The 66,611-nt window shown below is 32.6% G+C and overlaps 3 protein-coding genes across 5 annotated transcripts; all 3 read left to right on the top strand.

The window, feature by feature from the left end:
- Window positions 1–38,547: 38,547 nt before the first annotated feature.
- On the top strand, window positions 38,548–40,841 carry MFS18 (major facilitator superfamily transporter 18). Of its 2 annotated transcripts, XM_071893651.1 has the most exons (5): window positions 38,775–39,219; window positions 39,374–39,866; window positions 39,942–40,204; window positions 40,270–40,431; window positions 40,490–40,841. In XM_071893651.1, the coding sequence occupies exons 2-5, from the start codon at window positions 39,445–39,447 to the stop codon at window positions 40,630–40,632; spliced, it is 990 nt and encodes a 329-aa protein (XP_071749752.1). In that variant the 5' UTR covers window positions 38,775–39,219; window positions 39,374–39,444; the 3' UTR covers window positions 40,633–40,841. The 2 variants fall into 2 exon arrangements, with proteins under 2 accessions (XP_071749751.1, XP_071749752.1); XM_071893650.1 differs by having other exon boundaries at window positions 38,548–39,866.
- Window positions 40,842–41,214: 373 nt separating this feature from the next.
- Window positions 41,215–42,889, top strand: LOC121130096 (probable cytosolic Fe-S cluster assembly factor GL21135). Its single transcript, XM_040725810.2, has 2 exons — window positions 41,215–41,556; window positions 41,647–42,889. The coding sequence occupies exons 1-2, from the start codon at window positions 41,306–41,308 to the stop codon at window positions 42,734–42,736; spliced, it is 1,341 nt and encodes a 446-aa protein (XP_040581744.1). The 5' UTR covers window positions 41,215–41,305; the 3' UTR covers window positions 42,737–42,889.
- An 11,790-nt stretch (window positions 42,890–54,679) lies between these two features.
- On the top strand, window positions 54,680–59,831 carry LOC121130086 (DNA topoisomerase 2-binding protein 1-A). Of its 2 annotated transcripts, none has more exons than XM_040725796.2 (6): window positions 54,680–54,750; window positions 54,879–55,088; window positions 55,153–55,434; window positions 55,491–56,843; window positions 56,903–58,588; window positions 58,819–59,831. In XM_040725796.2, the coding sequence occupies exons 2-6, from the start codon at window positions 54,921–54,923 to the stop codon at window positions 59,587–59,589; spliced, it is 4,260 nt and encodes a 1,419-aa protein (XP_040581730.1). In that variant the 5' UTR covers window positions 54,680–54,750; window positions 54,879–54,920; the 3' UTR covers window positions 59,590–59,831. The 2 variants fall into 2 exon arrangements, with proteins under 2 accessions (XP_040581730.1, XP_071749771.1); XM_071893670.1 differs by lacking the exon at window positions 54,680–54,750 and adding an exon at window positions 54,751–54,773.
- The last annotated feature ends 6,780 nt before the right edge of the window (window positions 59,832–66,611 follow it).

Here is a 66,611-nt window from a genome sequence, read left to right as displayed (position 1 = left end):
AATCGAATCATATTTTATTCGGATGAGAGACAGTAGACTCTCGACATATCTCACTACGTCAAGAAGAAAGAAAAATGGTTGGCCACAGAGAGAGAGTTAATGTCTCTACGTCTTTCAAATCAATCTTCCGGCCAGCATCATGCCCCTTGAGGGTAACAGAAGTGTGATCCATCTTCTTTGAGCCAAAGGAGAGGGTTGGTGTTCACAGGCACTATGAACTCTTGTCTTACCAAGTGATTCCTTGGATAGAAGCTGAGGCCAAGGTTTTAGAGTTCCTGTTTCAACAAGACCCAAAACTTTTTTCCAGAAGAGAAGGTGCCAGTTATGAACCCCCAGACTTGGCCCTCTAACTCTCTCTATATGAATCCTATGGATTACTTCTTTCAGGAGGAGTTAGACAGGAAGGTCTCTGCTAATTAACACAACAGAATCGACTCCTTGAAGGCCCCCATCATCATGTACTCAGACAAAGTCTCCCTACGGACGTGGTCAAGACCTGAAAATCCTTTAGGCCTCGTATTGAACGACTGATTGACGTAGATGGCGGACACATTGAATGATTTTTTTCCTTTATATTATTAGAACTTGTAAATAAAATTTCAAACCTCGACTTGCTTCCCTTATTGATCAGGATGTAATTAAATGTGGTCTGTATTGACCTGAACGAACCTATATATATATATATAGAGTCCCAAGTTAAACATGGCGACTTATGTGGTATGTAATTGTACCTCCAGTGCGGCAGTTTCTTCAAATATCAATTTCAAGAAAAATAATTAGGGCTTTCAATCTGTTCACTATCATTTCTTTGATTCATTTTCAGAATATATATGCATACTAATTAAATATATTACAAAATTATATAATTTGGTAAAACCTTTGAAAGTGAGAGGATTCAAGAGGCCAAAGATCGGGGCCTACTCACGAATCTTATACCATATAAGAACCCATGATAATTTATTTTTAAATTGGACAATGCTCAGAATAAATCTCCAAAGTCCATCAATAATATTTTAAAAGACTAAATATTTAAATTTAAAAATTGGAATAAAATATTTATATAATACATAAAATAATCTGTTTAAAAATACTTTATTACGTTATTGACACCCCTAAATTGATACTATAATTACAATAAACATTTTAAAAAATGGAAATATTTGTAGAGCCCTTTACTTTTTTAACATACCGAACTATTACAATTCAAATATTTTGGTGAACTATTTCTTTTTTCTTTACGACGTCAATTACTTCTTCATATATTTACTCTTATCACTATTAGTTATATAAATTTGTAAACAAAGAGACTGAGAGTGGATCCATTAATTAGTTTGTCCGTAATTGAGGTACAAACACACAACCCCATAGACATTCAAATTTAATATATAGATAGATAAATTTAAATCTTGCATTATATACACAGAAATGAAAGCGTAGATTTTCAAATAATATAACTCGTGTATTTGTCAAAAATCCAAGATTAATCCTTTTTCCCTACATTAGAAAGTGTAGTTATAATTATTTAAATAAGTTTGTTTCTTCGCAAGGGTCATTATTTTTTGTGGATCACATCCTTTATACTGAAGAAGTATGGAACCTCATAAAAGTCTTGCACATGTACCAAGGCATATATTACACAACTCTTATCAATAGCCATATAAATAACCACTTTTTTTTCATGCCGATTTTCAGCATTTATATATATATATATGTTTGAAAGCAAACATGTTCGTTAATGTCTACTATTAAACAATACTAATTGACGGAAAAAATATTTTTTTAATGAGCTGGGATTTTATGTACCCCAAATTATATAAAACTTTTAAACTACGTTGTATGGACAAAACTTTAGACATCGTTACTTTAAATATCCAGTCAGAGTAAATGTAATTTTTCCTTGTTTTAATAATGTATATTCTAGGAATTGTTATTATATTTTATAATTAAGATTTGGTTAATCCAATTAATTTGTTCGCTTGTAGATATTTCTTTTGTTTTCCTCTTAGTAATATACAGTGTGTTTAAGACAGTCGTACCAGGCCAATTAGAGCTCCATAAAGGGATTAATACTTGCCCTCGATTTTAAGTTATTAAAAAGAAATTTCCTTAAAATGTATCCCCTTTCATACATTATTTGTTGCAAACTGTCAACAAACCACGCCATTGGAGGCAAAAAGGCAAGGGATGGAGAGCTTTGCTGCGCTATCACTCTGTAAAGGAGATTGCAGTTATTTTTAATTGCTCTGTTGAGGTTGTCTGAGATCAGGAGGCTCATTAATAGCAGTGAGAACCTCTCCATGAAGAGGAAGACACGAAAAAAGATTGTCACTAAATACTTCTTGACTGGTGTGGCTCAGGGTGGGCACCGAGGAGTACTAAGAGGCGATGAAGAAGGTTGTGAATCCCTGGTTGGATGCCAACTACCAGGAAGTAGATTACTATTGGCAACAAGACTCAGCATCGGACCAAGACTGGAGGCCATGGTCTTACTATAAAAAACGGTAACATTTGCTTACGCGCGAGAAATCCAGCCCGATCCATGTGCAAGATGTCAAGTGAATACAACGTGTTCTAGGAAATAATCATTAAAAAAATTGCCGGTCAGGGCCTTAGTATGAAATCTTTCAAACACGTGACAAACGTCTTCTTGTTTAAGGCCACCAAGATCAAGAGGATGGAAAGATGAAAAGCTCCGGTCAAGTGGCACACAACTTACCGTGAGGTCGTAGTTATCCTCTCCGATTAAAAACTATTTGAATCCAAAATAAAGTACAAAGTACTCCTGCGGCATCTCTCCAAGAGCCAAATACATGTACTGAATCCAGAAACCTTGGATATGTTGTGGGGCATTAGCCTCAAATGGAGTTAAATATCCAATATGCTAGCCCCCCGATATTTTTGGGAATAGGCATTCCAATTTCTACTTCGCGTGATGCCCACAGTCAAGAACAGCCCTTATTGCCAAACAGACACTTTGAGGAATGACCACTTAACTAAAAAATATATAATTTGTCATGATGCATGTAACTATCTACAATACTTTTCACATGACAAACACATCTTGTTAATTGTTAGGTTAGAAACAACCTTGGGATAGAGAAGTGTCAATCAGGACTTAACCAGATACATAGGAGGCCCAACAGATTCGATATAAACGATTGATTCATTCACATTGTCCATTGAATCTCAATCATCTCCTCTTTTTTAAACATTGTTTCTACTCTAATTTATTTGCTTAATGAAATATTGGACACCGGTTATGATTTTGGTTCTAATAGCAATCAGTTGAAGTATCCTCATAATTAAATTAATTGCCCCTTAATTAATCAACCCTTAATTCGTGGCAAATAATTAAACATTTTATTTGTTAAAATTGGTGTTAAACGTATGCGAATAATAAATATATAGTATTGCAGTATTAATAGTAGTCAAATATAATTAATATTGTTTTCGGCAAAGTCTCTTCGCACGGTGCCCGAATATATCACAAACATTGATACTTTGAACCGAATTGTAACGTCTTTTCATATATACAGTAGAAACCGGTAAAGACGTACAAGCTTTTACGGATATGCGTAACTAATGGACATATTAAAATCCCAAATTAGTTATGATTTGATCTCAATTAAGTTGATGAATGAGTCCCTAGAGATCCTGCTTACGTTGGATCAACTATACATTTACATAGATGTTCGTATATATTTTATATCGATTTGTATTAGCAAAGGTAATTTACTGAGTAATTATATTTATGTAGTAAATACAAGGATTAAAGATGTCGTCCTGAATATGAGTAAGTGATGTCATTATATCTTGGAGTTATTATTATGTGACCTATAAATTATTATCATTTACTTTTGTGTAAAAATTTTCCTCTTCTTTATGAGAAATACCTTCTTTTAAAAAGAAATTCAAAAAAAAAATTTTTTTACCCATATTTTGACAGAAAAATTTTCATCCTATCTAACAAAAATTGTAATAAAAAACAAAAATTTGTAGTTATTGACAGAAAATTTAAAGTTATGGATAAAAATTTCAAATATTACATTTTTTGGATAAAAATTTCAAATATTACATTTTTTGGATAAAAATTTCAAAAATCCATAGCTAATCACCGAAAATAAATTTTTTTCCAAAAAAAAATTGAAAAATTTAATTTTTGAAATATTAAATTTTTGAAAAAAAAACAAAATATAATATTTTCAAGTAAACAGCAAAAATTCCTTAATTGTGCAAATTTGGGGGCGTCCGAAGGGGATAGGGTGAAAGGCCCAATTTTTTGAATTTTTTTTTTTTCAAGTATTACATTTTTTCGACAAAAATTTCAAAAATCCACAACAATACACCAAAATATAGGAAAATTAAATTTTTGAAAAAAACAAAAACAAATATTAAACTTAAAAAAGAAAAAATCCTTACTTTTGGGGTGGGGTGGAAGGTAGCCCACCACAAAATTAAGCATTTTTTTTTTGTTTGAAATTTTTTTCCAAAAAATGAAAAATTTAATTTATGAAATTTTTTTCCAAAAAAGTTTAATTTTTTTGCAAAAAAGCTATGGATTTTTAATTTTTTGTCCCTAAATTTAATTTTTTTTTGAAGATCTATGGATTTTGAATTATTTTTCCAAAAATTTGTGAATAGCTACACAAACACAAAAATGTACAGTGTTTTTTTCTTGTCAACTCTCAATGTTTCTTCTTCTTTTCCTCTAATCAGTGTTCTGAACGTTGATTGGTTGAATCAAAATAGGCTTTTGTTCAGCCATGAGTACTTCTTTGCCATTATTTAATAATTATTATTTAGTTGGGAAGAATTGGGAAACTACAAACTGATTAATGAATTGTCTTTTCTTCTGTTACTGTTGTATCAAAAGTTGTGTGATACAGTAAAGATAAAAACGTGGTCAAGAATCAAGGATGAATAACAGGGACGAGATATATTGTCACTCTCATATTAAGAATCATTACATCGTCCCCATATTTTGTACAAACAGCCTTGAAATTTTTATTTCAAGGCAATTTTTTTAATATAGTTTTAACATACTATCAAGTGACTGTTTCACATATTAATACTCTCCTACATATAGGTAATACAGGGTGCGTAAGCTATCTACATATACAGCCAATGTGGCGAGCATTCTTGGGGAAATGCGGGCAAATAGGCAGTTGATCTTTATTTATTAGATAATTTGTTCAAACCTGCTCCAGTTGGAAAAAATGGAATCAATTGACGAATTCTTTGTCCCAAATATTTGGAAAAGACACGGAGTCCTCCTTGAAATCCGCCCCGGGAGATACAACATAATAATTTCTCGGACTCTGAGACTCAGTGACACGAGCGTTTGCAAGTTTAGGAGCAAATTTTAGCCCTTAAAAGTTGATTTTGAGGCAACTGCAAAGATAGCTAAGTTCAAAGGTAGAAGTGTCTGCGCCCGGACGCCGGAAATCGTGGCCATAATCCAGCAAATCGTCAGTGAGGACTTAGGGATGTCCATCAGGGCAATTTCTCGAGAAATCGCCTAGTCAGAGGCGTTGATCCGGCTTTGTAATCACGAAAACTTTCTTTACTTTAACTTTTTTTTTAAAGGGCCCGTATTGACAAAAAACGTCGGGGAAAAGGGCATACAACACTCCCTAAAGCTCCATGCCCACCTCAAGCACCCACTTCATCGATATGTGCTTTGTTTTTTCTTAGACGGGAAAATCTTTTCCCAAAGTCTACAAAAAGAATAACACGTGGTTGGCCTTCTTTTCTCAAACTCAAAATGAAGCCCTGGATGGACATATTTTCCAATTGGAAGACTTACATGTAGCAGCAGGGCTCAGCTCCCTACCCTTCCTCGAAAAATAGTATCAAATGGCTCCAAGACCATTTGACGACTTCATATCACCGGAACTTTGGCCTTCAAACTCATTTGTGTTGAGTGCGATCGAACAACAAACCCACCGAATCTCTTTGAACAACACAAAGACGAACATATCAGTCAGATCCATATGGAATTCCTGGTTTTGCAAAGGGATCATTTCGCCAAGGGCTGCTTGCGCTTTTGGCCACATATAGAGACTTAAATCGAGGCTAGAGGTGATTTCATTACATTAAAAAATCAGAAGCCATCAAGCTTTCATAATCTGATAAGTGGTTGGAGGGAAAATTGCGTTTGAAAAAAAATATAATTGTCGCGGGCCAGATAGCTTGCCCACCCAGTATGGAATGTCTATTGTTTTCCCTTCCTCTGTAAGAATGTTCTTTCTTATGTCTGCACGAATACATAATATTAGAAAGCCGACAATTTTGTAGAGTTTAATATTATGACGATCCATATCAAACACACATATGATTATTATTATAATAATCATATGTGTGTTTGTACATAATTCTATGACTTATGTTTGATAATGGCAATTGAGCTTTCTGATAGCCTTGAAGTTAGGCATTTTATTTGAATAATTATATCTCTCTATTTCTCCTCTAAGCATACAAATGAACCGTTTGACAATTTTATCCTATCCCGAAACCTTTACTCTTCAAAAAACAAAACTATGAATCCCTGTAATAATAATGACCTAAGACTTTTTGTAGTTGCAATCTGATCAGTGTTCTTTATTTTCAAAGCTGTTATCATCAGGAGCGTTGCTAGTTTTCATCATTAGAGGGGGGCTAAGGATTAATACCAAAAATTATAAACATTCGTAATACAATTACTCATATAATTTGATCTATTATAAATGTTTTATACAAGTTGTAACTAAGAAATTAGATGAATAATTGGAAATGAAGGACATACCGCATGAAAATCATGCAAATATTTGAGTATCCCATAGATGATGGATATATTTAATGCTGCTATTTTTTACTATATCAATAAAATTACAGAAATATAACTACAAGGGTCGTCTGAAGAGTTTCCAACCTAACAAAGATACCAGCTGACTCTTCTGAAAGTCTTCTTCTAAATCATTAATTCACTTCTCCCATCGATGCACCAATCTCTTTAGCCCGTCATAATGGTATCAGTCTTTTTCTCTGCCAAATAATTGTTCACAAGTCACTTTTTACTCCACCCTCAATCATTCCTAGTTGGATTGACTTAGACGCGTCAAATTTAAACACCATAAGCCTTTATATGTGTGGTATTGTTTGAATTTATTTAAAGGTTCCACTTTCAAAAACAAATATATTTAATCATACCTATGTACTCTATTTTGTCTATTTTCATAGTAACATTCACATCAACTAACTCAAACGACTATTACATAGCCACTGGGTGTTCAAAATATATGACCAATGAAACCAAAAATCAATATGGTAACCCTGACAGTTTGAAAATGTTTTGGAGGAGATAAAGAATAATGCTTATGACGTTTCATTAGATCAGCTACAATCAGCTGTGACAAGGAAGGAAGGGGAGAAGGTAATAAATCAGGACACTGGCTGTAATTTCTCCAAATTTAATCTCCAATTATAAACTGAGTCCAACAAGGACTTAATATTATAACTACAATAAAAATCCTCAGGGTTTGGAAAATAATTTGATATATTTAGAAAAGGATGTTCAATACAAAGGAATTAAATAATAATGACAAATGCTAAGGAAAATAAAATTCCTTCTTTATACTAACAATCATAAATGAACGGGCCAGCTAAAAAACACCGTATTATTATTATTATGATTTTTTTTTTTTTTGAGGGGGGAGGTCTTTAGAAACTCAAAAAGATGATGCCCTTGGTTATAAATATTATTTCATTATTAAGAAGGAAACATCTATATATAAATTTTGTGTGCTCATAAATGACGGAGAGTATCACTGAGGCTTTCTTAGGGAGTTATAAGTTTAAGTCCTCAATGACATCGGCAAGAATTACTTTATTGTCGATCCTCAACTTTCTTGGTTTTTCTTTGTGTTTTGCGTTGTTTTGATTTGATCAAAATCGAACAAAAAATGAGTGAACGGGAAACAAAAAGGCAAAGGGTTTCGGATCTTCTCGACAAGGATATTAATCTAAAAAGATTTTCAGACAATAATGTCCTTGAAGACACAGAACTTCTTCAAGGAGCACTTTGCTGACTTCTGAGACAAGATTTTCTGGCCTATTCCAGTCCTGATCTCAATCCCCTCGACTTCAGTGTGTAGAGCGTCTTAGAGAGCAAGGTTGCGAAGACATGACACATAAATTTGCATGAGCTCAAGGCCAGCATCAAGAAGCAATGGCCAACATGTTCACTGAATATATTGTGGCAATCTGCACCAAGTTTCGACTTTGTGTGGAGGCTGGAGAAGGCCATATTGAATCATTCTTGCCAAGATTGTTTTCTAAAAGTTTATAACACTTTTCTAATATATAATTATTAAGTTTTTAGTTTTGCTTCTTGATTGCAGAAAATTTCCCTGTCGCTCCTAGTTCGCTCCTGTTCCCTCCTAGTCCAACAGAGACTCACACTTATAACTCCCCAACAAAGCCCCATTGTGACTTGTCATTTTTCATGAGCGCACGGACTAGCTTCCCACTTTCTAGGACATGTTTGATACACTTCTAATTTTAGAATACCGACAGGTAATAACTATTTACAACTCAACCTCAAAATCAGTTTGTAGTTGATTAATGATATATTTTCAACTGAGGAACACTTCGTAATAAATATCAATAAATTATTCACGACATAACAAGAGTTAATTAAATAATAAATTATATAAATTAATGATCCGAACACTAATGAGGGGGCATTTTCTACTGTTTTCCCTCTTATCTGTGACCTCGATGTTAATTGTCTGAACATGAATGATTCATTTTTATGCTTCGGATAATTTCTTACTAGAAAATGAAGATTAATTCATCAATTGGTTAACTACGAAGGTTTTTCGGTATACTGATGCTTTAATGTTACCGGGGGGATATACAAAATTAATATTAGGACCGGTACTTGCAACCCCAAATGGCATTTAAATATATAACGTAATCTTCGAATTTCTAAGCTAGCCAATAAAAGGAAAAAATTATTTAATAAAAAAAATTATCATCAAATTTCTGAGCTACCCAAAACCCATGTAAAAGCTTATAATTTATGACAATTTGGTTTTTGTATATTTTAAAAAATGTCGATGACAATTTTGATTTGAGAACCTGTAGGAAAATTTTGATTTGGTAAGAACACAATTAATATAGTGATGAAAATCGTTTGTAATTTGGTATGTGAAAACAAAAGAAACAGAAAATCAAAATGGATACCACTACAAACTACCAGAGTATTAGTACGCTCAAGAAGTCCTGAGTACGCTCCTGCGCAGTTTATTACAAAAAAGGAAGAGAAATAAGGTACGAGAATAAATAAAATTTAAAAATTTAAAATTATATTAAAAATTAAAAAATTCATAAAATGATTCATCCAATGTTTCAACTATTAAATAATTGATTCATTGACAAAAGTTTTTTTTAGTTTTTTTCAAAGTTTTCATCTTTTCAGCTCTGAGATATATTCTTAAATAATTGACCACCTTCAGCTGACAACAGTAGCTGAGTACAGCAGCATTCTATCAATCAGAAGGTAACATTTATGCGTGATTAAATCTAACGCCAAATTTACCAAATATCTTTGAATAACAAGTATTAAATTGATATAATGCACATTACCACATGCTTATAAGATAATATTAAGTGCTAATGTGTGGTAGAGTGTGTCTTGAGGGAAGTACCAGTGTTCCGTGCGATTTTTGACGAATCAAATTTTTTGATGTTATCTCATAATATGCAGAAACTGACAAAGGTGTACAAATTTATTTAAATGAGGGAAAATTTGAGAGATAATATCGCTCTCCTAAACTTGCGAGCGCGCTCTCTCTCTTTTTTTAAAACAATGAGCACACTCCTGCTTTCACTCAATAATTTTGAGCGGTGCTCACTAATATTTTGCTATCTAGCAAATAGAATACGAATGATTAAGTTGCCTGTGTTATATATATTACTAAGAATATAACGTTCGCTCTACATAAAAAAAATCTAGTCCTGGAATTTATTCCTCATACTTTGGAATTGAGTTTTAGGTCTTGTGTTGAAAAAGTTTTTAAAATATGGAATCTATAAGAAGACAATTTGTCTCAACTCTAGAGTCAAAGATGGCTAACAAGCTTCTTGCAAAAAAGAGTTATATGTATTGCGAATGAACTTTGGATCCATTGCAGCCCCCACCTCGTCGATGAAGGTATTCATGGCTTGAATAATTGGTTGTCTCATGCTACAACCCCTCAATGAGTGGCCCGAAATAAAAGTCAAGAGCATTGACGTCGGTACTCTATGGTTCCTACATTCTCTTGTACTGGATGTTTTTAGCTAATAAATGTATGAGTAAGTTTCGCTGTTTTTGAGCGGGAAAGCCATCATGCTGAAAGACGACATTGCTGTTGGGGAAATTTGTCTGGACCAAGGGAGCGGTTGCTCTTGAAAGCTTCGATGTACATGGCTTCTGGGAGCCTGTAATCCTCTAGGAACCAGATCAGGGGCTTTTTCGGAACCCTCTTTCCTCTCTCAGGTTTCGTTGTTAATATGCGTATTTTTAATATTGTAGATTCTCTTACGAACGAGCCATTTCCGTCAGCCTGGCAACCTTTGCTGGAGTGTGATCCGTACATAAAGAGTTGATGCCCTAGTCCTTGAATCTCGTTGGAATGAAATTTCTCTTCTGATTTGAAAAATTCAAAAAGCAGCAGGTGCCTGAGATGCCTATACACTTATAATTTCCTCACACCGAAGCTCTCAAATCAATATAATATAACTGTGTAAGTTTCAAGTCGTTACATTTATAATAAACGTACAACCTTTCTTCCGGAAAAAGAGGCTAAAATCAGATCGTAGTTTAGAAAAGTTGTCAAATAGACCATAAATATATTGAAGCTCAACAGGCACGATTTGTCACCTGGTTAAACAAAGCTATCTTTGATTGACAATAAATTTAAAAAATACTGATAGATCTCATCAAAGGCCTAGTAGGTACCAATTGTTCTCTATCTCTACAGTTCTGCTCAATAGAGTTGTATAAAATATGATTTTAGACGAGTGTGATTTTTTTTTGTAATTGCAACCTGAACAGTTTTTTTTGTTTTTAAACAGCTGTTATTATTATATTTTGTAATTGAGGAGGGACAATTTAAGTACAAGGTCGTGCGAAATGGATGTATCACTAGATTAGGCCAATTTTTTGAAGTGTACAATTGGAATTCGTAAATTTCCGTTGTTTCACGCGACAGCTGACTTTTTAAGCTTTCGAATGAGCTATTGCAATTGTCTCTATCATTTCCTTAAACAAAATGGAAGCAAAAATAAATCAGATTGCTGCTTTGATTTGCGCCTGCCACAGCACACCTGAAATTGTAAAGATTGTTGGGATCGAGAGGCACACCGTCTACTGGGTCATAAAGCTCATGAAAGAGGGGAAAAGCCTTAAAATCACAGTACTAAAAGGCTGGCCAAACTGATCCTAGAAGTGGCCAAGAAGGTGTTTGAGACCAAGCCCACCATGTCCTAGGCCAAATTTGCCACAAAGAAGTCAGTGGCTCCCTCCACCCTGTCAGGGCGATCAAGGCCACTGGGAGAAAGTCCAAGAGGTACTTGGAAAGACCATTAATGACTCGATAGATCCTTCTGATCTTCTTATCGGATGAAACACATTCACTGTTGACTCCGTCTTCTACAAGAAGAACAATCGAGTTGTTTGCTTGAAATTACTTCTAAAAACTACCGCCAGGTGTCCAAGACGGGTGGGCAGTTGTCCCATCCTGATCGAAGACATAAGACGCATTGCTCGACTACTTGGAGATCTTGAAGACCAGGGTACGCCCGTCGGTCCACAAGATCACCAAGAAGTAGGGAAAAGCATACTACTTCTTCCAGCATGATGGGGAACCCACCCACACAGTCAATCTTGTGTAAGCTTGGATGGAAAAGAACATAGAGTTTTGGCACTAGATCTTTTGGCCTCCCCAGAGCCCGATCTGAATCCTTTGGATTACTCTATCTGGTGGCAAATCGAGTCCAAGGCCTGCCATTTCACGCAACAGCAATCTCACCTACCTGAAGTTCTCCGTGGAGAAGGTGTGGAAGCTCATGAGAGCGGACTACATTACCAGAGTGTGCTCCATCTTCTTGGGCCGCTTCTCTCAAACATTCTTCAAATATGGCATACCAACTTTCTACATAGAAGAAAAGTCCATCTTGTATTTTTTTCAAAAAATTCCCGAATTGCAATTCCTGAATAAAATTGAAAAAAAAAATTGTTGGTACTAATTTTTTTTAAAAGTAGTAAATTACATTTATTGCAATTGTAAAGATGAAAACATAAATTGTTTTTTTTGTATTTGAAAAAAAAAAGTACTGGAGAAAAATGTTGTCTAAAAGATAGGTCGTTCATTTTTGTAAATATTGCAAAAAGTATGTCTTTTGAAAATACTTTTTTGTATTGTTTGAGTCGAAAAATTTGATGTACAAAATGCATTGTTTTGTGGGAGTTCTTCTTAAAAATTGAAAATTGAGCCTTGATGAAAAAAAGAGATTAAAATGAAGAAAGTTGAAAAACTATTCAAAAAAGGACAGATATTTCATTTAAACGATAATTTTTCTAGATCAAATTTATATGCAAACGAATCTCCAGACAAATTTCTACAAGCTTTATTTTATGTCCGAATCCAATATTCTATAAGAAATCCATTTTTTCTCCTTATTGGTGTAGTTGCTTTTTGAGACAGCGGTAACATCATTTTTATAACTCAACGCTCTATTTAGTCTCCTTTAGCTCCAAAAACTACTTTTTTTGTTTTCGGTACAGAATAAGCCCCCTTATATGATTCCCCAAAAATGGTTAACGCCCTTTTAACCTAACCAAGTTTAAAAAAAGCACCATTGCAAAATTTGAGATCAAATGGTGTGGGCACCCATAAAAGATGCAGGCACAAACTCCATTATGTATATACAGATAAGATTTTCATGTTTATTTAAATTTTTATTTACTGAAAGGTCATATTTTATACAACTCCAGTCATCGTTCTATTCATCATCAAAAGATTCATTTAGTATTATTTATCTACAAACTACGTTTGCTCCTTTGCAGTATCCTTATATATTATTTTCCATTTTCATGCAGAGAGAAGAATGAAGAAAAAACACCAACAATTTCATGGCTATTTCTTTCGCAATCTTAATTTCTTTATCCGCATTCCCTTTTTTTTTTAAGTATGAAAAATACGTGTTGTTTAATTTGCGCATATTTCAAAAGCTTTACAAATATGGACAGGTTTCTAAGGACTGTTGAGGAAGGGGGACCCATCAAAAATCAAAAAGTGGCCTCATAACTTTGAATAAGTACACTATACAAGTTGTACCTTGTACAACAGGGAGCAAAATTGCACAAGTTCAAATAAGAAAACTTGTGATTCTAATCAGAAGTATTTTGGGCATGTTAAGAAAAAGAAACCGAAAATCAACCCTGACACTTTGAAGAATGTTTTGGAGAAGAAAAGCTTAGCTGTCATGCAGTTTTATTGCATGGGCTGTAAGCAGCCGTCAAAGGAATTAAATACACACAAATCCCATTGCTAATACAGGGCTAGGCAGCAAAACGAGGAATATCCCAACTTGCCCTTCACGGCCGTCCTGATGTTCCTAGCAGTCACGGAAAAGTCCTTGGCGGGGCGATTTATCAATTTGATTAGGTTCTCTTCGATCTTTTCTTCAAGCTGGACAGGAACTCCAGATCATTCTTTAATCTGTACTCCCTACTTCCTGCTTTTCTGGAGAGGTCTTCTTCATAATTCTTCATCTTGGTCACCTTTAAAACCAGGCTCCTGGATTACTTCACAACGTCTATAAACCTCGGCATCACAACTTGAGGAGATCTGAGATACTCTGAATTTGTGTTTATGGCTCACAAATAATGACAAGATGACGAAATGTTTATTATAGTTTGTTTATGGTTTGCTTATACACAAAGAATGGAAGAACCATAATGTCAAAAAATAATCACTAAACCTTCCTATATTTATGAGAAAATTAACATTAATTAAAAGTCCACGTTTTGCTGCGCAGCCCTGTGTATTAAGAACATCTAGGCTAAAATGACTCCGATGAGGATCCTCAATTGTACTCCGAGTCCAACAAGTGCTTACACTTATAAGTCCCCAACAAATCCAGAGTGTTACTTTATAGTTAGATGTTCTCTTTATGAATAATTTTAACAACTTTTGAAAATATTTAGTAAACAAACTCAATTGATTGAAAATAACTTCAGTTAGAAATATTATATGTTATGTTATGTAGGGCTGGATATCGTATGGTTTTTCGCCATGTACAAATGAAAGGAACCGAAAATTAACCATGACAATTTGGGGAACTTTTTGGAGTTGAGCAGCTTCGCTACCACAGCGTTTTATTAGATCAGCTACAAGGAGATGTAACATGAGGGAGGGGAAAGGTGAATTAAATAAATAACCCAGGCAAAAATTACTCAATTCTACTTTAAGTCCAATTAGACTTACAATTATAACTCCCCAAGGAATCGTCCGGGTTATTCTCCCTCTTCCATGAGTACACAAAAATGTTCAATCTGGTCTCGTACAAATACATCAATGATAGGTCATATGTAGTAGAAATAGAAGTTCACTCTTGAGGAATTAAATAATAATGATAGCTGCTTAGGAACAGAAAATTCCCTCTCCAGGCTCCTAACTTCAAAAATAAACAAAAACGGGCGAACTAAAAAATCTAATCAATTAGCTTCACGATGTATCTCGAATTGATTTTTGAAATAAAAATGAAAAAGATGTATTCTTCTTTCAGCTGTTCTAATGAGTTGATACGGCGTTACCTCACAAACACAAAATGTACAATGTATTCATTGTCAGCTGTCGGTGTTTCTTCTTCTTTTGATATTGCAAGAATAACTCCGATGTCGATAATCAATCCTACAATTATAACCCTGCAACAGATCCTCAAGTTTACTTTAAAGCTTTAAACCAAGTAGCAAAACGAGAACCCACGTAATCAATATATCATATCAGTATTCTTAGACATAAACTTTTTTTGCCCGCTGGAAGCACGGTTTAGTTATTATTTGAACTGATAATAAGGAGTAATGATGTCATCAAGTAAATTCTTTTTTTTAAATGATAATAAGAAATAATATAAAATTCACAAATGCGGATTTATTGTTTAAATTATTTAGTTTTTTGTGAACAGCCGTGGATTTTTGTAATTTGACTAATTTTAAATCAAGATCCCCCCCTTAAAAAATAATATATATATATAATCTAATGGACACCCTTGTATACCCAGATATTGAGTAAAACAAACTAAACCTGCTCCATAACTAAAAACCGACCGATGATTATCAAATCCATTCATCTAACAAGTCAACAAAAAAAACCTCATGTTGTATACAAAATATATGTATAATGTTCATATATTTTGTATTGTATATATAATAATTAATCGTCAGAGTCTGATAAGGAAAAGTTCTTTTGCATTGCACTCAGTCCTTTCGATCGTTATAATATGTATATGCTATGAATCAGTACTATTACCTAGTACTCGTCTTAAATCATTTGAACAAAACATGGAGTAAATGTTTGTTTTTTTTAAATTATTATTGTTGTTATTACGATTAAAAGAAGAACAAATACTATTATTATTAGCTAATGAGCATTCCGTCTTGGTATTAAATCCCTGGAAACCAGTTCCCTCCACTTTAACCTTCAAAAGTTTTAACCGAGATCCCTTCTTTTACAAACAGCTGAAGTAAAAAGTTCTGAGGGTATTTTCGCTTTATTTGAATAATAAAGTTATTCAATTTAGATGGTTCCCACTGGTTTTCTGGCTATTTTTTAGTTTCTGTGCCAATAGAAAAAGTCCTAACATGCTCGTCCAACTCGACGAATTTCCATTATTTTATCGACTTTTTCGACGTGCATATTACCAGTACAAAATAGTTGGATCCACAGCTTTGCTGTTGCAAGTGATACTATATTAGGTCCATAAACAGCAACAATCCTTTTGGGCCCCTGCGCCGCCTTTTCACCTTAGTCGTAGTGATACTGAAGAGTGTATCGAACTTCCCTTTTGGAAGGCTGTAACACGTAACTTGCTTCACCAAACACAAAACTGTATATGACCTTTTTTTCAGTGTACGCTTAATCTTTAAGTATACTTTCAGTTATTTTTTATGCAATGTACTAATCGTGAGATATTGCTCACGATTAATACATTTAGCGATAAGTGCTCAGAACTTTTAAGCAATATTTATGTCATCTTCATTTTCTTTTAAAATCAATAATTAATGTAGGTGTAAAAAAACTGAGAGTTCGGGGCCTGACCCAGAATAAAGCAACTTCTTCCTCATCGGGTGAAAGAAGAGTCTCTATGAGGAAGTCTACACAAGTTGGTTATCTTAGTTCAAATAATCTTTATTCGAGTCTTTCTATGAGACGTATTAACACAGTATAAGCAAGACACGCTCTAACAGATCCTTCACAGCTCCCCCTAGATTCTATGCCAACCTTTAAAAAAACAATCAATTATAAATATTAATAAATGCAAAAAAAACATTGATAAATGAGAACATTCAAATCAAAATGTAAAATGAGAAAATTTGAATAAATAACGTAAAAAGAGAAAATTGAAAAAGTGTTAAATGTAGTTATTGTTCTCCCTAAAATGAATGATAAAATCCTGGATGGAGAATCTAAAATAAGTTTTTAAAACCAGGGAGAATGTATTGAACACCAAAAGAAGGCTTCAAATGGTCAACCGATACAATGTTGCACAGATGACCGAAGTATATTTTGAAAGTCCTGTTGGATTTAGACAATACATTGAATGGACCTAGATACGTAGGAGACAAAGATGGCTTGATCGCTCTGTTTTTAATAAACAAATGACGCGCATTTTTGAGTGCATCTAGAGAAGTCTGGATTTGGCTTGAAGACTGAGAAATAATTATCGGTGCAATATGCTTCATATTTACGTCCCTGTCCTTCGGAGCATCAGAGGATTTGGCCGAAGACATAGGTAAGTGGAGAGCTGATTCCAACAAATGGTGCATTGGTGAAAATAAGGCTCTCTGTAAACATCAGATCGATAACCTAATCCCCATGAGCACGGCCTTATCTGAAACTGTTCAAAGTTGCCTGTAACCATTTGACGGGAGTAAGACCCCAAAAATATCTATATGAAGTGTATAAAATTACAAGGATCAAAAGAAAACGGACTAAGACCAGACGGCCTTGGGTGAGTTACCGCTTTGTTCTTTTGACAAGATATGCACTCCTGGGTCCATTTTTTGACGGTATCTCTTAAATTAGGGGACACAAATGACGTAGTGTGAAGATCTGTGAGTTAAGTAAAATATTCCTTAAGTAACTTGTTTGATGACACCATAGCTCTTAAATGTCTTTCCGTTTTAAAACCCACCAGAATACCACTTCCAAACTTCCTGATAAAAAAAGATATTGCATTTAAAATCCAGGCTACGTGTGTCATTTGAAGACTGGTCCTGTAACACCTCTTCAAGGAGGGGAAACATTTCAGATCTGACTGGAACTATCTGTCTCAACAACGACTTTCTCTTTCCCTGACTTGTGCTTAATCTGACAATGAAACTTGGATATAAAGGCAAAACATCTAAACTATCCTGCTGTCCACCAGGGGTTCCTGGATTCCAATGCCGAACTCAAGGGCTCGTGGAGAGGAAATATTGTAAAGTCAACCCCTTGATGTGTCAGGGTTTCTTTGACTGCAAGCAAATCCCTATCAAATGCCGAGTACTTTTGTTGCGCAGGAGTCAACGATTTGGACCAAAAGGCCGAGGGTGTCCAAGCACTTCCTGTCCATCACTCTAAAGAAGCTCTTTTCCAAATCAACAATGCGTCTGTTATCAGTACCGTAGGGGCTCTGTCCTCTCGAAAGGGCAAGAGAGTTTGTTTAGAAAGAGTCTTTTTAATTTTTTGAAAGGCCTCCTGCTAATTTTCCTTCCATTCAAACTTGACATGCTTTCGCAATAGGGGATGCATGGTTCCTATGTATTTAGAGAGGCTCGGTATGAACCTTGGATAATATAGAACCATCTCTAAAAAGCCCTTAAGTTCTTTACGAGACTTGGGAGGATATAAGACTTGAATAACCTCTACTTTACTTGAAAGAGGTTTAATTCCCTCTGGTCACACGTGGGGGCCCAGGAAATCTAAAAAGTGTATTGCCATTTACATTAATCTCACGAGTGACCTGCTTCGTGGAGCTTCTAAAGCACTTTAAAGAGTAACCTTCGATGTTCCTCTCTGGACTTGGATGCGATATGGAAAACTCCCGGTACATTTCTGAATAAGGAATCCATGAACCCTTGGAAAGTATGAGCTGCATTTTTGAACCCAAAAGGCATGCAAGTATACTCGAAGAGGCCGACTGGAGTAATTATTTCCGGTTTTTTTTTGGGCGTCTTGATCATCTACAGGGATCTGATGTTATGCTTTAGGTAAATCCAGTTTCTTGAACACTTGGGATGTCCCAAGTGCTTGAGAAAAGTCACTTATGTTGGGAAGGGCATAGCGATCTATCTCCGATTAAGGCAACGAAAGTCCCCAGAGAGGCATAATCCTCTCCTAGACTTCTGTATAATGCTCACTACCAATGAGAAGAAGGATAACGACACTGACAGAACTCCAAGCTCTACGAGATCGCACACTTCCTCCTTCAGAAAAGCCAATTTGAGTCCACTGAGTCTCTGATCCTAACAAAACAGGCGCGGAGATTAAGTAACTTTCGAATGTTTTACCGAGTGCTAAACAGGTGTGTGATAATCCCAGTCTTGATAGAGATGCCAACGGCACAGCCACTGGCGTGGAGGAGATTGTACAAGTGTTGCCTTTTTTGTTGTTGCTCCGACATGTTTACACTTAGAGACAGGGGATAAAAAAATAGTTTTCTTAGCTGTTATTTGGTTGTGTAATTAACAATAATGGGATACAATTATAAATAAATGCTACTGCTGCAGACATCCCCTGACATTATTAGTTTTGATATTGTCTGAATATGGTATAAATTGCAATGAAATTGCAATTTATAATGGATTAAATTCGAAACAAAAAGGAATGACTTCTTGAGCTGAACTCACATTCAAGAGAATTTTACCCTTTGAGTGAGAACACGCATTAAGTAATAGTTTTTGTTTTTGTTTTTTCGAACAACGTTGACGTATTGAGTCATGAACCCCAAAGACAACGGTTTAGTAAAACCAATACCTTATTCAACTTTCTTGTTGAGTTGCTTTTAAAAAAGGTGTCTCACTCCAAAGCTTCGAATAGAAAGGCCAAAAAAATTAACCTTTAGAAAATAAACTAAATTAACAAAATAATATGTATGAAGCTCACTTTCTTCACATGCAAAGGGAAAGGCCCAAGAGAAAATTATTTTATCTGAACTTGAGGATATAAATATTTCTCTCTAATGAGAGTACCACTAAGAAAAAATCTTTAGATATTCTGCCTTTAGTCAGAGGAAAAAGATCCAAGAAGCCTTAAAGGTTTTTAACGACTGACGAAAATTAAAAATGGAATTTTTATTTTTATTCTTGTTCATTTACTACATTTAACACAAATTATAAATTTTTATGTTTTTAAAAAGTTATATAGTAATGTTACTTGCTTAAATACATTTTGTAAATGGTTATTAAAGAAGGCATATTTATAAGTAAATCATTTTCCAATACATATACAAGGTGTGTCCACATAACTTTATCTTTCCAAAATGCAATAAAAAATGTTTTTTAATCAGAAAGCTTTATTTTTCTTTCATAAATACTCCACATTTAAATCCACAAAGTTTTGAAAATCATATCAGATAGATGACGTCCCGTCATTGTCGACTAAACAAAACTTAAATATTTTAATACCAGGGGATTTTTTTATTTTTTAGTTCTCTTTAAATAACTTTTGATCAAGAGGTTTTAGATGGAAAGCATTTTCATACAAACAGATGCGAAATTCAATTGGCAACATATCATTGTTGAAGTTGAGGATGATTAGTTTATTATTTAATTCATGATCAGTGATTTTGATTAGATATTAGAAATGTGAGTTTTTCCAGAATAAATCCATTTCCAGTTTCTCTATTTAGAGAAACTGCACTAATTTAAAAAATCTCACTTGACACCGGGTCGAAACCCCTTAATCTTAGCTCTTTATCATTATTATTTGTATAAATACTTGCGTTTTGATAATTTTGCACATTTCAAACTATGAAAATATAATTTGACAATAAAATTAACATAGTTAGGATTATTCGATTTTGATCAAAATGCGCCGTTTTTTGTACAACTAGTGTGCATTTTGAAGTCAATCTCATAATTCTGTGATGAAGAAGTCTTAGAGATATTTAGTAAAAAAAAACTTGATCAGCTCATTTTTGCAAGCCTCTCTTGAGGCCAGTATTGTACCATCAAGAAAATCTTGCAATTTCTTGAAAAGGTAATAATTGCTTGGTGCCACGTATGGACTAAATGGTAGGTGCAATAGAGCCTCCTATCTAAGCTGTCCGAGCTTCAGACACATCGTTATAGGTATGTGTGTTGCCATGATGGAATACTTTGTCCTTTCTATATGCTCATTCTAGCCACTTCTGGTTGATTGCCTGCTTCAATCTAGCCAGTTGTTGACAATGTAAGTCCGAATTGAGGGTGTTTTTTCGATTGGAGTAGCTCATAGTGGATTATTCCTTTTCAATCCAACCAACACACAAAGCATAACCTTCTTGGCTGTTAATCCGGCCTTGGCAAGCGTTTGAGCCAATTCACCGTACTTTGAAAAGGATCTTTTTTAGCTGTTGTTCTCGTATGTGCTCCATTTTTTATCGGCAGTCACCATAAGCTTCAAAAATTGATCCATTTCGTCTTTTATTATGAGATGTAGCCGACTTGCAAATCTTCAAAATGTAAGTAGAGTCGCAAGTTTCAAGTCCAAGTCCCCATTTCTGCCTGTTAGCTAGCTTTATATGTGCATTATGTATCGATCCATTGTTAATTCATCAGCATCGGAGAATTTAGGTGACGTAACATGTTACAGTTAATACTTCTTCCTATTGAGCAACATTTTTCGGGTATCTTCGAAGTATAAGAATCGAATAAAATGAATATTATAATTAAGTCTAAATTAAGAATAATGAGGGACCCAAGTCGGTCAATGGGTAATGTGCTCGGGAGAAATTATTCCCTTTAACTCAGTGTGTGTAGATTCGCGCCCAGGTTATTTCTGGAGAAAGAAATATATGGATTATGTATATGAATTTCAATGAAGATTCCAGATGTAGTAAACTGTGTACAGTGTATTTTTTTATTAGATTTTAGGCTGTGATTAAATTTTAGAACAATTATTAGGTTAGTATAATTAGAAAAAACGACAGTTGATAACAAAATACAACAAACAAAAATTTACTAACGAGGTAATGTCTTGTTTTATGAAGAAAAAACAGTTGATATTGACTTAAAAACAAAGTAAAGTATTAACAGTAGTAAATAAGAACAAAAAAATGAATTTCAAAAGCTCTAATGAAAAATAGTAACGACAACCATAAATCCCCAAATTAAACAAAGAAAAAAACAGCTGACAAATGACTCAAAGGAGGAGTATATTATGTTAGTCATATTCTATATACGGGTACTATAATGAGTACCGAGGTACAGATGCATATAAAAGAGTACTACACTAAATTGGTGCTGGGACCGGTACTGGGACTTCAACGTAAGTTATACAAAAATGGGCATCCCAATGACGATATCCTACAATTTCTGACTCCCAACCCAAACAAAATTGTCTTTGACAAAGAGAGCAAAATATAAATATTAATTTTGTAACAAAATAGACATACAATTTCTGACTTATCTCTTATTCCAAATAAAAACCCTAAAAACGACCCTGTAAGTGCTTTTGAATGTGGGATGAACATTGTTTACATATATGCAGGCTTGGACCCGTTCACCCTTTTTCTATTCTTTCCCTGATTCTTTCACTTTTTCCCCGTTCATTAATTCATTTTTTAGTTGAAAAAAAGTTTTTGTTCAACTTTTCTGTAATAAAAATATACATTTGTTGAGTGACTACTCAACTCTTGGTTGGTTTGTCAAAAAGTGATATATGAAAAATTGTTGACCCGGTTCGACTAGTGAGGCAAATGAAGTTATTTTATTATATAGCTTATTAATTACTTGCTGTTGTACCCGGCATTACCGGGAGTAATTTGGCGTTGGCTATAGGACAAATTTGGCTTTAATAATTTAGAAGATATCTCCCAAGAAATACTAGGTAGTACTCTTCCTTCCTCATAAACACACTCGCACCTCGTGCGTAACTACTCAATGCTTATAATTCATATGACGTGTTTTCTCCTCAAGAATAAAAAAATAATAATAAGAGTTTTAAAAAAAAAAATATGATGAGTTCTTTAATATCTAGAACGCTCCCAAACAAAAAAAAAACAAATTAAAAGCAATGCCAAATTGCAATTTTGAAAACGGTATCTAATAATGCTTTTTATTAATGGTACTATTTTTTTCCACGGGAAAATATATTCATATGAGTTTTTACTACTATTATTGTAAATATTATAAGTTCAAAATCATTTAAAATCATACACAATACTTGAAAATGATCTAGAAATATCTAACCTCCAAAGTATTTGTTATTTAAATCTTCTTATATCAATAAATATATTGATGATCTGTTATATACTTTGTCCTGATTTTCTTATCCTTTTCATAAGATCAGGAAAAGTATCATTTTAGTTTTTCAAAACGTCTTTAAGTAAACCTTCTATATGTGCGTCTCAAATAGTCCAAAGGAACATTTCACTGATGTAAAATATGAATATTTATATATACCCCTGAATTTGAAATATAGGATTTTCCAGTGCTTCATACTTAATTTATTAAGGAAAGATCAATAAAATTGATGACCAAAGTAGTTATCTTATTTTCTAGAAAATCACAGTTTGAAATGAAAAAACATATATTCAAAATTGGTAAGTTATTCAAAAGAACTGCTCTCAATCGAAATATTCACAAACAACCATGTAAGATAAATTAAAGAAATTAATGAGATTTCCAAATGAGATGTAAAACGCTAACTGCTAGTAAATTTACAGCTGATATTGTGTGTTGTGTATAAATTAGTGGGATCAAAATATTTGTATCTTAGCCTCTCGATCATCAAATGCTATGTGATCCCCAAACAACTACATCATTGGGCCTTCACGGAACTTCCAATCGCATAACAATTAATGAGATTTGAACCCACTGGACTTTTCTATATGGGACACTTTGGAGAGGGAAACCAACGGGACCTCACACACAAATGTGGACTCACTGAAGTCCTCCATATTGTTTACATGGGACAACTTGTCAGGCGAGTTTGTCATCGACTCCTGCATACCTTTCAGGCGGAGTGGAGTGTAAAGACTGTGATTGATAAAGAAAGAGACCATATTGAGGGATTTTTTTAATAAAAAAACCTTGTTTACATGTCTTTTTTCACATTATTTTTTGCATATTATTGAAAACATAAAATTAATGATCTATTTCTAGATCCATCTCTCAAATCAGTTTATCGTTCTGATGTATCAAGCAGGAGAAAATACTGTGTTGTTTTACGACAGCATGCTCGTAAAACTACATTACAGAAACGGTTAATTTTGAACAATTCGAGAGAATTATTTCCTAATTTTTAGGATAATAACCGCAATTCATGTATAGATTTTTCGAAATTCGCTTCTCTATGACCTTTAGAATGTATTTTTTTGCTGGTCCAAGTGGGACACACAGTGTATGTGTTTGTACTATTCACCAAAATGTAAAGCTTTTGATCATGGGATCGAGAATGCTGGAGATACCGGAATATTACTCCTACCGTCATATTATAGCTTCTTCAGTCTATAATCCTGCATTGCCCTGTTGTTGCTTTCGTAAATGTGAAAGTTGCAGAACAACTGGCTTCCATAAAGGATAAATTGCTCGACCACTTTGAGGAAAATAGTGTTGATGAAGTACAATTTCAGCAGTGTATATTAACGGATAGCTTATTAGTATAGTATTTCCAATACAAAATTTCATAGAAATATTTTATGACAAAGCAGAAAAGCTAGCAAGACAAGACTTCAATGCTAAGGCACAAAGTAATTTTTTGAATTTAAAAAAAATCTGAAATTATAGAAGGGAATTTATTCTAATTTGAGACTTTTCCTAAAAAATTACAGCTTTGTAGTTCACGATGCTGCTCAAGGTTATCATTGGAATTCCTCAGAGGCGACGATACACCCCTGAGTTTTTTATTACAAAAAAAAAATGGGAGTCTTTGCCATTTTTCATTTCCAATTGTTTTCGACTACAACTGCCATAATGTAGTTTCAGTACATTTGTTCCAACACAAACTAATAATATATTTGAAGGCCATGTTTGGATTTATAAAAGCAATGTATTACTTTTTCGAGGGTTGAGCAGGTAAATACAAAAATTGTTAAACCTTTATAAACCTGATATGTCACGATGTGAATTTTCATATCCCGTCTAAGGGGCATTTTTTCCCACTAATCTGGGCAAAGGGCCAGCAGGAGGGACAATTAAAAGAGAATCCACAAAAGAGAGCCTTTGCCACCCATACGAAAATCAAATCACTAAAGCAATGCATTTGTTCCGGTTTGTTTACAATGATACAATTACATATACGACAAGATTATGAATATTTAAAAGTTAAAGGGAATTGAAAGGAAGGATAATACAGAATTACACATGTTTTTAAATAAAATAAACAGAATTTACATGCTATTATGGCGGCCATTACTTTTTCCAGTTAACGGCCTAAATGAAGGTGATCCCATTGAGATTCCACTCTAATTTGTTGTACACCTATAGAATATGAGTAAGTCAACGTTTTCATAAAAAAAATTGATGAAATCAATTTTAAAGCATGGCTGGGGGCCATTTTATATATTTTGCAATAACGTTTTCATAATTTTTTTTGCACATATGCCAATTTTTGATAAGATATGAATCAAAGCTCGTACTCTTAAAAATATTTTTATTCAAAAATTCTGTTTGTTTTAAATGGAGTTATGGCTTTATTGTCTTTCGAAGTGGCCAAATTGTGAGGGACTCCCAAACGGGCCCTCGCGCCTTGACAAGTCTAAAATTTTACACATGTTTCTTTGTTTCTTTGACGGGATAAACATCCTGAACAAAACTTATCAAAATTGTTTCTGACATTGTCCAAAATTTCCAACTGTGTGTACAGTTGACATGGAATGCCCCATCCGCCAAACTCTTCTCCTAAAAGAAACAAAAAAGAAAGCCCAAGATCATTTGGTAGAAGTGAATTATTCCAACTATGTGATTATTATTCAATAATAGTTGATAATTCTTCACAGTTTAGTAAGAACTAATTCTTCTCCAAAAATCAATCTTAAGATAAATAATAAAAACATCTACATCTTAAAACAAAATAAGTGTAAAATTTTGGGTCTAGTCAGGTAACAACGTGTGCCATGCTACTGTTTATAATTTAGATGTCGCTTCAAATACTAATCAAGATCAACAGAGATGCTACGGTCAATATAGATAATTTTTTTTAACTAGGATCAAGCAGTACAATGAGCTTTTTTAGTTTTTCTGTTAAAGTTCGATTCCAATCCTAAGGTCCTTGGTCTTCTCCAGAACTAGGGTTGCCAACTCTCTGAAAAATAAATAAGGAACACCTAATTGGCAGGGTCGGTTACTTTACCATATAAAAAATCGTTCTTTACATACCATATCTTCCCCTGGCGTTGCCTCCCGGACAATAAATATGTCTAGGGTTTCACAAGTTTTATTGTCCCTAATGCTTTCATGTGCCCATTACTGTTAACATGTTACTTGAGGTCCGTTGGCCCACCATGGGCTACATAAATTGCAGTGCGCGTTATAGATGTTTTCACACCATTTTCTAACTACGTGTTAACTTTATTCCATTCATCGCAGTATTTTTGTATCCTTTTCATTTTATTTTTTTTCGGAGGCGTCCTAATGAATTTCTGTTTGAATATGACCCTGAGTAGAGCAGAGTCGGCCCCTGTTAGCCATGCTGCTTTGTTTTTTGGTTTTTTTCACTACCTTCTGTGCGTGCAACATTACCTTCTCGGCCAAGGGGATGAGTACATTCTGTTTCACCGTACACGTGTGTAAATATGCTGTCAGCAGAGGTCCCAGAGCACATTTATCGTAAAATTTTATATGAATCACACTGTTATTCATTTTCCTGTAGCATTTTACTGACCACATTTCACAACTTACAGTATTACGTGACAAAGTGCGTCCTGTGTCTGCTCAATACGGAACGGGTGTTGTTGTTGTTTTTTTCTAAATACGGGATGATTCCGTTTATTTAATGAACCTTCTTCAACTCTGCAACCCTTCTCCTGCCTTTAGACTATTATATTTGAGATCCCAAGATTGATAATATGCAGATCATTGTTCACCAAAATCATCACAATAGCGCAGCTGCGTTCTGCTTTTGAAAATCCAATATGCTTGAAATCTTCTGTTATTCACTCCACGGTAGTTTTTGGCATCTTAGTGAAGTGTTGATAAGTATGTTTCATAACACAAAAAAAACATTTCCAATTTTTTTATCCTACATACCGGAAAAATCCGGACATCTGATGAGCTGGATTTTGTTGTTAGACCCCCCTGTATTCATAATAAATCTTTCAATGTTTGCTTGTATCCTTGTGTCAACTGCATAAGTGCAAATAAAAAGAGTATATTTTATTCCCCCAAAAAATTTGTTGTAGGCTATGTACACAATTATTTTTTCAAGAAAGGATTTCACTCGGTAATAAATCAATTGTGTAAGGTGTAGCATGTACGGATACTAACTAGCTGACTGTGAATAAATCTCTTTGTATTTTAACTATTTAATAGACATTCAAAATATTATTGAGGTTTTTCAGACGAGGTTACAATATTGATGTCGCCCATTTTGGGGGCCTAAACAACCAAGCCTTATAACGATCGTAACCCTTTTTCATTAATATTAAGGTAAATAGTCAACTTTGGAATGTCAAAATGGGATCAATAAAAAGAGGGACCTAAATTTTACTGCCTATAAAATTTACATTGCTCATTTGCTTTATTATATTAAATACTATCAGAAATACCCGCTATTGTAATTAGCTGTCGGGCAAGGTTAATAGAAATACAAGGTTAGACCATCATGTAATTGAGCTTGCTAGAATTTTCAATTTGATGTATCGTAATAACTGCAGTGTTTGTCAAAATTTATTTTGACAAACACTCAACCAATCATATTCAATGACGTCACTATTGCTATCATTTTCAATTTGATGTATCGTACCGACTGATGGCCAAAACAGACATACTTCTTCTTCTTCTTTTAAAACATGCAACCAATCATATTATATGATGTCACTATTAAAAAGCATCAGTCGTACACGCGTTTTGGTATAACCTTGTATTTCTATTAACCTTGGGTCTCGGCTAAAAGGAAGTAAAAAATCTTTAGCAGTATAGAAGATAACCCCCCAAGAAATCCTCAGCGTTCCTCTCTGTTTTTCATAAGAACACTTCCAGCTAACTACTCAATATAATAATAGTTATATCAATTCATATGACATAATAATTTATTTCCTCAAGAATTAAAAAGCTTATAATATGATGGATGAATAATGAGTACTTTAGTCTTAAGAGCGCTCACTTATAAATGCATACAAAATTCATTTTAATGTGTCCTTCTTTATATTTAATTCAAATCTGAGCATATCCACACATGAATTATGATATACATCAGAGATCAATAACAAAAATAAACAGAGATAGTGCTCTTGTTATACGCACGCGCTTGCAATATTTACTTAATACGACTACATTATTATTTCTTAGAGCAAAAATGCGATCGTTCTGTAGTAAGAGCCCTGATTATACCGTCTCTCAGTTTTCACCTCCAAAACAATAGAGCTCTCTCTGTCTTTTAGGCTCCCCTCCCCTTTTTATTCTATCCATTTTGCGGCCAAAGCTATTGAGGATTTTATAACCCATTTGCCTCTCATGCCCAAGATCTCGCCTTAATAAAGTCATACTTCAAGGTCATAAATGAGAGCATCACTCCGCTCGAGGAAAGATTGCCTCTCTTCTAGAACTTGCAGCTCATCCAGAAAGTATGTGAGAGCCTGACTATCCCATAGTTTGCCCACAAGCTGGAAGAGATTCTCAAGTAGAACCCAGTATTTGGGAATATGAGTAATATTGGTTTAGTGCTCTCTGGTGTGAATGTGTCTGGCGTGAAGGAGAATCCCTACACCGTAGCGAGCTTCAACTGCACCCCTGACATTGGTGGACTGTTAAAGAGCCTTTAGTATTTTGAAGGACCTTCTCACCAATAAGGGATCAGATTATTATTCTGTGGAATAAGGGCTTGCTGAAATAAAAAATTAATATATTTAAATATTTAAAACCATAATAAACCCTTTTTTGATGGATTTATTTGCATTTTTATTTACGTATTTAGCTCCATTTTTATGCATTATTCGAACATATCTATTTATTATATACATCGTGAGATATATATCTTTATAAGAAGGGTTAGAATCATCCGATATAAGTCAAGTATCCCCTGTTCTGTTCAATAACTTGTTGCAAACGAGAATCCAACTTCAAAATGTCCTTCTTGTTGTAGGCCTTGCCCCTATTGCCAAAAAACTCGCACAAACAATTTTCACTGGTTTCTATGGAGGCCAAATTTGTAGCCCCAAGCGCGTTGGTCATAGACAGGAACGAGTGGTAGTCACTTGATACGATGTCCAGACTGTAGGGTTGACCCAAAGAACTTTCTAATCTACATTGATAAACCAAAGTTTCTCTATGAATTTGTTTGTATGATTGATTCTCTTCTCTCTGAAAATTACTCATTTTAAAGAACATGCCTTCAATTTAAATTTCTAGTCCCTCCTCCTCCATAAACACAAACATTGAAAAAAAAAAACACAATAATGATTATTGACAAAAAATATTTTTGGAAAATATATTAACCATAGTTTTCCTCAATTCCTTCTAATGAGATGGGTGTTCTTGGTGCAAGGATATTAGTTCATTCATATCAGATTAAAACTTACAAAGAAGAAAACATTGATCCCTACGTTTGTTAATTCTAAGTTTGTTCATTTGATTGGAAAAAAGCAAGGCCATTACACTAAAGGCCCGTTCTACCGAATATGATGTGGCATACACAATAAAATATAGTTTCACCTCATCTCATAATACTATATGGAGGTCAGATACTTGTTTTTATAGCCAAAAATATTGCAATAATATCTTCAACTTATGAATTAGCTCAATTTCGTTCCTGGGCACATTGTATGAGTAATACTTTCTCTTCCTATCTGTAAATTGGAAACAGTGATAACACACAGCACTGTAAGTACACTAAGTACAGCTTTTCAAGAAACTGATGGAAACATCCACTGTAAGAATGTTGGCAAGTGGGATGTTATTATCTTGGAAAAAAATATCAATGACATAAAAATACTGACTTACTCTTCAGTATTTATTATAAGATATCTTACAAATATCATTTCTTAAACCAACTTTTCATCTCTGACAAAAATAAACATAAGCAAACAGCACATATTCATTTCCTAGAAAAATGGGTAAGCTAAATTATGTTGCGGCAAGAATGTTTCACTATTTATTTTCTATGTTTTCAACCATTTAATCTATTCTTTGTCGAACTGAGCTATTACTCAGAGTTTTATATTTCACAATTTGCTCTCGTGACGTATGTAGAACTGTGTGTATAATCTTCTTTACTCTACAGTCGTGTGACCTTTACCAGATCTAACAATCAGCAAAGATGTGTTGTAGGAAGAGCGGAAACATTTAGTGGATTGGTGTGAAGTGATCAAAATCATATTTCCAATGGTTTTTCGTCCCCAGAGCTTTTCTCGAAACGACTGTAAAAATTAAATCGAAATATTGGGATTGGCATCCGGAAAGTAATTTTTGATTTGTGATTTCCATTCTGTCTTATTATCATTTATTAATGGTATTTATCTATTTGTTATTTTTCTCATTTAGGAAGAAAAAATCCTTTTTATTACAAAATTTAATTTGAATTTTTTTTTTTCTAAAAAATGTTAATTTTTTGTCATTAATGTTATATTTTTGAAATTTTTTTACAAAAATTAAATATTTAAAATTTGTTTTCAAAAAATTGTACTTCTTGGATTTTTTTACAAAAAGTTATGTAAACTACTGCCAGTCTCTAATTAGCATATTATTTTCCACCATTTAAAAAATGAATCACATGTAGATATTCCATATATATTTAATAATACTAAAATCCTACAATGTATTTTTTTTATAGTGTATTATAATATTGCCAAGTAATATTATATTTAGCGAATCTATACACTTATATATGTATATGATAACCAAAAATTCTATAATAAAACGGCCAATACATTTATATATAAATATACAACGACTACGAGGGATTAACATTAACAAGAAATTGTATTCCTTTCTTTTTGTAAGCAGAGCGAAATAACAATATCACTTAATACTTCGTTTATTTATCCAAAAAAAAAATTATAAAATGGCCATAACGTATCAAGTGAGACGAGGGAATCGACAGCTGACAACAAAATACAGTGGATAATTTTGTGTTAGTCAGGTAACATCGTGATCCACTTCCAGCTTTTTGAAAAAAATAAATATGTTTGGTATTTTCCTTTCAAGTATTTTTATTAATTTTCAGAATATAATCAACTAAAAAAAGTATTACAGAGGATTTGGATATTAATTGATATCAATCAAGGAACTTCATTTAGAATCCGTGTCGTTTTTATACTTTGCCATTGCTCAGACTATCAATTCAATGTACCTGGTGGAAACTTGAAACTTTCACACTTGTATGTAGTCTATTGATTTGGGAGGTAAATGGAGAGGAAATTAGAAATTAGAATTAAACTGTCTTTAATTGTATAGGTAGACATCTATCTCAAGCAAGGGTTGTTTTTGTTTTTGTTTTTAATCGGAGGAGAAATGTCATTGCAGCGAGATTCAAGGCTTAGGGCATCAACTCCTCTTATTGACGATCACACCCCAACAGAGGTGTCCAGACTGACTGGAATGGCATAAGGATTTATGAAAATAATAGTTTATATAAAAACTAACTGTGATACTCCTTATTTAACCACGTCATACATATTATATTACCTGAAAAAACTTCATACCTATTTAGATTTGATAAAAAAAGCAAACAGTCACATTGTAATCAATCACATTTATATACTACAGGTGTATGAAATTAAATTATTAGCATTTATATATATTTACTGTGTACTAGTCACGTCGTGTAACAGCTAATATTTAGTACTCCAAATACTTTTAAGGAGTTATTTCTCCATTTTGTGAAAGTTTGTATTTACATTGTACATGGCAAGGTGTAATTTTGAATCAAAAAATAACAGCTTTGAATATTTGAGTGAGTTAAACTTACTTTAACTTCATATCAATAAATGTATCCACTTTGTGATCCTTTGCATGTACATTGTAAATAGCTAGCTGTAGTTTTGAATACAAAAATAACAACATGAGAATAATTCTTAAGATTTTGCAGTCTTTATTTTTTGTTTTAGAGTTCTTTTTAATTACTAGGTGTCCCGGGTAACACCCGACAGACCTACTCCAGTAATTAATTAAGGTTTGTCCAATAGAAATTATTTTATATTTTGATATATTAAAGCATAAACAATTATTTACAAAACAAAACAAAATTGAGCTCTCTAGGTTAAGTAAAAACCGAGAAAATGACTCATGATATTGATCGACGAATTTCTTTTCGCGTACTCCAAGTAGTTGGGTATCTTTAGGATTGTCTGGGGAACACTCATTGTTAACAATACCTCAGCAAGTCATATAGAAGAAGAACATGTATAGGGGAGAATGAGGATACTTGTTACGGAGGAGACCTGTTAGACTCCCAAAAACTTTAAAATGTAAGGTTATCTACCCCCCTAGTTCTTATAGAATTGAATATCTTCCTTTGTTTATCAAATCAACATAAAATCCGGGTTGTCTAATGCGTACAGTCATAGAGAATTTCATCATTGAAATTTTTGAAACAAAAAGTTAACATTTTAGGTAAGTGTTTCTTGAAATATATTTCGATTATAAAATATAAGATTTTTATTTTATTTTATTAAATGTCATAGTCTAGCATGTTGTTTAATTAATTAACATGCTTGTGATATATTATTAGTTTCAATATTCAGTTCACATCATCTATTCTGATTCCAACACTATGGAGGTGCTTGTTACATCCCATTTTTATTACTATATACTTACTTGTATTTTTATATACAAATATATTTAATATATATTTTTTTTTTTGTAATTTCATAATATACATTAATTATCAATCACAGTAAATAGTAACAATAATAGTTTTTAAATTTTAGTATTAACTATGCTCTATTTCTGTAAATGTTTTATTTGTTTATCTTATATATGTAATTATAAGTATTACCTTTATGTTGACAAACTGTAATAAAAAGTAAAATAAATACTTGAATATAACAAATGACAGTTTTTACATGTCTCCTCCTATCCTGTATCCTTTCTCCTCCTGGTTTATGAAGTATCCTACTTTTGGTTAGTTTCGAAAACACCAATAATTATGTCAGTAAAAAAAATGATTTTTGAAATGAGAACATTTGAGGTTTTGGTAACTACGTATGAGCGTGCTCATGAAAAATAGAGGGTGACAATGAGGAGGATTTCATTCGAGAGTCAGGAGCACAACACGTAAATTAGTACTCGAGTTTTATGAAGATATCAAAAAAAACACAAAAAATTCGGGTCGTGTCTTTAAAATGCGAGTATTTACTCATATCTCGTCAAAAATTAAAAATTTTTGAGAACATTAAAGTTTATAAATCCTCAAAAAGTATTTTTTTATTCGGATTCAAAAAGTTTTGCATCCAAAAGAGGAAGAAAGCTGTTCATTCGAGCTCGTTAAGAATGTGAATCTTATTTCAACAATTAGAGAAGGCGAAACCCATTTTTTTTTATTACAAACTTTTATCAATGAAAATTAATTGAGTCATAGAGGAAATCTGCAAACTGAAGAAAATAAGAAAAAGAAAAGCTGAGCGGGTTAAAAGCAACATCTCAGGTACTGACAATTTTAAATGGATGGAAAAATACTCTCAAAGTCGAAAAAATGACAAATGTTAAGTTTACCCGACGGCTCAGTATCCAATGATCCAAGATTGTCTCAAAACTTATATAAATGCAAAGACTGCAACGGGGACACAAAAAGTTCAATTTCTGCGAAAGTTGGGGAGAAAGTAATTCAAGCTATTGGAGACAAGTTTTGTAGAAGAATTAATACTCTAATTCAGGGAGCCAGATTAAGATAAATTTTGAGGGAATAGATGAGCCAATTAAGTCCAGTGAAATTTCAGAATACTCATCCTCTAATAAAAGAAACATAAGTCCCCAGTGTTATCAGGATTACCTATCGAATTTTATAAGACTTTCGCATCTGACTTAGCTCCGGTTCTTGAGGGTGCCTAAAAGGAGATCTTTGATGAGGGTCCAAAAATCCTTATTTATTCACAAAAATTAATTTTTTTGAAAAAAAAAAATATATATTAATTTTTTTTTGAATAATTACACAAAATTCATAGTGTTCTCAAAAAAATCAAAATCCACAGTTGTTCAAAAAAAAAAAATTGAAATCTACAAATGTTCAAAAAAATTAAATTTTTTTTAACAAAATTTCAAAACTCCATAGCTAAATTTTTTGGAAAAAATTTCAATATTAAATTTTTTGTAAAAAAATTCAAAAATCCTGAGCTATTCCAAAAAAATAAACTTTTTGAAATCTACAAATGTTCACACAAATTAAATTATTTTTTAACAAAATTTCAAAACTCCATAGTTATTCACACGAAAAGAAATTTAAATTAAATTTTTTGGAAAATAAATTTTAAAAATTAAATAAATTTTTTGAAAAAAAAAAATATACTACATTTTCTATTAAAGAGAAAAAATTCCTTAGTTTTAGCTACAACCCCTCCAGCCCACCCCTGCAAATGCCCCTAACTTTTCTTTTTTTTATTTTTAATTTTTTGACTCAAGTCGACACAGCACTCTAGTACTAAGGAGAGTAAAGGACTGATTAATATGATATTATTAATTATATCTAAATTATTCAAGGAATGCAAATCAGCATTGTAGCTGTAATCTATATATGTAGTATACTGCCATGAATATTAATAAATTAATCTTAGCACCACTAACCGAAAGTTATTTGAATGAAAATAATCCATTTAGACATTATATTTTCAAAAAATTAGAGGTACAATAACTTTTAGCACCTGCTCCCGCATTTTTTTTACACTATGATTTATATATTTGAAAGAAAAAATAGCGAGCAAGTTACAAACGCCTTATGCTAATATTTGAGACTGCGATAGTAATACATGATTCCAGATTTTGAATTAATTTTCACACAAGACATAAAAATTAATTTCAATGCATAGGATTTTATCTGATGACTGTTTTAAATCAATGTTTTGCTAAGCCCCGAGGCATCTGCAAGAGGTAAGCTGAAGGTTTTGTAACCCCACCCCTCCCCTCAAATTAATCCAATTAAGGAACTTTTGGTTTTTACTAGAATTGGTTTCCAAAATAATTTAACAATCAACTTTAATTTTTTTCCGAAAATTTAATTTTTCGTGAAAAGCAATAAAGTTTTGAATTTTTTTTCCAAAAAATGTAGTATTGTAAGTTTATTTTTTTAAATTTTTTCCAAAAAATTTAATTTCCCTATTTTTTTGAACAAATTTTTTTTAATTTTTTCCAAAAAATTTAATTTTCCTATTCTTTTGAACAATTTTTTTAAATTTTCCCAAAAAATCATTTTCTTTGTATACCTATTAATTTTTTTTTTGAAATTTAATTTTTGGATTTTTTTTTTTAAAAATCCAAAAAAGCAAGCCCAAAAAAAAAAAAAAAAATATATATATATATGGCAACAATATAGGTATATGTTATGTACAAGTTCGATATTATTCAAAATGTAGCCTGTATAAGCAGATTGTACAAGTTAGAATTTCCATGTCTCATTACTCCTTATTTTGTAAAAGTACAACATTTTATTTTGATCCATTAAAATTATTTCATTATTACGTATTTACAAGAAATATAATTAGTGATGATAATCGTCTGTATTTTGAGCATGCTAAAAAAATTGAAGAATGCTTTTGAGGAGAGCAGTTAGGCTGTCATGACGTTTCATCAAATCAACTACAATCAGCTGTTACTAAGGAGGAGGAGAAAATAAACAAAGGCATTCACATATACAAAAATTACTCCGGTGTTGACTCCAATTATACTCGGAGTCCAAATAGGACTTATAATTATAACTCAACAACAAATCCTCAGGATTATTCTTCGTCTTTTAAAGCAAATAGGAATGTTCAATTAGCTTTTGAATATAGTAGAAATGGAAATTCACTACTCAGGAGCTAAATAAAAGCAACAACTCATTTTTCAGATTACCAATTTAAAAAAAACTGCCCCATTCAAAAAAATACACATTATTTACAAAACTAAATATAACAGTGGGTATTTGAATATAATAATGTGCTACAATATACTTATCAATTAGTAATTTTCAATAAAGAAGTTAGCATTAGAACATTAGAAGTATATCTACCAACCATGGAACATTCAATTTATAGATTATCCTATCCACATGTACTCTAAATTATTTAGTCATCTCAAATTTTGGTTACGACTTGTATACAACATAATATACTTATTAAGTAAAAAACATCCTTGAAGACAAGTTTAATAGAAATACAAGGTTAGACCATCATGTAATCGGACTTGCTAGAATTTTCAATCTGATGTATAGTACCAACTGCTGGGCAGGATAAACAGATTTGACAAAACACACAACCACTCATAGCCTATGACGTCACTATTGCTAGAATTTTCAATTTAATGTATCGTACCGACTGCTGGGCAAGAAAAATAGCCTTTGACAAAACACATAATATGACGTCAATATTAAAAGCAGTCATACATGCGTTATGGTATAACCTTGTATTTTTATTAACATAGCTTGAACCAAACTTTTTCCAGTCAAGCCATCTTCAACATGATTAAAAATGACACTGCATATCGTAAGTACAAATATCCTGTTTGTTTACACAGAGCATAATACTAACCATAAATAATAATAACTTAAAACTTTACAAACACAGGCTTACTAATTTGCAAGTAGCCAACAATAACACCAGGAAAACTAAAGCAAAGTGCATGAAGTAGTCTGAGACTCCATTTCAAAGCTACTCATGTCCAGTTTTCGTGGGATTTTCTTTCTAGAAAACAGTTATTTTTTTCTCACTCTTTACGAAATCAAAAGGGTTTGTTCCGTTAAATAATAAAAATATGATGCACACTGTAGTCAGGCTACCCTGGTGAGCTATTTGATATAAACAGAGTTACCTGGCGTTACTCGGGCCAAGGAGGGAACGGGAAATCACAGTGATAATGGTCAATCTAACTTCTTCTTATGTTTAGACGCCTTCTGCTATTATATACATTCTAACTATGAAATGAATTATTATAAAAAAATTTTAAATGGTGTTATAAACTTACTTTTCTGGAAAAATTTGTCTAGATAAACAAATCTATCTTTATTTTTATCAAATATTTGCCAAATCGAAGCATGGAAAAAACGTAAGAAAATGTTTTTCAAAAAAAAATTCCAGAATAAAGGAGAAAATAACAATTATTGGCATTGTAAAAATGAACATAGACCTACCAAATATTTTTTCATACTTGCAAAAACAAAAAAGTTATGGAGAATAATGTCGTTGAAAAAATACACTCAATAACTCGTTCATTTATCCAAATATTATGTAATAAATTGTTCCGGAAATTGAAAAACCCTACTGTAATGTTAGAGATTAAAGTTTTATATCCAAAAGCCATCAATTTGTGTCATTTGTTCTTAAAAATTGAAAATTGACGTTTGATGAGAAAATTGAGAACATAAATCCAAAAAGTTGAAAAATTATTGAGAAAATGAAAGATATTTCAGTTAAGCATCAATTTTTATATGTCAAATTTATATACAAACGAATTTCCAGACAAATTCTTACAAGCTTTATTTTATCTACGAATATCATGTATATCATTGGAAGCCCATTTTTTGCACCTAAAAAACTTGGAGCTTTCACCGATTTCTTTTTGTGCCCATAACATTTTTGATTTTGACTCAATTTATAAAACTCTTATAGTCGGTAATGAACTCCAGGTTCATATCGTCAATTATATGATGTCTTTTCAAGAGTGTGAAGAGGAACGGGGGGAAGTTTGATTATATTTGCATCAAATGTACAGAAAACAAAACAAAAGTTGTATAAAAGGAGGTTTTACAAAAGAAATTTACCTATTATATATTTATAGTTTATAGCAAGGTTAATATAAATGCAAGACTATCATGTGAATGGGCTTGCTAGAATGTTCAACTTGATAAATGCAAGAAAAAAGATTTTGAAAACACGCAACCACTCATACACTATGACGTTTATTTTTAAAAGTGTGGTGGAAGTATCAATATATGAAATTTCTATTAACCTTAGATCTACTATAAACTCAATTAGTGACTGATGTCTGACTTCCACCACGCTTTTAATATTGACTTCATAGTAGATGATGAGTGGTTGTGCGTTTGGTCTAAATCTGTTTTCCTTCCCCAGCAGTTGGTACTATATATCAAATTGAAAATTCTAGCAATAGTTCATAGACCTTTTGTCAAAATCTGCTTATCCTGCCTAGCAGTCGGTACAATACATCAGATTGAAAATTCTAGCAAGGCCGATTCCATGATGGTCTAACCTAGTATTTCTATTAACCTCAGTAGATCGTATTGTTTTAGAATTTTAACATTCACAAAATAAATATAAATAAAATCTTTTAAACTTTCCATGAGCTATTTTTTACATAGGGCGTTCATGCTAGTGTAAAAAGAATATATTTATATTTGAAATGTCAGATTTTTTAAAATTAGATGTCAAAATACAGATTTCTTTGGTGGCACCCCAGCATGCCGCAACAACCCCTTTGAGAAATGCTGGATAGTTTGGTATATCTCCACTCTCATAGAAGAATAAGAAGAAATTGCTCATGAGATGTATTTTAAAGACTGGAATCGTAATTGAATTCTGAAATCCATTCCAGTCTACTATGAAGGAAACGATGATCACAATTCCCCATTTTTTCGAAATCTTTTAATCCCTTTATAAGAGTTAATTATGAACATTCTGATTATTTGTTTTAATAAACTATTCGGAATTGTATCATGATTAACTAATTAAATACATAACATTAATTATGTGTAATTTGTCTATTTATTCTATATTCATTTTGTATTCCCGCATAATATTTCTCTAGAATCCTCCATAAAGAGAAGTGTACATCAGAAAAAGATGTACACTTGAAGAACTCCATGTCATTTAACATTTTGCTGGCTTGGCGCCCTGGATAAATGACGGGGAACACTGAAATGAATATTCCGTTTAAAGTGTGTTCTGTATAAGGCTTTTAATTTATTTATACTATCATATCATCATGAGAGGTAATATTTAATACACTACACACATAGAAGCAGAGGAAGGAACCTTCAGTTGTAGAGCTGAGAGAAGAAGAAGCTGCTTATAGAAAGAGAAAGGAAGAATGACGTATCACGGTTGAGATCCTCATCCAGATGGTAGCCAAGGACTCGAAGGACTCTGTGATTTATCTAAAAATTCCATCGAATGATGAAGGAGAAGACTCTGGGAATTCCTATTGGAATGTTAGAGAGTCCAAGCTCTGGTTTTGGACTCTTTTGTTCGGAACGGCTTGCAATTATGCTGTTCGATCATCTACTCCACTTGTTGCACCCGTCCTAACGTCTAATTTTAATTGGAGCAAAACTCAAACTGGAGTTATTCTCTCTAGTTTTTTCTGGGGATACTCTTTGACTCAGATTTTAGGGACATAGCGCGTTGATCATAAATTGATAGTGAATGTTAATCTTGTACAATAACTACAAGTTAACGGAAAAGTGATTTCATAGATCATTTCCAAAGGTGCTCCAATTATCATTTGACTATTTTTAATTAATCAAATAAAGATTCATAGAGAACTAGAGCTTCTTCATAACCATATATTTTCCAGTCTTCCTTCATACTTCTAATAATAATAAATATAACTACTATCAATTCATGATCAATGATTTTTTAGGAGGCTATTTAGCGGATCGTTTCGGACCTGAGAAAGTAATCCTTCTTAGTTCTATTATTTACGGACTCTTAATGTTCTGGTTCCCATTTATTTTATGGATGTCTCATTATGTTGGATTCAATATCCTTGTGATCGTACAAATCATGATTGGAGCCGCTCAAGGGGTTTTTTTCCCATCTGTGGCCAGTATTTCTAGTGGAAATGTGCATCCTAGTGGACGCACATCGTTTTTTGGAAAAATGAGCTCTGGATCATCCTTTGGAACACTATTTACGGGATGTATTGGCTCAGTATTACTGACTTATTATGGGTACTCCTTCGTATTTTATGTCTCAGGAGCTTTTGTTCTTAGTTGGTCCCTTTTTCTAAAATATTATTGTATGAAAAATACAAAAGTAAAGCGGGTAATTTTAGGACTCGGCTCTGGATCGAAATTATCATCAATTATCGATGACGTTCCATGGCTCATTTACTTTCGAAGTCCTTCATTATGGTACGTCGTTTTTCTTGTCATAAGGCATTTAATATAATTAGGATTTGATTAACAATATATGATGTATTATTTTAGGGCTTGTATGATTGCTCATTTATGTCAGACAAATTGTTTTTTTACTCTTTTATCCTGGTTGCCAACATATTTTCATGATAATTTTCCGTCTGAATCCTCATGGTTGTACAATACTTTTCCCTGGTTATTCTGTATTGTTGGAGTAGTTACTGCAAATCGATTCAATAATTATCTCTTTGAACAGAAGTTATCAAAATGTAATGTTCGTAAAATAACAGAAGGGGTCTGCTATGTTACTCAACTATTCGGTCTATTAATTATAGGTAATCAGAGTTTAATTTTAATTTATAATTTTAGTAGAATACAAAATAATCCACTGTCTTTTTAGGTAATTTCGATATTAGTTTCCACGTGGCTCTTGCAAGTTTGTGTTTATGTCTTTTTGGAGCTGGATATCATAGTATTGCAATCCTCAATAATCCAGGAGATATAGCTCCAAAGCATACCGGATCTGTATTCGGGATAGTAAATTGTGCCGGAGCATTACCTGGTATACTAATCTTAAACCCTTAAGAATGAATAGTCTCTACTTATTTTATACTCTTTAGGATTTATTGGAGTCTACATAGCTGGTTATATACTGGAAGTATATAGTGGCTCATGGTCCGCAGTCTACAACTTGACAGCATTCGTCAATTCTATTGGCTATTTTACCTTCGTCACAATGGGGAGTGCAAAACCCATATTATAATCTGTAGTTATATATATAATACAATATATTCAGTTGTTATCGTTAGGATTTGTTCATCATGATAATATTTCAATCAAAGTTTTGAAAAGTGAGAATTTTATATTATATACATAATTAATGTGTGTTGACTCATGTATTTGATATTTTAGTCAATATTCATTATTTGGTTTTATTTTGTATGAAATACATAAAAATTTCTGATTTTGTTATTGATCGTTTCCGTCTCCATTATATTTATATCAATACTAGACTGTAATAACTTTTTAGTAATAATATACACACTAGAGAATTCAGTTTGGAAGAAATTGCTTGTAAAGTATATCGAAGTATACAATCCATGATTTGAGATTATTAAATATCATACTAGTAGCCAATGGAGTGTTTTCATAGAGCATTTTCCTCTTATCTTTGATAACTATGTCCTTTCTTAGTATTTATTCCTTAAATTTCACTGAAAACTGAATTTGGCACTTAATATTAATATATATCAATAAAATCATTAATACAAGTTCAAAGATTATTTTACAAAAGAAGGTGTAGTTTGGTGATTATAAAGTAAAGTTCCGTGATTATTATCAATTATGTCAATGTTTTGATTATATAAAATGTCAGTCTTCGTTTACTCAGTACATGTGTTTGGATTGATGAGTACTATCACATAATAATACCAGTGATGGAATCAAGAGGATTCAGTGGAGCTATTCAGCTTACAGGACTTGATGATTTCATTACTCCATCCTTGGCGTGTATCAAACCTGTGGACTCTACAAATAATAATTCGTCTGAGTCAGCCCAAGATTTAGAGAGTAAACCTCCACAAAAAGCTACAATTTCTCTAACGGATTGCTTGGCATGTGCCGGATGTGTGACTACTGCAGAGTCCGTCCTTGTAGAAGCACAGAGTAGCGATGAATTGAGGAAAAGGTTTGCATTGAATAATGGATTTTGAATATTAAAAGTGTTATGAATTATAATAGTCTATAATTATAAGTAATATTCTGTGGTTTTTTTCAGATTTCAGTCAAAAGGGAAGGTTTACGATGTACTCATTGTGAGCGTATCCACGCAATCGCTTATTTCATTATCTAATAAATTTGGATTGTCACTATCTCAAACATCAAATGTAATCATCAACTACTTTAAATCCCTGGGAGTAGACTATATCTATAATCTTAAAATATGTGAGGACATAGCACTTCAAGAACAAAGTATAGAAACTATTTTACATTTATCTCAAGGAAATAAAGGGCCGATCCTTACATCTTCTTGTCCAGGATGGATTTGCTATGCGGAAAAAACCCATGGGGATTGGATTCTCCCCTATATAAGTAAAGTCAAATCTCCTCAACAAATCATGGGAGCTCTTGTTAAGTCATGGGGTGCAAATAATATCTACAATACGGAATCAACTCGCATCTGTCATGTAACTGTAATGCCATGCTTTGATAAGAAACTTGAGGCATCTCGAAGGGATTTTATGGATTCGAATAATATTCCTGATGTGGATTTAGTAACAACATCTGTGGAATTAGAACAAATGATACTTGCAGATAACTTTTCTCTCCATGATATCCCTGAATCCTATGCATTTGACAAAATATTCGAGAGTTGCTCAAATGAGCTTGAAGTAAATCATGGCTCCGGATCTGGGGGATTCTGTGAGAGCATATTTTTAGATACAATTAAATCATTATTTGATGATAACGACCCTTCACTTGACTATAACATGAGAAAAAATTTGGACTTCATGGAATTAAAGTATGAGAAGAATGGTCGAAAAATTCACTTTGGTGTTGCAAATGGCTTTCGTAATATACAGAATATTGTACAAATGTTGAAACGAAAGAAATGTGACTTTGATTTCATTGAGATTATGGCCTGTCCTAGTGGATGTTTAAATGGAGGGGCTCAAGCTGTTCCTGAGGACATTGATAATAAAGTTTTTATTTCTACAATCAAAGAATTGTACAATTCTCTACCTAAGACACGTTCATCTAATAATAACTCTTTACCCAAGGACTTATACTCTGAATTGAAGCCATTGTTCTACACTAATTATCACGCTATTCCTAAGGAAACCAACGGTCTGACTATTGAATGGTAGAACCACTCAATTTTTTGAATAAACTCGGCATTTACTCCCTTTATAAGTTGTAGTGAGATAAATATTCCTTAAATGTATCTCGACCTCTCAGTGATACAAGTATTTATTAGTAAATGTGAAAAGTTTAACTTAATAAAAATAGTATCCAAGTGATTATTCTCACGTAATTACATGTAGTATAGGATGACTTTTTTAAGGATATGGAATCGGAAAATATTTTGATATCAGGCCATCATGTCTTAATTAATACCTTCCATCAAAAATGGGTCATAGTGCAGTCTCCCCCCCCTCCAGAAAAAAACACCAATTAACCCATTTTCTTCTGGTAACTCCCGTATGGGATCAAACATATTTTTAATCATTTAGGTCGTGTATTGGCTACCATATTGTCTTTTTTAGAGGGTTATTATTTGATTTATGTAATTTTTGAGCTTTTGTATTAGTAATTTGGTTTCAATCTGCTGGTCCCCTTTGGGGTCCCTAGTATAATACATGAATAAAATTATGTCTTTCGAACGGGTACACTAATACAAAATACACCTAGAGGTTATTTGTTGTGCCTTTGATGTACTCGTATGTCATTTATAATATAACAGACGATAGGTATAGAGCAGAGGTCGGCAACCCGCAGGGGCATATCTCCCGAGAGTGAATTTTGACCGTTCCCCCATCTGATCATGGACAATCATCTAAATATAGACATATTAACATTAAACGACCCTATGAAAATAAAAGTTTTGCTCCTGCCATCGGCAAATATTTCACTTGACATAGAAAAAATATCATAAAATAAGCAGAAACAATTGTATCATTAAATAATAAGTATTTTTCCTACTTTTCCCTTTTTTAGTAGAATATAGATTTTTCTTTTAAAATGTGTTTTTATTTCATTTCTTCATTATAATTCCTATAGTTAAATTAAAATTATATTGAATCCTTGTTGTCTCTAAACTCCCAGATAATCTGTTATATATTCAATAACATGGTTTTCCAGCATGTCTGCAGCGATAGCTGTTTAGCCCATACTCTCCAAAAGGTTACCGATCCCTGGTATAAGGGAACTTCCAACCCCTTACTTCAATGTAGATCTCAAAATTATTTATTACTCTTTTACTCATATTCTCCTATAAGTTAATGTTATAAATTCCATCATAATTGAAGAAGTTTAGTTATTATTTTTACTACATAAAATGACAAATTTCCAACAAATTTTGATGTAACTCCATGAAACGCCTTTATAAATAAATATAACTAAATATCTGCACTGAATACTACTTGAGGCCGATAATAAACCCTAATATTTAAACCAATTCAAAGTAATATTTACTGAAAATCAATAAAAACGGTTAATTTGTACATTAAGTATGAAAAAGTAAAAGAAAATTAGGGATTAACATCTTTTTCTTTCCATTGTAATAGTTGATTCATATGCACAACACGGAAATAAGCGATTTAGTAGCTCATTTTAAATACATTTTAGGGTTGGACATATAATTAAACGTGAATATCAATTTATATAATATGTAACTCATTTGTGGGTACCATATTGAGATGAAATAGTTGCCTCTCTGCTGAATATTTAAAAAAAAGGGGTTTCAATGATATAAAATAAAAAATTGCAGTGAAAGGGCAAGCCCCATTAGAAAAAAGTCAAATGAGTTTAAATGAAAGATCCAGTCCCAATCCCTTCAAACGTTAAGAACAATAGCAATCTTATTTCCTTTATCATAATAAAAGAGAAAAAACTCGGGATTCTACGTAGGAATTAATTTATTGACGTAAACACACACACATATTAATCAAGTTTCTTGAATCCAATGTCATTTGCGTATTCACGGAAGCATTGACGGCACATATCCAGCTTGTATTTGCGGATAAGTCCGTGTCTGTTGGAGCATGCCCGGCTGAAATAAAGCAAGAAATAATGAGCCCACGTCATTGAATCAAAGAATTATAAACTTACCATTGGCGGGATCCTTGTCCGTACTTTCTTGGACGAGAGTAATGAATCTCTTCGAAACCCATGTTATTGTATTTTCGTGGTGTAAATATCAAGTAAATTAAAGGATCGCTCCACTCACCACGAAGGTTTATCGGAAAAGGAAGAAGCAAGAGGGCGCTGTAGTTAAAGAGCAAAAAATACAACGAGCCTTCGTACCTGCTCGAACTTCTTCTCTTTCATAGTACCTTAGGACGTAAGGGAAGTTTTACCGCTGGAGTACAAAAGATTTTATTATTGCAATACTTTTTCTTTCTTCAGATATCAAGTTAAACGAATCTAGCCATTTTTTCCACCTAGACACTTATCTTTTCTTGTCCAGCCATTTATTCATCGAGATATCACTTTAAACGAATCTAGCCATTTTTTCCAGCTAAGCACATTTCCTTTCTTTTTTCTAGCGCATTTATTCTGCTGCCATTTAATGATACAGATTTCAGGTTAAATAATTAATATCTATTTTTCTACTTAGAAACATTTATTTTCATTTTTCTTCTGCAATTTTTTCCTAGAGATATTACCATAGAGAATATTGGTAATAACTCTATAGATATTACTTTAAACGAATCTACCCATTTTTTCCAGCTAAACACATTTTCTTTCTAGAGCATTTATTCTGCTACCATTTTATCATACATGCTTCAGGTTTAAGAAATCTATCCATTTTTCTACTTAGAAACATTTATTTTTCTTCTGCAATTTTATATTATATTGGTAATAGCTTTATAGTTATTACTTTAAACGAATCCAGCTATTTTTTCTATCTAGACAAATTTGCTTTTAATTTTTTTCCGTCATTTTGTCCTCCGCCATTTTTTCCAACAGATATTTTATTAAAGGAATCCAGACATTTTTCAAGCTAAAACTATTTCCTTTTTTTTTCTTCTTGCATTTTAGTGGATATTTAAAGGATATTAGTTTATACGAATTTAGCCATTTTTCCCACCTAGACACTTTTCCTTTTTTTCTGATACCATTTATTCCAAAGGTAATTTTTTTAAAGAACCTACCCATTTTTTCTACCTAGACACATTTCCTTTCTTATTTTCCCGTTATTTTTTCCCTCGAGGTATCAATTAAAACGAACCTAGCCATTTTTTACAACTAAGCACATTTCCTTTCTTATTTTTCCCGCTATTTTTTCCTTCTTATATTAGTTTAAACAAATATAGCCATTTTTCCAAATACACACTTTTCCTTTTTTTTCATGCCATTTTTTTCGAGACATCGTAAATGAATCTAGCTATTTTTCCTCTTCGATTATTTTCTAAGTTTTCTTCAGATATCATGTGAAACAAATCTAATCCATTTTTCAAGCACAAATAGTTTTCTCTTTTTATCTCCTGCCATTATTTCCCACGGGATATCACTATAAACGAATCTAATCATTTTTCCCACATTTGTTTTCTTCACACATCAGGTTAAGCGAATATAGCCATTTTTTCAGCTATACACATTTCCTTTCTTTTTTCTTCCGCCATTTTACTCCAGGCATTTACCCCTAGAAATATCACTTTAAACGAATCTAGCCACTTCTCAAACCTAGATAATTTTCTGTTTTCTTGGGATATCAGATTGAACAAATTTAGCCATTTTTTGTAGCTATACACATTTCCTCTTTTTCTCCTGCCATTTTTCCTCCACATATCCCTTGACATAATCTAGCCATTTATTACAGCTAGACACATTTCCTTCAGATATCAGGCTAAACAGATCTAGCCCTTTGTTCCACCTCGGCACTTTTCCTTTTTTTCTCCCCACATTTTTCCTCCACATATCCCGTGAAAGTATCTAGCCATTTATCCCAGCTCTTCACATTTCCTTAAATTATCAGGTTAAACTAATTTAGCCATTTTTTCCAACTAGACAGTTTTCCTTTTTTTCACCTGCCATTTTTCCTCGACATATCCCTTGAAAGAATCTAGCCATTTATTCCAGCTAGACACATTTCCTTCAGATATCAGGTTAAACAAATTTAGCCCTTTTTTCCACCTCGACACTTTTCCTTTTTTTCTCTTCTCATTTTTCCTCCACATATCCCGTGAAAGTATCTAGCCATTTATTCCAGCTCTTCACATTTCCTTAAATTATCAGGTTAAACTAATTTAGCCATTTTTTCCAACTAGACAGTTTTCCTTTTTTTCACCTGTCATTTTTCCTCGACATATCCCTTGAAAGAATCTAGCCATTTATTCCAGCTAGACACGTTTCCTTCAGATATAAGGTTAAATCTATTTAGCCATTTTTCCCAGCTAGGCACATTTCCCTTCTTTTTTTTCCGCCATTTTTATCCAGGCATTTACCCCTAGAAATATCACTTAAAACAAATCTAGCCATTTCTCCCAACTAGATTATTTTCTTTGTTTTCTTGGGATAACAGATTAAACAAATTTAGCCATTTTTTCCAGCTATACACATTTCCTTCTTTTCTCCTGACATTTTTTCCTCGACCTATCACTTGAAAGCATCTAGCCATTTATTCCAGCTTGACACATTTTCTTCAAATATCAGGTTAAACAAATTTAGCCATTTTTTCCACCTCCAAACTTTTCCTTTTTTTCTCCTGCCATTTTTCCTCGACATATGCCTTGAAAAAATCTAGCCATTTATTCCAGCTGGACACATTTCCTTCAGATATAAGGTTAAATCTATTAAGCCATTTTTTCCACCTATACCTTTTTCCTTTATTTTTCCCGCCATTTTTTCCTCAACACATCATTTAAACGAATCTAGCCATTTTCTCCAGCTGCCACCTTTCCTTTCTTTTTTCTTCCGCCATTTTTCTCCAGGCATTTAACCCCAGAAATATCACTTGAAACAAATCTAGACATTTCTCCCACCCAGATTATTTTCTTGGGATATCAGATTAAACAAATTTAGCTATTTTTTCCAGCTATACAACTTTCCTTCTTTTCTCCTGACATTTTTTCCTCGACATATCACTTGAAAGAATCTAGCCATTTATTCCAGCTACACAAATTTCCTTCAGATATCAGGTTAAACAAATTTAGCCATTTTTTACACCTAGACCTTTTTCCTTTTTTTCTCCTATCATTTTTCCCTCGACACATCACTTAAACGAATCTAGCCATTTTTCCCAGCTAGGCACATTTCCTTTCTTTTTTTTCCGCCATTTTTATCCAGGCATTTACCCCTAGAAATAGCACTTAAAACAAATCTAGCCATTTCTCCCAACTAGATTATTTTCTTTGTTTTCTTGGGATATCAGATTAAAAACAAATTTAGCCATTTTTTCCAACTAGACAGTTTTCCTTTTTTTCTCCTGCCATTTTTCCTCGACATATACCTTGAAAGAATCTAGCTATTTATTCCAGCTAGACACATTTCCTTCAGATATCAGGTTAAACTAATTTAGCCATTTTTTCCTCGACACATTACTTAAACGAATCTAGCCATTTTTTCCAGCTAGGCGTATTTCCTTTCTTTTTTCTTCTGCCATTTTTCTCCAGGTATTTACCCCTAGAAATATCACTTTAAACGAATCTAGCCATTTCTCCCAACTAGATTATTTTCTTTGTTTTCTTGGGATATCAGATTAAACAAATTTAGCCATTTTTTCCAGCTATACAACTTTCCTTCTTTTCTCCTGACATTTTTTCCTCGACATATCACTTGAAAGTATCTAGCCATTTCTTACCACTAGACACATTTCCTTCAGATATCAGGTTAAACAAATTTAGCCATTTTTTACACTTAGACAACTTTCGTTTTTTTTCTCCTGCCATTTTTTCCTCGACATATCACTTAAACGAATCTAGCCGTTCATTCCAGCTAGACACATTTCCTTCAGATATCAGGGTAAACAAATTTAGCCATTTGTTTACACCTAGACAGTTGTCCCTTTTTTTCTTCTGCCATTTTTCCTCGACATATACCTTGAAATGTCTAGCCATTTATTCCAGCTGGACACATTTCCTTCAGATATAAGGTTAAATATATTTAGCCATTTTTTCCACCTCGACACTTTTCCTTTTTTCTCCTCATATTTTTCCTCCACATATCCCGTGAAAGTATCTAGCCATTTATCCCAGCTCTTCACATTTCCTTAAATTATCAGGTTAAACTAATTTAGCCATTTTTTCCACCTAGACATTTTTCCTTTTTTTCTCTTCTCATTTTTTCCTCGACATATCACTTAAACGAATCTAGCTGTTCATTCCAGCTAGACACATTTTCTTCATATGTCATATTACACAAATCTAGCCATTTTTTCCACTTAGACATTTTTCCTTTTTTATCTCCTACCATTATTTCCTGGATATATCACTTAAAACGAATCTAGCAATTTTTTCCAGCTATACAAATTTTCTTTCTTTTTTCTTCCGCGATTTTATTTGCTGCCATTTTTCCCTTCAGATATCAGGTTAAACGAATATAGTTATTTTTCTGACCTATATTCTTTGTTTTTTTTTTTTTTTTTTTCAGCTATACACATTTTCTTTCTTTCTTCTTAAGCCATTTTTTCTGTGGCATTTTCCCCTGATTTATCACTTTAAACGAATCTAGCTATTTGCCCCATGCAGATTATTGTCTTTGTTTTCCTCGAGATATCAAATTAAACGAATATAGCCATTTTTTCCAGCTATACACATTTCCTTTCTTTTTTCTTCCGCTGTTTTTTCCTTCAGATATTAGTTTAAACGAATTTAGCTATTTTTCCCACCTACGCACATTTCCTTTTTATCTCCTTCCATCGTTTCCTCGAGATATCTCTTTGAATTAATGTAGCCAATTATTCCAGCTAGACACATTTCCTTCAGTTATCAGGTTAAACAAATCTAGCCATTTTCCCCAACTAGACAGTTTTCCTTTTTTATCTCCTGCCATTATTTTCTGGATATATTACTTTAAACGAATCTAGCCATTTTTTCCAGCTAAACACATTTCCTTTCTTTTTTCAAGTGCGTTTATTCTGCAGGCCTTTTTTCTTTGATTTATCACTTGAAACGAATCTAGCCCTCTTTTCCACCTAGACACTTTTCCTTTTTTTCTCCTACCATTTTTTTCTTGACTCATGATTTAAACAAATATAGCTATTTATTCCAGCTGAGCACATTTCCTTCCTTTTTACTTCCGCCAATTCTTCTGCAGGCATTTTTGCCTTGATTTATCATTTTAAACGAATCTAGCCATTTTCCCCAACCAGATTATTTTCTTTGTTTTCCTCGAGATATCAAATTAAACGAATATAGCCATTTTTTCCAGCTATGCACATTTCCTTTCTTTTTTCTTCCAGTATTTTTTCCTTCAGATATTAGTTTAAACGAATTTAGCCATTTTTCCCACCTTGACACATTTCCTTTTTTATCTCGTTTCCTCAAGATATCCCTCTAAACGAATCTAGCCAACTACTCCAGCTAGAAACATTTCCTTCAGATATCAAGTTAAACAAATTTAGCCATTTTTCCCACCTAGACACATTTCCTTTTTTATCTCGTTTCCTCAAGATATCCCTCTAAACGAATCTAGCCAACTATTCCAGCTAGAAACATTTCCTTCAGATATCAAGTTAAACAAATTTAGCCATTTTTTCCACCTAGACACTTTTCCTTTTTTTCTCCTGCCATTTTTTCCTTGACACATCACTTAAACGAATCTAGCCATTTATTCCAGCTAGGCACATTTCCTTTCTTCTTTCTTCAGCCATTTCTTCTGCAGGCATTTTTGCCTTGATTTATCATTTTAAACTAATCTAGCCATTTTTCCCACCCAGATTATTTTCTTTGTTTTTCCTAAAGATAGCACATTAAAGGAATATAGCCATTTTTTCCAGCTATACACATTTCCTTTCTTTTTTCTTCCGCCTTTTTTTCTTCTGGTATTTTCCACTAGAAATATCACTTTAAACGAATCTTGCCATTATTCCCCACTAGATTATTTTCTTTATTTTCTTGGGATATCAAATAGAACAAATTTAGCCATTTTTTCCAGTTACATAAATTTCCTCTCTTTCTCCTGCCATTTTTTCATCGACATATCACTTAAACAAATCTAGCCATTTATCACAGCTAGACACATTTCCTTCAGTTATCAGGTTAAACAAATCTAGCCATTTTCCACACCTAGACAGTTTTCCTTTTTTATCTCCTACCATTATTTCCTGGATATATTACTTTAAACGAATCTAGCCATTTTTTCCAGCTAAACACATTTCCTTTCTTTTTTCTTCCGCCTTTTTTACGCTGCTATTTTTTCTTCAGATAATATTTTTAATGAATATAGCCATTTTTTCCAACTAGACATTTTTCCTTTTTTTTCCCTGCCATTTCTTACTGGAGATAGTTTTTTTAAACGAATCTAGCTATTTTTTCCAGCTAAACACATTTCCTTTCTTTTTTCAAGTGCATTTATTCTGCAGGCCTTTTTTCTTTGAATTATCACTTGAAACGAATCTAGCCCTTTTTTCCACCTAGACACATTTCCTTTCTTTTGTCTTTCGCCTTTTTTACGCTGCTATTTTTTCTTCAGATAATAGTTTTAATGAATATAGCCATTTTTTCCAACTAGACATTTTTTCTTTTTTTTTTCCTGCCATTTTTTACTCGAGAGCTATCTAGCTATTTTTTCCAGTTAGACGAATTTCCTATCTTCTTGTCTTCTGCCATTTTTCCATCAGATATTATTTTAAACAAATTTAGCCATGTTTTCCATCTAGACACTTTTTTTTCTTCCACCTTTTTTGCCTTTAACATTTTTTTCATCTAGACACTATTGATTTTTTTTTTAATCCGGTAGCATCCTAGAGACCCTGGATCAATTAGATACGCAGTCCTAAGATGCACTCAAAAATAACTTTGTGTTGTGCTTGGATACATAAATAGAGCTATGCTTTACTTTTATTTATTTTATTATTATTTTAACATATTGATACATAAAACAGGAAATTAAATCTACAGGATATAAAAACATGTCACTAAAAAATTGAAGCATTAATTAATTCTAAATATTATTCTATTGATACGATTAAAAGTTTGTTAGATACGATATTGAATGTACTTTTTTATTGGCTCCTTTATATAATAATATCGTAAACTGCCTGTTACTCATCTCAGTCTTAAATATAAACAGACAAAAAAAATTATAAAAAGTTGTCTTCCTAAATTGTGGCCCTTGAATATCAGCATCACTGTCCCTTGATAGTCCGCTATTACCCATATATTTAATTGGAGAACATTAATACCCCTCCTCCCCTATTCTGCATTCCCTAAAGGACCAAAAAACAAAGATTTATTGTGCTGTAGTTTTAATTAAAATAACTGTAGTAAAATCCTACAATTATGAATATTAAAATATATTTGTGATGGGGGGGATCGAAGGGGTCGTCAGTCTACTCAAAAAGTATAATTATAATTACAGTATGACCTCTAAAAATTATGAAATATTGTCCCTAAAAGTGTGCGGAACATTTAAAAATCACCTAATCTACTCCTTGGAAAATTCCCAGAGCAAAGTTTCCTTGGAAGTTTTCGAAAAACTTTCCACCCCTTTGCAACTCAACTCATAATCGAGGATTTAGACAATTTCTCATCCCTAATGATCATATTATCTTCTATAATTAATAATTGATTATATACAATGTGAAGAAGTTCGAGCACGAACCGATTTTACCTCTCTTCTTCTTATTCTTTTCTCCCTATTTGTAGTTACCAAAGACAAAACATATGTTGTGTACAATTTGCGATTTTTGGTCAAGTTGCCACTTATTTTAAAATCAAATTATACAAGTTACAACCAAAAAATTAGTTGAATCATTTTAAATGAAGGATTTACATTACTTCTTGGGATGAGGATCATGCAATGATTAAATATTTTATGGATAATCCATATATTAGTGCTCTAATTTTTAACTACTTTAAAAAAAATAACTAAATGTATGTATTCTTTGGCACACTATCAAATTGAAATGCCCAGAGTTATATTACTCAAATAAATGATAACCATGAAATGAAAGTATCAATGTATAGTTGATCAGTGGAATGTTTAACTAAATAGTGCATTTAAAGACGAAGAAATTGAAACTTGTACAATTTGCTTATAAAAGTTGCAATTTGTACACAACATATATATATATATATTATACAAAGAATATGAAGCAACGCAACGCTTTTGAGTAATTCCATGTCAAATCAACGAGGGCATGTCCCCCGACCTTCTCAGATTTGGATGATTTTTGGCATACAAGGTCAAATTCACGAGTAAATTGAATGTGCCAAATTTCAGCACATAATTCTGAGTCGTTTCTGAGATATAGATACTCGTCTCAGACCAAAATTTTCAACGTCACTTGTGAATTTTTTGATCCAAAATACCTCTTGAAATTTGGTACTTAAATATTTTGAAGTGTTAGGATTTTTAAAAATAAAGTCAAAATGACAATATTTAAATTTCTGAAATATACTAGCAAGTACTTGAACAACAATAAAAAAAATTACCCAACTCGTATGAATATGAAACTTTGGGAACATGTTCTACATAAATAGACTGTGCCAAAAATCGTGCTCCGGTAATTTGGTCCATTTTACTTACGTTTTTATATCTTAAACTTATTTTGTGATTTATATAGACTGAAAAAAAGAAAACTGAAGTACAGTCATTCATATTATTGATAAGAAGTTAACAAATTAAAAATTATATATATACGTAGTTTATAATTTACCACTTATTTATATGTACCTTGTTACTAAAAATTACATTATTTAGATCCTTTTAAGCTCATGAATGGGGTATATAGAAAATTGATATAGTCTGAGTGATGTTTCCCGTTGGCACAAATATAAAAAATTTGTTCATCCCAATGAATTAATTATATTATTAATGCCCCATTGATTGGGGAATATTTCATATTATTTAAATAAAACTTATTTTAATTCCAAATCCATTCAACTCCGTACGTAAATACATGTAACTTTACTAACTCTTGGCTGAATTAAATTTAATTACTTAAAATTACATTATTTTTATTCTTCTAAACTAATGAATTGTTTTTAGCGTTCCAAGAACGCTACCTAAGTATGGAAGTAACGGACCAGAGGAAGAGCTAATAAAGTAAACGATTGGATTGGGGTGTACAATTATAAACTATTTTATATTTTTCAGGGATTACGATTTAAACGTACATAAAACTACGATAATAAAATAAAAATACAAGTAGACACTATTGCTAAAAAGGTACTTAGATCGACTAAGGTTAAAACTCATCCCTTTGTCATATTCATAAAACGATGGTGATACACACCATTGGAGAAATGAAAAATCGATACAGTGTGTATGAAGTTTTCTATCCCTTTCTGTTCGGAATCTAACATATAAATAAATTATCATCTTATTAATTAATTATATTATTATTCAAAGATCAGTGAAGGATATTATATTTCATATTATTTGAATGATACTTACAACATAATCTTGTACAAACCCGATCTGAAGTGGAGAATTTATTTTTGAAGAGCAAATTCATCATTTCAAATGATTAGTTTTATAATGTTTTCATAGTTTCCTTTATAAAACCCTTTAATATAAATCTACTTTGATTTTGAGTTGTATACATTTGATCAATCCATCATTTTTTGCTAAATAACATTTTTTAGGATTTCAAATATTATCCCAAAAATGGAGAAGTTGCTTAACATACCACGTGATTTTAAGGTAAAATTACAACTACAACAAATATTAAAGCCTTATAATTGTACAAAGTTCAAATGAGTTCACCAAGTAGAATTTATGATCAAAAATGTTGTTTTTCAACACAACAGGTTGCGTGATATGAGCTTGTGCTCCTCCAGATAGTATTAGAACTCATTATTGGAAAAAACATTATTTTTAACACTTACAACCTCATAATTTTTGAATTGTGAAGTATGTTATCTTTTATTTTTCACCCGGTATATAATATATTATTATATAATAATAATACGTGCGCGCAACTGGACAACAACTACGAAGCTATCTACAGCTGATGTGAGCTCTCTTACAGAAATCAACAATTAAATAATACGTAAGTACATGAGCTGTCTAGCTGTTCGCGCTTTTTATATTTCAATGAATTCAAAACATGAATTTTTCTAATGTTTTCAATTTCATGTTCGTAGCAATTATTTATTTTATATTTATTATTTTCATTAGTAATTATTGAAAACTCTTGGGAAAGTTGTGGTTAAGTCCAGGATGTGTGAAGAGGAGGTCGTTGTTATTCGATTCGTTTTGCCTCCGGGTAAGAATGAAACCTCTTGCACTGAGGACCTCGCTTTTGCCTTTGATCAAACTCAAGAAGTAGGCCTCAATCCCACTTGGATTCATCATAATCAAGTCCTGGATTTGAGATATTCGAAAATGGTAAAGTTATTCCTTGACTTGGAATGGTTTTTGTTTTAATTTTCCAGTTTATTGATTGTTGAAGGACGTGTTTGTTATGGATCCCTTCGATGGTGAGGTCTTTGAGGATGTGAAGAACAGCAAAGCCACACTTGTGGGCCCTCGATGTCTACTCACATGCCTACAAAAGAAGGAGCCTATACCCGAACTTCCCTACCCCATGTTCACTGCTGCCATGAAGGGACTTGTCGTTACATCCACTGGATTTATTAAGGAGAAGAAGGGAGAGTTAATTGGGTTAATCGAGAGAATGTCCGGTGTTTACAGCAGCACTTTTCACGATGGAGTCACTCATCTTGTGGCTGCAGTAAGGATCCATCTACATTTACTTACTACTAAAATAATAATAACTGTATTGATTAGGTTGTTCATAGTCCAAAATACTCGGTTGCAGTTGAGAAAGAGATTCCGATCATGACTGAAGAATGGGTCCTTCAAGTTTGGAAGAAAAGCCAAATTGACAATGTAGCAGCTGTGGATCGACAATTCACTCGCTATGCGTGTCCTGCATTGATGGGTCTGGGTATTACTGTTTCACAAATGAGCGTAAAAGATAAGGAGGTGATCAAGAAAACAATTGAGTCTCATGGAGGAATCTATTTGAAATCATTAGATATGCATACTACAAATGTTCTAATCATACCCACTCCAGAAGGGGAAAAATATACTTATGCAAAGAAATGGAAGATTCCTACTCTAAACTCAAATTGGATTTTTGATTCCATTGAAAAGGGACATTGTCTCAGTTTAGATGATTATAAGGTCGAAAAAAGAAATGTTTCAACTCCTACAAAGGAGAATATTTCTCAACTTAAAGACGTGTCCTTGTGTAGTACGATATTGGCTCCGAATGGGGATGAAACATTAGGTGGGGATAAAGTTAATGAAACATTGGAAGCCTCAAGCTCAACTCCTCTGATGACAAAAAGTGTCAATCCTAGTACCGAATCTTGGCTCCTCAATTTAGATCTTACTCGAGTAAAAAAAGCTGGACTTTTTTTGGACGGATGTCGAATTTATCTAAGTGGATTTAATGAAGCTCAAGTAGAGCATCTGATAAAAGTATTTCAATTTGCTGGAGCTAAGAGAATGTCTCAGTTAAGTCCTTCAGTGACGCATATGATCATTAAATCATTTGCTAAAACAAAACATTTAAAAGAACTGAACTTGGATCCACATCAAGTCACAATTCAATGGGTTATTGAGAGTATGTATCTTGGATGTCTTGCTTCCGAAATGAATTTTGCTCCTCCAAAGATGCCGTTCTTACCTCTTCCTTTTGCAAAGGAGAATAATACTCCTACAAATCTGGAAAGTGTTACACAACTCGACAGTGACATCCTCGCACAATATTCTAAAAAACAAAATCTTATTGAAACGCCTAATCCAGTCGTGAGCCAAGCAAAAACCGATGAAGAAGACTATTCTCAACTAACAAAATTTCTTACGAACAAAACTCTTGCTCTTGTTGGCCTAGATCAAGAGATAGAACAAGAGTTGAGTGAATGGATTGAAGAAGAAGGTGGGGAAAGGGTGACTCGTCGTCATCGTGATATAATAAACTATCTCGTTCTCCCTGTCTATGGTTGTAGTGATCATCATTTTAAGGCAAAGTATGAAGTTAATCATCTATGGCTGAGTGAGTGCTTTGATAAGGGTGGATTTGTGGAGATCGAATACTTCTTTAAGCCTTATGATATTGATATTAATATGAAGGTAAAATAGTACACTACTGGATATGTTCTTATTGTATTATTTCATTTTTATTTGTTAAGCCCTTGGATGGAGTTGTCATTGGTATAACTGGATTTGCTTCTCAGGAAAGACAATTTCTATGCTCAATAACTGAAGCACTGGGAGGGATCGCTCAAGAAACTTTTGCTCGCAAAGAAAAAGAAGATGTAAAGAAATCCACGCATCTTGTCTGTTTGAATCCTAGTGGAAATAAATATGAAGCAGCTCTTAGGTGGAAGCTACCAGTTGTTTCCAAAGATTGGATAATGACCTGCACTGCCAAAATGGCATGGGTTTCAGAAAAGACTTTTCTAATTGGCGAATCGGAGGTTTTCTCCCCAGATAAACCTCTTCCAGAAGATGTCAATGATATTAGTCACGAAAAGAAATCTTTGAAAAAGGATGAAGATACAAATAAGAGTGGTTGTGACTTTAAGTGTGATTCTGAAGCTTCTAGAGGTTTAAGCCCATGCTTAAGTACCAGCAAGGCACTGAATAAAAATTTGATGATAAATCGCAAGAAGTGTGATTCGCAATCAGATAACCAATCTAGTCCTTGCTTTGAGAGTCGATTTCATAAGCGTAAACGATGTGATTATGATGATGGTGTCAATCAAAATTCAAATTTCGAGAAAGCAGATACATCTTATAGACTTCAGGGTTCTTTTCTTGAGGAGGAAGATTCTAGTCGTCAATCAAACAGTTTTTTGAAGCGTGGATTTTGTAATACCGTATCAAATAGAAGAAGCACTCAAAATGAAACTACTAATACAATAGAAGAAGAACCTGACGATATCGACAAAAGTGTAAGAAAAAAACATAGAAATTCAGATTGGACAAACTGTATGAAGGATTTTGATGACTCTCAAAATATTCGTATCCAACATGAAGCGGCATTGGATGCACTACAAGCTAAAGGGATCCCTATGCTAGAAAGGGCAGGGAGATCATTTGACAATCTCATGGAGGGTAAAATGAATAAATTAGGAAAATCATGGAAACAAACTGGTAAAAGAGTTAAACTCATTCGAGATGAAGACTCCATTGATAGAAGTGTTTCTCATAAACTCCCATTTCGTGGAATTAAAGTACTTTTTGCCAAGAAATGTTATGAATTTATAGATGACATCTCAAAAGCTGTATATGTACTTGGAGGATCCATTTCTCCCGAATACGACGAAGAAAATGTTACTCACGTTGTGTTTTCCTCTGACGAAGGGAATAATAGTGCTCAAGAATTGAAACAGGCCATGAGAGATGAAAAAATAATAATTAGTCCGGATTGGGTTCTTGCTTGCAAACAAGAGAATCGTCTCTTGGATCACTCAAAGTATTCTTACAGTACAAGTTCAAAAATATTAACTCAAAGTGAAATAACAAATTCTCTTACTATATCCAAAGCAAATAAAAAATTAAAAGAAAGTAAAAGTGAGGAAAAATCGCTTTATTTATCGCAAGAAATTGCCAAAATGAACGAGATTATCAAAGCGGGTACGTCTAACGCCAATGGGAGGAAAATTAACAATCCCATTAAAATGACACTATCATCGACCGAATGTACACCAGAGAGAACTTCACTTGGTGGACTTCCTAACAAGGATTCTACAGAATTTGATAGTCAAGCATTAGGATCTCAAATACAGTGGGTCGATCCTAAAGAGTCTAAAGAACAGATGAAACTTGCCGAAAAGTTAAATGTGCAGGATTGTGAATCTCATGTTAATGCTGTAAGAATTAAATTTTCTTGGTTTCTACTCAGGGCCGACGTCAGAGTAAGGGGCTTACACGTACCTTATGGACCCCGTAATTGAAAACCATGTACATGTAGAAAATATGTTTAGATTTTCTCTCCCGCCCCTGTACGATACTTATTAGTATTTCGCTCCCTTGGCATTGGAATACTGGCGCCGGCCTTTCAACTTAATGTATATACTAAGTGTTTGTATTTCTATTTCAGATGAGCTTTCAATCAATTGAAACATCAGATAAAAATATGGCTATGAATACGAGGCCTGAAAAAAATGAAAGCAGTCATACATATCGTTTTATGATATCAGGATATCCTGAGGATTTAAAGACCGCCTTTGGAAAGTTGGTTGATTCAGTGAACGAAAGCAAGATTTCATTTTCCAACATGAATGGCTATGATGCAACTGCAACGCATGTCATAGCTCCTAAATTACCTCGATCCGAAAAGATGTTGTGTTCTATTGCATCAGGAAAAATGTTTCTTCACAATTCATATTTTGAGAACTGTATGTCCCAACAAAAAATAATCATTCCTGTAGATAAATACGAATGGGGCCATCCGGATAACCTATTTCTTTCTAAATTGGATGAATCTTGTTTAGAAAGACAGCTAGCTACTGCCTCATATAGATGGCGAATTAAAATAGGTGACAAACGAAAAGGAGCCTTTGAAGGTATTGTTGCAATTATTCATACAACGCCAAAGCGTAGAGAAGCATTTCAGCGGTTAATCGAATTTGGAGGAGGACGTGTGATCACTCCAAGTCCACCATATTTAGATCCAGAAGACGCTACACACTGTTTAGCTGAGCCTTCCAAAGTTCCCAAAAGTAAAATTGATTATAGTTCACTTGCGTCTCGTGGTATCGCCGTTGTTAATCCCCTCTTCATAAATGAGTATATTATCAATGATCCACCTCCGCCTGTAGAAAATTATTTGATTGAGGAATTCAAGCCTCTGTGGGAAGAGCGTTTATAATCTATTAAGTGAACGAATCTGCAAAGAAAATTAAAATTGTTATATGCTGTTGTAGCAATGGGTTATTTATTATTTCATGTCATTTGTGAATAATGATTATGCCAATGGTTGAATAACAATTATATATATCTCAAATATAAATCAAAATGATAGAGTGTAATCGAGCCATATAATTATTTGTCTTTATGAATAGTTTTTCTCAAATAAATGCCAAAAATAATAATAGATGAAATAAAAAGAAATCCATTATTTTTAATTGATTTTCCCCCCATTAATGCTGATCTCCTTGGCAATCAAAACAGCGCTGACATGACGGTCGGACTCGACAATGTCTATTGTTTTATTGACAATTGTCATTGCAGAGCAAAGTTTATCCTTGACATCAAAATGATCGGAACGGAGTCAACGAAACCAAAAAACAACGTGATTAGCTGTTATAATATCATACCATAAACACTACTCACATTTTCAGCCGCCTGGCCTTTGTTTTCGCCTTAATCGAAGGAAAAATAAACTTAATGAATTTTCTCCTTGACCGTGTCCATATTTGACATTTGCTCAAAAAATCACAAAACTGTACGAGGTGTTTATTGTACGAAATCGCTATCCATCCTGCGCTAACCGATGGACTTATACAACGCGAGATACATATTACTAAAGGTATCTATTGGGGAAATAATGTTTTTATTTTTAATACATCTATTAACACAATCAGTTTATAACGTGAGAGCCAAATTGTCGTAATTCAAATATTTAAATATAGAAGAATTAAGCTAGGAAATTCCATCCTTTAATTTTGAATAATGGTGTTGTCCAATTTTTCTAAAATATTTCAGGTGCTTCCGTAGGATTATTTCTTGGGGGGTTCGTTTTTGATTTTTTTTTTAAACCTAAAAATTAAATTAAATTTTCTAGTGAAAACTTAATTTTTCTTTATCACTTTTAGTGTGGGACCTAAACCTACACCCCCTTCGGAAACCCCTGTATATATTCTGAACATACTCTCTAAATTTTTCAGTTTTAACATCAGATAACATGTGAAATCCCACTAATATTTGTCATTTTTGAGTTATGACAATTTGGGACACAAACCACGAGTTGTAGTTTTCAAGGACAGCCCTCTTAATAGGCCTTGCGCTTGATTAAAATTTAAAAAATACCCCAAAAAGTCATACGAGAAATTTTTTCATAACAGTAAGGAATATCATTGTTTGAAAAAGTATTTAAAATAAATATGTCACAATTTATTAAAGACGCCCACAACAAGACTTGGGCTCAGAGATTAAAATAATATGAAATACTTGCATTTTAAAAAAAGAAAACGAAAATAATACGGTCACCCTGACAATTTGAAGAAATTATTGGAGCAATGCAACTTATTTGTCATTAGCCAAGAGCGTCTGCATGAATATTTTTTTTTGGTGGCGGGTGACTTGGTTTTTGGATTTTTTTTTTGAAAAAATTATAAAATCCATAGCTATTCATAAACAATTAAACTTTTTGGGAAAAAAATTTTAACTTATAGAAAAAAATTTCAAAATTAAGGTTTATCAAAAAAATTTCAAATATTCAAAAATTTTATAGAAAAAAATTTTCAAAAAAAATCCACAGCTGTTCTTAAAAAACATTAACTTTTTTGAAAAAAAATTCAAATATACTTTTTTTCCAAAAATCCAAATCTATTCTCAAAAAATTTGGAAAATATACTATTGTTCAAAATAAATTAAATTTCTTAGAAAAAAATTTCAAAATTATACAACTATTTACAAAACAATAAATTTTTTGGAAAAAAATTCCAAAATACACAGTTACTCCTAATGAATAAAACAAATTTGAAAAAAAAATCAAATATTCAATTTTTTTGAATTATTTTTTTATTGTAAAAAGCAAAAATTATTATTCTTTTTTGAGGGGGGGGGGATCAGACACCCTGTCATATAGGTAAATTAATGAGTGTGCTTTGGAGTGATTCACCTGTACAATCTGTATATATTAAATGGAATGTTTATCAGGAAGTTTTAAAAAAAATACTTAAAGGGGGGTTGATTCTGATTATTAGACTTAGGGTTTGTGATTTCAATCGCTCAAAAATTACTCACTTTGATCCCTTTTTTGATAAACTGCTCATTTGCCTTTTTTTTTGATAAACTGCCTTCATTAGGCTCTCTTTTTGGGAGTAAAATATGTAAATAATGAAATCAGGATTATGATTACATGATCGGATATTTGAAAGAGCCAGATTCTGACAACTGAAATTTAGAGGAAGAATACATTAAGTACAAAATTGACTGTTGAATATCCCTAATTGAATCTTGCAACAAATGAGAAATACTTTTACTCCAAACTGCCAAATCCTGATCTTCCATTTATGCAAAAGGTTGGATGTAATATCAGTGGTGGTGATGAAAAGGTCCCTACGTCTAACAAGACTCCTGAAGATCTACCCAATTTCAAATTTCCTTCAACTACTAATGTGGACGTCTTTTAGTAGGTTAAAAACTACCAATACTGATCGAAGGCAAAAATTAATGGAAAAAAATCTTTCTGAAATCTTGAATTGTCGATATTTTATAGCAAAATTTATGAATAAACTATGATTAATATGATACAACACTAAATACATTAAATTATATTAACCAAACTGTATTTTTCTTTATATAACAATTGCTCAATTTTGATATTTTGGGTACTCATTTTTCAAAATTTTAGAGTTCCTTTTTTTTTTTTTTTTTTGTTCATTTTGACACAGATATATACCAACATTGAGGGAGAACATTATTTTCTTTTATATGAAGCAAAAGAGTTCTGAATTTAAATCAAAATCTGTTTTATTTACTCAACAGTCTGTACAATACATTAAATTAAAAATTCTATAAATCCTGACGTCATAGACTATGATTGGTTCCGTGGTTTGTCAAAATCTGCCTGCCTTTCCCCGCAGTCGGTACGATATATCAAATTGATAGTATTATAGTATTAGAAGCAGAGGTGTCCGCAGGGGGTGGGTAGTGGGGGCTGTAATTTAGTGTTAGTAGCCGTGGATTATTGATATAATTTTTGGAAAAATTTAATTTCCACAAAATTTAATTTTCTGTGAAAAGCTCTGGATTTTTGAAATGTTTTCCAAAAAATATATTTTTTGAAATGATTTTTAAAAAATTTAACGTTTAAACTTTTTTTCAATAAATTTAATTTTTCAATTTTTTTGGAAAAAAATCTCAAATTATAATCCTGTGGACGCCCCTGATAAATAATGTCAAAATCAGATCTAGAATTGAAAGCGGGATTTTTTATTAGAAATCTTTATGGGATTTTTTTTTTTTTTTTTTTTTTTTAATTGTCTCATTACTAATTATTATCCTTAAACTAGGATTTAGCCTTTACACAATTCGTGTAACATAGGGCCTCAATAATATCTAAGGCTGGACATGTAAGATCTTCATCTAATAACTTGTTAACAACAAGAATACTTTTGATGAACTAATTTAGGTATATAATGAATTACTTAAAGTTTCTTAATTTTATTGAAAAGGGATCCATTTAAGTAACACAACTCTTTTTTATATTGTCGGACGTGATGAATGAACTATTCATGGGGGATTTATCCTCAAAAAGTTATTTTATTTATTTAGTAAAAAAAAATAAAAATTTTATTCAACCATTGAGCCATTAATTCAATTCTTCTGAATATATTCTAGAATCTAACCAATACAAAATTTTTGATGCAAAGATATGTTAATAATAGCAAAAAATTACTCGGCGTTGCTCAGGCCAAGGAGGGAGTGGGAAATCACATTGACAGGGGTCAATATTATATCGTTTTAATGGGTTAATATAATGGACTCTAGGGAAAGAGCGGTTAAGGGAAAATACACAATTCAATCTAAAAACAAGGAAGACGATATTCCTTACACCGACCTATAATATAGTATTATTGTTGTGACGTAGTCGCCCATTATTCTTATATTTTCACTAGGGGGAGACGACCTTTCAAACTGGCTGAGTGTCTGGAGGAACATGTAGAAGCTTCTAATTTTAAGGGAATCAGAATTCCTTCCTTGCCTTGAGTGTCCACTCATTTCCTAGAGTCCTTTAGTATAATGTATTTTTATTATAAATTTAAATGGAAGAAATTGTGTTATCAACTTCAAATAACATACCAACATATGTATATGCATCCAACAAATCTAGATGAGAAGTCTTTTTTATTTAGTCAAAAAGTAAATAGCATTTATTAGAATTGTAGAGAGGAACACAAACCTACCAATATACTTGCAAAACAAAAAAGTTATGGAGAATAATGTCGTCCAAAAAAAACCCTTGATAATTGGTTCATTTTTGTAAATATTGAAAAAAATATGTAATAAAATGCCTCAAAAATTGTTAGGAGTCTAAAATGTTATGTACAAAATGCATCGTTTGGTGGTATTTCTTCTTAAAAAATTGAAATTTGACGTTTAATTGAAAAATGAGAACAAATGAAAAAAATTGTACAACTATTCAAAAAAGGACAGCTTTATATACAAACGAATTTCCAGATAAATTTCAACAAATTTTATTTTATGGACGAGTCCACTATTTTATTGGAAATCCATTTTTTTTTGCACCTGAAAAAAAAAAAAAAAACTAAAGTCCAATTCTCACCAATCTCTTATTTTGCCTGTAACTTTTTTGATTGATAATAAATTTAGAAAACGTGTCGTTATTTGTATCGTTCTTTTTTGAGACGCCTCTCACTTTTTGATTTATTGAGCTCCAAAAAACTGTTTTTGTGTTTTGGGTATGGAATAATCGTACCGCATTTCCCTCCCCCACATCAGTACACTCGTCCTAGCCTGACCAGGTTAAAAAAGGGTAAACATGCAAAATTTCAGCCTCAACGGTGTGGGCACCCATAAAGGATAGACATACCCTATTATATATATATATAATTAATTTTTTGTTATGTAAATTGTGCTAATGACGTGGATAGGATTTTTGTTTTGGGGGTAAGGCTCATCGACTGATATCTAGTCATGCATAAAATATGTTCTAGGCAGGAATTACTCCAGAGTCCAACAATAACTTAGAATTATAACTACACAACAAATCCCCAGTGTTACTCTTTGTCTTTTAGGCACAACGATTGCTTTATATATATTGTTCTCTCATCAAGAATTATGATAACAGCTTTGGAAAATACAAAACATATATTCAGTAGTGTTGGATCGGTCCTAGGACTGATTTCCTGTTTAGTGGACTTTAGGGATTTGAGCTATTTATTTGGTCAAAATGAGCAAAAAAACAAAAACAAAAAAAGGTTAAAATTTTGAAAAATGAGCACCCATAATATCAAAATTGAGCAATTGTTATTTAAAGAAAGATAATGTTTGGTTAATATAATTTAATGTATTTAGTGTTGTATCATATTAATCATAGTTTATTCATAAATTTTGCTATAAAATATCGACAATTCAAGATTTCAGAAAGATTTTTTTTCCATTAATTTTTCCCTTCGATCAGTATTGATAGTTTTTAACCTACCAAAAGACGTCCACATTAGTAGTTGAAGGAAATTTGAAATTGGGTAGATCTTCAGGAGTCTTGTTAGACGTAGGGACCTTTTCATCACCACCACTGATATTACATCCAACCTTTTGCATAAATGGAAGATCAGGATTTGGCAGTTTGGAGTAAAAGTATTTCTCATTTGTTGCAAGATTCAATTAGGGATATTCAACAGTCAATTTTGTACTTAATGTATTCTTCCTCTAAATTTCAGTTGTCAGAATCTGGCTCTTTCAAATATCCGATCATGTAATCATAATCCGGATTTCATTATTTACATATTTTACTCCCAAAAAGAGAGCCTAATGAAGGAGTTTTTTGGCTGGTAGATTTTCTCTCGAAAAATATCATCAAATAATCATCAAAAAAAGAAAAAAAGGCAAATGAGCAGTTTATCAAAAAAGAGATCAAAGTGAGTAATTTTTGAGCGATTGAAATCACAAATCCTAAGTCTAATAATCAGAATCAATCAATTTATTGGTCACACCTTTTTTACTAACATTCAAGTCTTGCTAATTTTACCAATTGTTCCTAAAGTCCTAGCTAGGATTGGAACTCAAGGTATATAAAAAGGCAGAAAATAATGAATAAAAGCCAGAACGTATAATACTGAAGTATTATACGTTCTAATCACACACCTTCTGTGACGTAGTTAATAAACCACGTCGTTTCTGCTGTAGTTACCCTAAAATACCGTTAAGGACCGTCCGTTTCATTATGACCGAACAGAAGGGACTACAGTCTTTTTAGACAAATTCAACACTAAAATTTAGGTAGCAACTATTTATAAATATTCTAGTTGAACTGTGGTTCCCTCAACTTTAATATTATTGTCAAAAATCCTTATTCTCTATTTTTTTTCTTCTTTTCTAAGCCTTATAATATCCTTCAAAAAAAGGTTTGCAATGATACTTACCAACATGCAGAGTGAATAATTCTTAGAATTTAACGGCCTTTATTTTTTGTTTCATATGAAGTAGTCGTTTGTTAGCCAAAAAATTTGCCTTTAGAAAAAGAATATTTAAAGGCTACCGTGCCCTAGAAGGCCAAGATAAATATGTGCACCCTATTCCTTCTTTCCTTATCTAAAATTTTATCTTTAAAATTAATAAAAAATCATTTTATAGATTTTTTTTTTTTTTTTTCAAAAGAGCTGTTTCAGGAAAATAATAAAAATTATTTCCCTCAACAGCCTTTTTTTTAAATAAATGATTCCCTCATTTAATGCAATGATGATGTTTTTGGGGAAAAAGTAGTTTCGTATTTCTTGCTCCTTTTTTAACTAAGTATATCTGGTTCATTATTGGTCACATCGGATCGTACGATAAAGTGTTGTAAAAGTATGTGTGTCTACTACAAACGCTTTTCTTAAGGTATTGTGCCTGGCAGGTTCAGTCTTGAATGATCAAGTGTCGAGAATGAAGAAATTCGCCATATTTTACACTTCAACTATCTAAAAGAGAATAACGCGTCAA

The sequence above is a fragment of the Lepeophtheirus salmonis genome, chromosome Z (assembly GCF_016086655.4).
Source record: "Lepeophtheirus salmonis chromosome Z, UVic_Lsal_1.4, whole genome shotgun sequence".
In the NCBI taxonomy this organism is placed as follows: Eukaryota; Metazoa; Arthropoda; class Copepoda; order Siphonostomatoida; family Caligidae; genus Lepeophtheirus; species Lepeophtheirus salmonis.
The sequence above is the reverse complement of the archived record's forward strand: the minus strand, read 5'-3'. Positions and strand labels throughout refer to the sequence as shown.

What these genes read in the sequence shown, in the direction of transcription:
- LOC121130096 (XM_040725810.2), top strand. Translation starts at nt 41,306, where the DNA reads ATGGAATCAAGAGGATTCAGTGGAGCTATTCAGCTTACAGGACTTGAT. An exon ending in AGCGATGAATTGAGGAAAAG is followed by an intron (nt 41,557 to 41,646) that starts GTTTGCATTGAA and finishes GGTTTTTTTCAG; the next exon opens with ATTTCAGTCAAAAGGGAAGG.
- LOC121130086 (XM_040725796.2), top strand. Translation starts at nt 54,921, where the DNA reads ATGTGTGAAGAGGAGGTCGTTGTTATTCGATTCGTTTTGCCTCCGGGT. An exon ending in TCACTCATCTTGTGGCTGCA is followed by an intron (nt 55,435 to 55,490) that starts GTAAGGATCCAT and finishes TGTATTGATTAG; the next exon opens with GTTGTTCATAGTCCAAAATA. An exon ending in GTGAATCTCATGTTAATGCT is followed by an intron (nt 58,589 to 58,818) that starts GTAAGAATTAAA and finishes TTTCTATTTCAG; the next exon opens with ATGAGCTTTCAATCAATTGA.
- MFS18 (XM_071893650.1), top strand. Translation starts at nt 39,355, where the DNA reads ATGATCAATGATTTTTTAGGAGGCTATTTAGCGGATCGTTTCGGACCT. An exon ending in TTTCGAAGTCCTTCATTATG is followed by an intron (nt 39,867 to 39,941) that starts GTACGTCGTTTT and finishes GTATTATTTTAG; the next exon opens with GGCTTGTATGATTGCTCATT. An exon ending in TTGTGCCGGAGCATTACCTG is followed by an intron (nt 40,432 to 40,489) that starts GTATACTAATCT and finishes TATACTCTTTAG; the next exon opens with GATTTATTGGAGTCTACATA.